At 36.6% G+C, this 72,089-nt stretch overlaps 1 protein-coding gene across 3 annotated transcripts; it reads right to left on the bottom strand.

Moving 5' to 3' along the window:
* Positions 1–7,687: 7,687 nt before the first annotated feature.
* LOC131073902 (calcium-dependent mitochondrial ATP-magnesium/phosphate carrier protein 2) lies at positions 7,688–47,877 on the bottom strand. Of its 3 annotated transcripts, none has more exons than XM_058010406.2 (5): positions 47,552–47,876; positions 46,437–47,343; positions 43,519–44,298; positions 8,365–8,455; positions 7,688–8,241 (listed from the first exon to the last, which is right to left on the bottom strand). In XM_058010406.2, the coding sequence occupies exons 2-5, from the start codon at positions 46,900–46,902 to the stop codon at positions 8,049–8,051; spliced, it is 1,530 nt and encodes a 509-aa protein (XP_057866389.2). In that variant the 5' UTR covers positions 46,903–47,343; positions 47,552–47,876; the 3' UTR covers positions 7,688–8,048. The 3 variants fall into 3 exon arrangements, with proteins under 3 accessions (XP_057866389.2, XP_057866391.1, XP_057866390.2); XM_058010408.2 differs by lacking the exon at positions 47,552–47,876 and adding an exon at positions 45,094–45,194 and having other exon boundaries at positions 46,437–46,575; XM_058010407.2 differs by having other exon boundaries at positions 8,103–8,241; positions 8,328–8,455; positions 46,437–47,877.
* Positions 47,878–72,089: the final 24,212 nt, after the last annotated feature.

Below are 72,089 nucleotides of genomic sequence, written 5' to 3' on the forward strand. Positions count from 1 at the left end.
AGCCCACTAGTCTGGATACTCCGTCAGCTCAAACAGTCGTGTCACCCCCTAGAGGGCGCCCCTTTTTTTGCCTTTTGCTAGAAATTAACTCAAAGTGAATTGCTTCACAATTGAGTAGTTATCTTGGGAGATATATGGTGAGCGATCTTGGGGGCGGATTCTTCCCCACCCTTGCACTATGATATTACAAATGTCTGGTTGCTGACTCGGTTCAAAGTTTCTATGCTAAGGTTCGTAATCAAGCTTCATGTTCAACCGTCAGTGATAAACTCCCTCAGGAGGCTTCCCAACCTTTAGAACAAAGGCTTTATGTATCTCAAGGATACTGGGGGAAGGCTAATCGCTGCGCACAACTGTTGAAAAGGACTTTCGTCACTTTCCACATTTGATTATAGTGGGTTGGAACACTTGGCTTCAAAGTTGTTTCCCACTTAGGTCGTTCCCTTCACACCGACCAAAAATGGCTTTAAGAGTTTTTCAACCCCTCGGGAAGGCAGGTCTACTAAAGGATTTAATGCAATAAACACTAAAAGCGTAAGAGTGGTATGGATTTTTGATCACCCAGTTAAGGGGAGAGCATATTCCTTCCACTTTCGTAGCAAAGCAAACAAGTGTTCTTTTTAACTCTTCATTGCAATGATTTGTTAAAAGCTATATGGAGATGTTGCTCCACGAAGACATGGTATTTATTTTATCCCTTCAAAGCAATGATTTTCTAATCTAGGAAAAGAACCTGGTCAACAAAGCAAAACTTTGATCTTGGTGGTCAACAAAAGATATCGATCAAAAGGGGAAGATCTTCCCTCTTTAACTTGAAAACAAAATTTGACAAATGAGGTTTCTTTTACTTTGCAAAAATTTGAAGTTGATCCTTTCAAACACCAAAGGATGGTGAGGTTGTTTTTAAAGCCTTTTGCAAAATGAAAGATTGTCTTGTTCTTTTTAATAACCCAAAGGAAAGTTTTTCTCCTATGAAAGCAAGAAAGATTTTTTATTGTGGTTCTTTTTAGATACCCAAATGAAATGTGAGTTCAGTTTTAAGTAGAATTAAAAGAAGTTAAAATTTTAACTAACTTAACTAAGTTAGTAAAAACTCTAAACTATCTTAATGATCCTAAAATTGAGCTCCTATCTGCAAGAAAATTGTTAGAATCCTGCAAAATAACAAGTAAAATTGTTAAACAATCTGTGGATTTCAACAAGTCTAATTTCGCACTCAATTACAGCTGTTATTTTTTTGCCTCTGTCCGTGATGCGCTATAGAACAAACTGTACACGCTACAAGGTAATCCAGATGCGCTATCAGACAGGCCCGATGCGCTAAACTGTTTTTCAGATGCGCTACTCCATTTTCCTCTCGCCCCGAGACCTACAAGAAAAGATTAGCGAGGACGATGCGCTAAGGTAAGGACTTCACGCACTAGAGTATAGACCCCACGCGCTAAATAGTGTGTTGGATGCGCCGAAGAATCCACCGAATGCGCTAAGGGATGTTCCCGACGCGCTAATTCATATTTCCCGCATACCTGCAGAAGTGCTTATTTTTTAAAACCGATTTGATTAATGGGGTAGTGCCCCACGGTGGGCGCCAGAAATGTATGCGGGAAAAGCGGGTCAATGAAACTCAAAATGCGAAAAGTGAAGCTCAAAGAGACTTGTCCACACACCCATAGGACTTCTTGATGCAAGTTATGGATTCATGAAGAATGACTCAACTTCCCAAGGTTGTTTCCATGGTTCTCTATCTCACAAGGTCCCTCAAACCAATTCCTTTGCTCTCAGATCACTGAGCAAAGTGGTTTAGGGATGACAAATGCAAGAACAAGGGATGCTTTTGATTGATTTTAACATGAAAATGCATCCTATCTATGCATGATTCTACAAAATGCGATAAACTAGATTATAAGATGACAAGATTAGTAGTAATACTATCCTAACATGATATATTAGTTATATGATTTAAGCTAATGATAAAGGAAATAGTCTAAAAATGTTTATTAGATTAATTCCTATTGCAAAGAGAGACTAGATGTGCTAAAAATGAGCATAAATGAGATACTAAAAGCTTGCATGGATGGATATATAGATAGCTTGGATAGATTGTATGGATTGATTTCTTAGATAGTAGATAATAGATGATCAAAATGGAGGAAGGAGAGCTCTATTTATAGTGAAAATAGGGCAATGGATGGCCAGGATTGAAAGAGTTAATCAAGGGTCAAGTTTGAAAGTTGTCGATCCATGTTTACAATTTTCACCAATGAAATGGTGACAATTGTCAACATAAGGCTGGTTGAGAGGAGAGGTAGGAAGCATTAAATGCTTGAGAAGACCTCATGGTTACCTTAGGAGGTAAGGGTTAAGGTTAGGTTAAGATTATCCAATGGATAAAGCTTTTACCCGAAGGATAAACTCTTGTGCAAGGGTTAAAGGAATAACCATGGTCAAACCAATAAATGCTTGATGAGACCCTTGGGCTATATGGAGGTTGAGTTGAGGGCTAACCATAAATGGTTATGTAAGAGCCATTAATGGTCATGTAAGAGCCATTAGTGGTTTGGAAGACTTTTAGAGGTTTCTTAGGAATGTGACAATATTTAGGAGATGGGTTAGGCTAATTGATTAGAATTAGATAGGTTCTAGAAGAATTTAGAAAGGGGATTTAGGATGCAAGTGGGAGATGTAGGATTTTGCAAGTGGATGAGGGAAAATAGAATTTATGAAAATAAATTACTTTATTTCAATTTGGTTGCAAATTGGGAAATTGAATAAATTATATTTATTCAATTTGGGGTGAACTATTTAATTAAATGTAAATTTAATTAAAAGTAGAGAGAAGAGATTTAATTAAATAAAATGGTTTATTCAATTAAATGATGAAAGGGGTTTTAGTGAATTTAACTAAATAATTTGAATAATTTATTTAATTAAATATAGGAATGTGGGAGATTTAGTTAAATTAGATTTAACTAAATAGAGGAATGAACATAAAATATTCATTTAGGAATATTGTCATTTTTATACGTCTACAAATAGTTACATCTTTTGATCCTTAAAGACTAAGAAAAATCTAAGAAAGGAGAACCTTTTGGTTACCTATTCCCTCCCATCAATGATAGAAGAAATGTGCCTATCCAACCCTAGTGTCTTGAAATAGATACACCTTTTGATCCTACATATCAAATTAGAGCATGGTTCAACACTTTCACCACAATAAATAGTATATATATGTTGAGTAGGGTTCAAGGTGATACACTTGTAAGTTAGTATTTATGGAGAATTACAACAAATTGATGACATGATAAGGATTCAACCACAAAATTTGCCTTATGATACAATAGTGCTAATAGAATTTCTCACCTGACTACTCTTTTAATTGATGAATTTTATCTTGAGACAATAAAAAAGTAATATTAAAGCTATATAATATAAAGAATTTGAACAATAGTCCAAATATTTGAGGGATTCAGGCTATTTGACTTAAATTGCTAAAAAAATATTTATAAAGATTAAATATTTAGAAGGCCTTTTGTTTGGAATTTATGATGAAGTCATTGACTATACGACTATGAGGAGTTTAGACATGAATGATCAATCACTTCCTGATATTATTCAATTTGTTCGATCCAAACTTTTAGCCTTTTTTAATGAGCATATATATCTATAAATATTCATAAAACAAACTTCTTATCTTGCACCCATCTTCCCTAAAACCTAAGGTTTGGATGTAATCAATTTACAAGAGAAGGTCAAAAACATCATAAACAATATTGTAAACAAAAGCAGTATAAGTTTTCTTGAAGTTGTTGATCTTGTAATAAATACCACAAGTATGTCCAAAAACATACTTATATGCACAAGTGCATGACTCCAATGCTCCAAATAAAAATAAAAAAATCCTCTACATTTGCAATAGTCACAAAACTCTAGATTGTTCTTGCAAAAATAAAGAAGTTAAATTTGTTGATACAATTAACTCAATAGCATGGTGGGGCATCGTAGATGAAGATGAAGATATTTATATGTAGATGACATTTTTGAATCAATACTTGAAGAACTTAAAGATTCTAATGAAGACTTAGAAGATACATAATTGTGAGCTACAATGATGAACAGTGCTTGGCAAGATAAAGAAAGGCAAAGAGGTAGAGGATCACCATTCACGTGCAATGCATTTTGAGTAAGAGGAAGGTATCAATCTCCTATTACATGTATAATTCTCCATAAAACTCTTGGCCTACTACCATCATTCTACATAAGGAAGTAGAGATCCTAGGAGAAATGATTAGAAATAAGTTATCTAAAGCAAAAAGAGTTGTACTTCAAAAACCTATCTTAAAACCAACAAGGTGGGACAATTTGAATTTGATGAAATAAAATTTTGCAATGCATTTAACATGAAATGTAATAGTCGACTTATGGACAATTTAGAAGAAATTTTTGAAGATATTCCTTTAGATGCTAATGAATGGCTCCACCAAACAGAGCTAGTAACAAAAATTGAAGGGACCAAAATAGTTCAAATAGATGCGGAATTATTTTTATCTAAGCCACAATTATTCTATGCCCAAACCCTACAAATTGAAAATTATTAATGCCTAGTATACCACCTCCAAACCCTCAACCAAAACTAAAATATGTTGCAACTCTACTCCACGAGAGGTGTGCATAATTTATCTCTATAGAAATTAATGAAAAATCTTACAATGATCAAATAAACACTAGTGCATCATTATCATTTTGCAAAATCCCAATATTTGGAATAGTTAAAAGGAACACAATGAATGTAAGAGCATGGATATTAAGGATCAATTCTTCACTTGTGATAACTAAAAAGATTGAGAAGCAGTCATTATAAATTGATTCAAATGTGATTTTTTTAGTTAAACAAAATGCCAATTGATATAATATTAGGAGGCAAATTTATAGACACATACTCTTCATATGGAAATACTATGATTGTGTAGTCTAACAACTCTTTGCAATTTTCTAAATTAAAACAAAAAATAGAAGAAGAATTTTGTTTAGAATATTAAAAAGCTTTGGATCAAAATCATGTCTACAATGGAAATTAACATTCAAGAAAGAAGTAAGATAAAAATTGGTAACAAAAAATTAATTTCAGCTATACATTGTTCAAATATAAAAAAAGGTTATAAAAGAATTAGAAGATGGAAAATGTATAGTGCCTTCATAATTTCCATTTTGTTGTTATGATTTTGTGACAAATAAGCATTCACAATAGTAAAGAGGTAAGAAAGGATTAGTTAGTAATTATAAACCATTAAATATTATTACCGAACCATTCCCTTACCATATTCCTAACAAAACATATTTATTGTAAAAAGTTAGATATTTCTCACAACTTGATTGTAAATCATACTGATAAAAAAGGAAGATCATCAAAAGAAAATAAAAAAAACTTTCAATTATCCTTTTGAACACTAAGAATGGTTTGTCATGCCTTTTGGGCTAATTAATAATCAAACATATTTCTAAAAATACATCGACAAAATTTTCAAATAAACTCTATAATTTTAACATATTCATATTGATGCTATTTTAGTTTTCAATAAACATTTCATGACCATTATTAGCATTCAAAGGCATTTTAAAATTGAGCCAAAGATTCTAGTATTGTTCTATCTATAAATAAAATTTAATGGAGTAATAATAGTTGTTTGAAGTCCAACCTCATATCAAGGATGTTTTTAGGTTTTGAGTGTCATTTTGACAACAACAAAAAACTCCAAACTTTTCTAGGAATGTTAAATTATGTCAAAAACTTATACTAGTTCTGGCTATGATAGAGAACTATTACAATAATTGTCAAAGAAAAATAAATTCACCAAGTGTCGTGTACATACAAATGTAATCAATAATATCAATAGAAAGATAAAGATCCTTATTCTCCATGTCATTAGTACTAAAGATTTTGGGTTATATACTAATTCTTTTGACCATGCTCGGGGTGGTATCTTGTGTTTCAAAAAGGGTGATTAAGGAATTTGTTGCAGAAGACACCAATAAAATATTTGCAAAAGATGTTAAAAAATTGAGTTCTTTTGATAAAGAAATATATTGGGTTAAAAAAACGTATAGAAGAATTCGCACTCAAGCTTATGCATCTAAAACATTTTATTATTAAAACAAATTTTACTAGGTTCCTAACTTTCAAAGACAAGGACTATGGAAGGAAGAATGGACAAGAAAAATATGTTCGATGGCAAGAGTACTTTAATCAATTCAACTACACAATCGAACATATACCAAGCAAAGACAATGTTGTTGTTGGCTAGCTAAGTTGACATCTCTCACTCACAAACATTTAGAGACTAAGCCCTTTCGATGCACCTCCTATTGGTTTTATGTATTTTAGATGATTAATGTAAACTTTCATCATATTAAAAGGCTCGTATAATCATAGATTCTTCGAATGGGATCTTATTGGTGCTTGTCACCATAGCCCTTTTCACATTCCTTGGAAATTGGACCTACAAAGGAATGTGAAAAGGGATATGGTGACAAGCACCTCTAAGATCCTAGAAATAACATTTGAATAAAAAAATAGTGTGGACATGGTGACAAGGGGATGAGAATTGAGAGTAAACAAAGTGATGATGGATGTTAGAGGTCAAATGGTTTCAACAATTGAATATTATAATATAAACAAATTATAGGGCTTAAACTTATAAATTTGAGGCAATTTTTTATTCTGTGTTACACAGTGCACAAGAAGAGCATGCGAAATGGTTTTGATAATTGAATATTATAACATAAACAAATTATAGGGCTTAAACTTACAAATTTGAGCAATTTTTTAATCTTTAGATCACACAACGGACAAGAAGAGCATGCAATTACTTACTCAAGGACCAAATGATTTTACGAAAGCCTTATTTATAGAACCTATATGACCTAATGAGTATCGTGCCAAATGGTCGACAATGTTAGTTCTTTTGTTTTATTATAAAGCTACTTTACCATGACCTAGTATTATTATTGTTTGACTTACGGTCCGCCATGTTTATTTAAATCCATATTAGCATCATTTCTCTTAAGATCAATAGTGAAGAATGACTCCTAAGTTTTAGTCAAATGATGGTAGAAGGAACTAGATGATTAGAGAGTTCTTGATGTTTAGAGAGTTATTGATGTGGATTTAAGATTGAAGGTCTTGCATTCTCAACAAAGCTATACAACTATTCTGTATGGTTACAATTAAGATACATTTTCCATTCAAAATTAATCTTGTTGATTTATAGTACAATGCTTTTTAAAACATGAAGGCCCTATTCAACTCCCATTTAAAGATCCCAGTAAAAATGATTTGATAAAATAAATAAATTTTGCATGAAGCAAATTATACCCTCCTCTTAAATTAATCCAAGCACCATCAAAAGCAACTACTCAGACACCATCGAGGCAATGTTGACCCCATAGCCTCCTCCCCAAAGTCCTCTACCTACCAAAATTATAGAAGCGGAAATGATTTATTGAGAACAATTTTAATATCAATGAGAAAATTTCATGTATTGACTTGCTACAAAAGACTTCCGTTGGGAAAAATAACCCAGATGACCGAAATATGCCTAAAGGGCATATAAAAGAGACAAATGCCTAGTTTAAAGTTTAAGAATGTTTCAACAAAAATGAGCCTGTTACAAAACTTACACTTCCAGCCAAATGTTAAAGGCGCCCGTGGCAGATGCCCTTCATATATATTAAATATTATTTTTTTTAAATTGTACGTTACAAGTAAGTGAGAAGGAAAATGATGAAATTATCTGCTGCTATGGTAAGGAGCTGAGAAGATGTATCCCAAAACTCCTGTAGAAAATTAAATTTTGATTAAGCCCAGAGCTTCAACAGAAGAAGATAAACCTCTGGTTATGTAACCCCATCACTGGTATCCTGAATTAAAATCATGACCTAAAAATTACTCTGGATGGCTTTTTGCCATCTCATTGAAACTAAATTTTATCGCCATTATCCTGCCACTTATCGGAGGACCAAAAATAAATGAGGTTATGATTCAAGTATCTTCCTCAATCCAGAAGAAGCACCTTTTTCATTTTCTCATACACAATATAAGTGATACTAGCTGCTGGAACCACCTTCAATAAATTGGGCACAAGTCCCTTATAGAATGCAATTAGTCCTTCATGCCGCAGGGTTTTCCAAAACACATCAGACATGCCTTCGTACCTTGAAGGTGAATTCAATGGTTGAGCTTGTAACCTACAAACCACTAAAACATCAGCTAACAATCAAAGCACTAACGTTAATGACATTCGATTTTCAATAAAAACAGAATACATTTATACATTGTGCATGCACTTGACAGCTCCGATTAAGATTTACCGTGTCCTTATAAGCTGCAAAGGATAAACACAAGTTGCTCCAAGAGCACCTGAAATTGTTCCACATCCTAGTTGCACAAGAGGACCTGGTTCTGCAAAATACCATGCACAAAGAAAAATAAAAAAATAACAAAGTCTGAGCATATTTGTTATTACAATACAACTAAAGGCCAGAAATCTAGAAGAAAATATGAAAATATGAATAATGTATTTGAATGGCCCAAATTTGATATTGTTTAGCTATATAGAGTATTTGAGTGGTGTAATTTAAAATTGGTAACACAAATCCCTTGAAATGTCAAGCCTAATGTGCTATGTTTAGAATTGCTACGTAAGTCCCTTACAATGTCAAGCCATTTGCTATTTAACAAGGAAAACTCCTCCCATAGCTTAATAATCTCTCAGAATTCATCTGCATCTTCAAACAGATGGTTGGCAGTAAAATTTTGTAAAAACAAAAATGATTAACAAGTACCTTTCAATAAAAGACATCTCGAAAAAAATTGCCCTGAAGCATATGTTCAGTCACAAATAAAACATACAACAGGGAAGTTCTATAAATTCTGGGGTAGAGCTCTTAGTTTTGAACACGCACATAAAATTTGAAGGATTATCTACAAGGTTTCAGAATGTGACAAGACATGAGAATCTATAAAGAATATATAGTCTCTGATTTAACCAAAATCCATGCAGAAACAAAAGTTCATAACCAGATGGTCTCATTTTATTTAGAAAATTCATTTTAGTTTAAAGACACTGGGATGATGACTTTTCAACACCATGGCACTCCTGCCCTCAAAAAAATGCAATACTACGAGAAAAAAACTTCTCTACAAATTATATGTCTGCTTTAAATATATAGCAATGCAAATCAAAATAACATTGCACGTTATCACAGGAAATGTACAATTTCTGAATTCCATGGCAATTATTCTGAATCTATGGACATGATTGGCTGAACCCTCTCTCTAAGTCAAGTAATGCCATGATAAGGGAATCTACTTGCATAAGCAACATTGCTCTCTTACAAGAAAATCTAAGATCTTTTATTTCCTTTTGCATGGAAATGATCTCTTATTAAAAAAGAAAGCAATTATTATAATGTCCTTCAATTACCAAACCATTGATGCCACTCAAAAGCATAGCTAGTGATAATACCTAATCAGATATGATATTATAGAATATTTTGATCTTTATTTACAATATACTTCTGATATCAAAAGAAATGTTTCTAGAAGACAAAAGATGGTTTCAGCCAAAATGTTTGACAATAGAATTTTCTTTTTGGAGGGATTCCATTTGTTATGTTGAGCCCCAAGGTGATAGGATAATGATAGGAACAAACAATGAGTTTGGAGCCCATTAATTCCCACCAGCCATTCTTCTCCCACTTGAAAACAGTCAGGTTTTTTTCCTCCTGGTTTAAAAAGCTTTTCATAACTTTAACTGATCAAGGGCTCATGATTCATGGTGGTGCCTAACCACTCCATATCCTTTACTTGGGCTATCTAGGACTGAACCTGAAATTTCCTAGAGCTGGCCCTGCTTCATGGAGGATTCTGTCAATTGTGCAGGAGATTCCACACCCAAATCAAATTGTGCCCATTTTTCAGCTCTTTCGTTGTCTTACTAGGATTTGTCTTATAGTACATCTAAAAAGAATGTGATATTTATTCTTCCCATAAGAATGTGATCCAACTAATATTGGTTCAAGCAAAAAGTACTAGCTATACACTTGCTCATCAACAAAGAAATGGATTCAGTTCTTGTGATCTCCAAGACTACAACTTTACCAAAGTACAACCAGTGTTTTTCCATTTTTTATTCGAGTACCTTAAAATACAATCAACTCAGATTTAGACTCGTCCCCTACCAAAATGGAGTAATATTAAATTTGATGATGTTTCCAAGCATAATATTGGGATGCTAGCATTGGTGGCATAATTTGCATTACTCAAAAAAGAACTTCTAATCATCTTCCACAAACTTGATAATCCCCAAATAAACATGACACAATTGTATGCAACTCTTTGGAGAGAACACCTAGCTAGGGATAATCATCATAAAAGTGTGGAGATTGGTGGAGATTCTCAACTTCTCAATAAACTTTATACCTTTTTGACTAGCCATTTTACTAAACCAAATCAGAAAACGCATTCCATCCTTACAATTACCCAAAACAAATCAGCCCACTTTGTTTATGTTTGTATGCTTCAACAAACTCAAATCAGCAAATATAGTAGCAATTCCCTAGTAAACAAGACCATATTGGATTTCTAGATGGATCCATCATCATGGTTTCTCCATAATAGGCAAGTCCCACATCTACTCTAAAGTTTCTCAAGTTTGAAACTTCTAAAATTTTCCTAATCTCTATCCTTATGTCACGCTTATTCACCATCTTGCTTTCCATTGCTATCCCATTTAGAAGCACACTACATCTTATTTGTAAATGTTATTCAAATTTATGTTCAAATCTGAAGTTGTAAGAATTTAGATATTCCTTTTTTTTTTTATTATTAACTGTTCCTTCTTATCTTGCAGATTGCTGTAGACGAAATTTATTGATTTCAATGATTGCTGCAGCATTCCTCATGGCATATACATATATGTGATGCCCAACGATCAAGGCATGCCTTGACCGGACATGTCTCTTGACATGCCCGATCAAGACATGTCTTGATCAGTTCACAAGCACCGATTCACTAAAATGTTTACCGATAACTATCAGTTCAAATCAAATGCTATTTAATATTAACCGATAACAAATCGGTATGTTTCGAATGCTATTTTATTATTATAACAACCGATAACAAATCGGTATGATGCAGGTGTAATACGATAACTATTATAGTTATCATATGATAACATCAATCGGTGCTGTCATATGATAACTATGATAGATATCATAAATCCGATCTGTTTAATTATAATCACACCACAGCATATGAAATATGGTCATAGCACAATCGATGACATTTGGTAATGATGTCCAAGTGTCGAAATGTGCAATCCAATGCTTGGTCTGTGAAATGCATATAAAGATGATTATAACAAGTTTATTCACTCAATCATGAAGTCTACCATTAGCTTGTAGTTACATCGATAAGGTAGATGATTGAATGAGAGATAAATGAAGTCTCTCATTCAATCATTTATCTTACCGAAGCTACTTAGTTTCAACACTGCCTCTTAGCTAGGGAAGATAACTAGAGACTTGTGTAAACATTGAAATAAGCATCACATTTCTCATAATAGAATGTATTACATGACCTCGTAATACAAAAGATCATATCACATATGCTCGTGACATGATGTATCACGTAATAAGTGACACAGAATATATCACATCATCTTGTGATATAGATATCACATAAAATGTGCTATCAGTATCGCATAACACGCGATACCTTGGATATAAAATACTTGAGAATGTTGAATTCCCTTATATCCAGGTTATGGTATGTGCACTGACATTATGTCACATAATGTCTACCATAACATATCATGGCACATCCATGACTCAAGATGATATCAAGTCAGCATGATATCAAAATTACAAGATCATCACCTTATAATGTTTAATACAAGTGTTCATTGTCTAAAAGATCATCACCTTTTAGAAATGTACACAGGGGGTGAAGCCCATAAAGTCATAACACAACAAAAGAAGTTTACACATTAAACATCTCATATATTAGTACAGATTACAAAACAAATTACAACTCAATCATACCAAGACCTTTCCTGAAGTGTTCAACTTTCACTTTGGATAGAGGTTTGGTAAGTATGTCTGTTGTCTAGTCTCCTATACTGATATACTGTAACTGAATTACATTCCTGTCTACCATATCTCTCGCATAGTGAATCTCTGTGTTTGGATCTATCATGAAATACAGGATTCACAGAGAGTTTTATACAACTCTGATTATCACAATGAATTATAGTAGGTTTTACTGGCTTACCAAATAATCCCACAAGCAGTTTCCGAAGCCATACTGCTTCTCTTGCAGCCATGGAGGCTGCAATATATTCGGCCTCTGTAGAACTCTGAGCTACTGATGACTGTTTCTTGCTAATCCAAGATATCATGGCTGAACCCAAACTGAAGCAACACCCTGAGGTGCTTTTCCTATCAGTCACACTTCCAACCCAATCCCAATCAGTGAACCCATGAAGATCCAAATCAACTTTCTCATACTTGAGTCCATAGTTAAGAGTACCTTGAAGGTATCTCATAATATGTTTCACAGCCATAAGATGTATCTCCTTAGGTTCACACATGAACTCGCTCAAGGCATTTACTGGATAACAAATATCGGGTCTAGTATTGACTAGGTACATCAACGATCCAATCATCTGTCTGTAGAGAGTAGGATCTACCAATGAGGAGTCTGTTGCTGCCTCCTTTAGTTTGTGAAGATTTGTTTCCATAGGAGAAGTCATGGGTCTGTAGTTCATCATACCAAATCTCTTCAATATGTCTAAGGTGTACTTTCCTTGACTAAGTACAATATTGTCAGAGTTTTGCCAAACTTCCAATCCAAGGAAGTAATGTAGAAGGCCTAAATCCTTCATATCAAACTCCTTCTCAAGGTCTTTCTTACATTGGCCAATAAGGTGATCTTCTCCTGTAATTAAAAGATCATCAACATACAAGATCAATATCAACATATCACCTTTGACTTCCTTAAAGTATAGATTTGGATCTGCATCATTCTTTGAGAATCTCAATCCCATGAGATGGCTGTCAATTCTTTCATAACAAGCCCTGGGGGCTTGTTTTAGTCCATATAGGGCTTTCTTTAATCTACACACATGTGATTCTACATTGTGGATCTCAAACCCTTCTGGCTGTTCTAAGTAGACTTCCTCCTCAATTTTCCCATTCAGAAAACTAGTTTTTACATCCATCTGATGGACTTTCCAACCTTTGGCTGCTGCAATGGCCAGTACTGCTCTGACTAAGGTGTATCTAGCGACTGGAGCAAATGTCTCATCATAGTCTATTCCCTCTTTCTGTGAGAACCCCCTGGCTATAAATCTGGCTTTATGTTTCTCTATGCTACAATCTACAGCATGTTTGATTTTGAATAGCCACTTGGATGAAACAATAGATTTTCCTTTTGGCCTGGGAACAATTTCCCAAACATCATTGTTTAAAATGGATTTATATTCCTCAGACATGGCATCTTTCCAAACTTGATGTTCAAGAGCTTTTGATACATTAGCGGGTTCTGATTTGGAGAGATCATTCATTAGGGCTACATAGCTAGTAAATCTTCGGGGCCTCTTACTTTCTCTAAAAGTCCCTGAAGGAGATGCAAAGCCCCTTGCATCTTCCATTGTTTTGTGAGCCCATAGAGGTTTTTTCTTAGGGATTTCTTGGGGAGGAATCTGTACTTCATTTTCTTCTTAACACTCCCTCTGAATCTCAGGAGTGGGATACTCTTCTAGGTCTGAAGATGGAGCATAGATTTCTGACTCAATAGAGTATTTAGCCCTTTTGAAGGCCATGTCTTCTTCAAATATTACATCTCTACTAAGTTCAATATTGCTATGTCCAGGCACAAATATTTTGTAGGCTTTAGAGGTTTCACTATATCCAACAAAGATTCCTTTTCTTCCAGAGGGTTCTAGTTTTGTTCTTTTCTCTTTAGGTATATGAAATTAAACAAGGCATCCAAATATCCTAAAGTGAGTGATATCGGGCTTTATCCCTGTGAAGACTTCTTCAGGAGTTTTATCTTCAATGTGGGAGTGAGGACATCTATTTTGTATGTATACAACAGTGTTGGAGGCTTCTGCCCAAAGATGAGTTTCTAAGTTTTGATCAAGAAGCATGGCTTTGGCTGCTTCTACAATGGTTCTATTTTTCTTCTCAGCAACCCCATTTTGTTGGGGAGTGTAAGGAACAGTGAACTCCCTCTTAATCCCAGCGTCTTTACAAAATTCCCTAAAAATGTCTGAGGTATATTCCCTCCCATTATTAGTCCTTAGGATTTTTATTTTCTTTCCGGAAGAGTTTTTCAAAGAGAGATTTGAATTCCTTAAATCTCTTGAGGATCTCTTTAGATTCTTTACATTTAAGAAAGTAGATCTAGGTCTTCCTGGAGAAGTCATCAATGAATATTACATAATAAAGAAACCCTCCTAATGATGGTATAGACATTGGCCCACATAGGTCAGAGGTGAACTAGTTCTAAAACATTGCTTGTTTTCCTAGAACTATTCTAAAAGGAACTCTTAGTATTTTTGCCTAGGGCACACCCCTTACATGTACCAAAATGGTATTGTTTTAACTTAGGCAAACCAATTACTAATTTTTCCATTGAACATAAAGCACGAAAGTTTAAATGACCTAATCTTCTATGCCAAATTTCATTGGAATCTGCAATCTCATGAAGTAGGGCTAGGTTAGATTCAGTACATACCTCATACAAATAGCCTTTTCTATGCCCCAAGGTTATAGCCTTCTTGATGGGAGAGTTTTGTGGCCATACTAGAACTTTACCATTCATGAAGGTTATTTTGTACCCATCATCTTAAAGTGCAAATACGGAGATTAAGTTCCTCTTGATGCCAGGAACGAATAGGACTCTGGTGAGTTGGAGGGACATGCATGTCTTCAGCTTAATGGTGCAGGTACCAACACCTTTCACTGGATGTGCAGAGTCATCACCAATGGTTACTTCTTCATCAATTTCTTCTAACATGGAATCCAATAATTCTCTATAACCAGTGATGTGTCTTGAAGACCCACTATCAATGATCCAGGTGTTAGATTTATTGGATACTTAGCTAGAGAGGGCAAAGTAAAATACATGCTTCTCGAAGTCATGTTCTTCCCTTTTCATTTTTGCAAATGTAGCTTGTTGTTTGATTCTATCCGGACATGTTGCTGCATAGTGTCCATATGGATCACACCTAAAGCACTAAATGTGGGAGTTGTCTTTCTTAGATGACCCTTTCTCATGTCAGTTCTTTCTCTTCTTGAAATGTTTCTTCTTACTTTTCTTGTTGGATTTGGTATTTAGAACATGGAGATCTTCATCTAGGTTCTTTCGCTTGATCCCCTTCTTATTTAACCTTGACTCCTCTTGAAGACAATCTGCTCTTAGCCTTTCAAATTTCGGATATTTAGCCCTTGCACTAATGCCTTGGACAAATGTTTCCCATGTACTAGGCAACCCATCTAGAGCAATGAGCGTTAGCTCTTTGCTTTGGATCTCATATCCAAGCATTGCCAGTTCATCCCTTAGGGCTGATATCCGCATAAAGTATGCATTGATGGACTCTCCTTTGTTCATACTTATATGATTTATTTCCCTTTTTAGAGCCAAGGTTCTACTTGCATTGTTTATCTCGAATGCACTTTCGAGTGCTTTGAAAATATGGTAGGCAGTCTCATGCTTTGTTATTATTGGCATAATGTGATTTCTCACTCCATCAACTATGATCTTCATGGCCTTTTCATTTCCCTCAATCCATGTCGATTTGTCAGGTTCATTCTCTGGTTCTTTAGATTCAACTCTTACAAATGATTCAACTTTATTCTCTTTTAGAATCATCTTAATTTTGAATTTCCATGTTGAGAAATTATCGCCTCCTTCAAGTCTATCCTCAAATCTGATAGCATTAGCCATGGGAAATGTGATGTTTATATCCTCGATTTGAACTTCTCAACTTTGAATGCCTTAGGTTCGATCAACTTGGCTCTGATACCATGTAAATGTTATTCAAATTTATGTTCAAATCTGAAGTTGTAAGAATTTAGATATTCCTTTTTTTCTTTTTTTATTAACTGTTCCTTCTTATATTGCAGATTGTTGTAGACGACATTTATTGATTTCTATGATCGCTGCAGCATTCCTCACGGCATATACATATATGTGATGCCCAACGATCAAGGCATGCCTTGACCGGACATGTCTCTTGACATGCCCGATCAAGACATGTCTTGATCGGTTCACAAGCACCGATTCACTAAAATATTTACCAATAACTATCGGTTCAAATCAAATGCTATTTAATATTAACCGATAACAAATCAGTATGTTTTGAATGCTATTTTATTATTATAACAACCGATAACAAATCGGTATGATGCAAGTGTAATACGATAACTATTATAGTTATCATATGATAACATCAATCGGTGCTCTCATATGATAACTATGATAGATATCATAAATCCGATCTGTTTAATTATAATCACACTACAGCATATGAAATATGGTCATAGCATAATCGATGACATTTGGTAATGATGTTCAAGTGTCAAAATGTGCAATCCGATGCTTGGACTGTGAAATGCATATAAAGATGATTATAACAAGTTTATTCACTCAATCATGAGGTCTACCATTAGCTTATAGTTACATCGATAAGGTAGATGATTGAATGAGAGATGAATGAAGTCTCTCATTCAATCATTTATCTTACCAAAGCTACTTAGTTTCAACATTATTTACCCCTATGGCTTTACCCAAAATACTTTTATTGATTTCGTTGACTCCTTTTACACCCTTTGAAACCTTCCCTTGCTACTTATCTTTTATTTTGGATTGCCAGTTCTATTTTTTAATCAATTCATCATCCCTAAGCAATCCCTTGACAACCTACCCACCGGTACTCTCTCCCATACACTATAGAACAGAAGCCCAGCCAACCCCCTACCTGAAAAAATAGTCTTTTGTTGTATCAGGGGTATGATCAACCTCCACCACATCAAGCCCATAACCAGCTTAGTCGTGAAAAAACACAACTATGTCTTCTTCTCCAACACCAACACGGCATACACTTCTTGCTCTATTACAAAAGTATCTCCACTCTTGCTATCAAACATTGTTGGGACCCTTTTGACTACTCCACCCTTTACATTGTCACTGCCAATTGCCAAACACCAACCCATGTCTAAAACTAGGTATTATCCCTTCTTATTGCTAAGGTTGCACCCCATAATACATTTCTTCGTTAATGAACAAGACATATGCTAGGGGGGCCGAGCGGTGGCAGTGGAAGAGGGAGGGGTCTTTCAATCCAAGACTTTCATCAAACATCCTACTTCTTTCCCTACACCTCTATTTCCAACTGTTGTCTCATGCTATCCACCTTTTAATCCACAAATGTCTACCCAAGGTAAAAGAGGTGTTTAAAAAACAAATCTTTTAAGTCTAAAGCCTATCTTCAACAATTCACTGAATGCCAAGTGTATGGATGGATGCAGAGAATTTACCATATAGTGCAGGGTATTAATGACTCTATTGCAATCTTTTCATCAATGACAACAGCTGTTTAACTGTAAAAATTTTATGGTCAGTTATCAAGGCAACTGGGTGCCAATTCACACGACCAACGATGACTTTTCAGTTTTCATCAATAATGTCCAAACATGTCCTGAATCACAATGTAAGGCAATACCTCTCCAGATCACTCTATAAGGAGTGTGCAAGCCACAAATACTCAAAAGAATTGGATTTTTAAGTGCATATCTTCTGGAAGCTTTATCAGGTCATTTCAAATTGACTTTCTTACTCTTCCTGCTTGAATTGCAATGAGAAGCCTGAGCAAGAGAAGTAGCAGACTTTTAGCAAAGTTTATAAAAGAGGACTTGTGCTACTGTAAATGTAAATGCCCTTATTTCAGTAGCCTTCCCCTGAAAACTTATAAAACAGACGGAAAAAAAACCTCCAGTAATCTAACCATGCTTAATGCTGATTCTCCACCTCTACTCCAAAACAGCACCACTGAAAGTGAACTTCAAATCAGGAACCCTCCTCCAATGGCAAGTGACAGTTCAATGCCTCAATTTCGGTAAAGGACATCCTTCACTCTCATGTCTTGTCTCTTGCAATAACTGCAGTGAGACATTATCTCAAATCAGTATTCACAGTTCCTAATTCAAGAGTCATACAGCCCTTTATCTTGGCAACATGTGTTATGTGTGCTGCTGACCTATTTAAGGGGGTTCACAAAACCCATCCATCCCATTTTCGCCCCTCAAGCACTAGACTTATTCCCTCACTTTTGCATTTCCACTCACCAAAAAAACTGATACAATTATTGTAAGACCTAATTGTCCCATTGGTCCATAATGTTGATGGGAACCTAGCTACAAGTCCCCATCAACCTCAACACTGCTGACCTCATTTTAAGCAAGTACACAACCTTCAAAAAACAAAGATTCCTTGCATATTCCATTGGAAAACATTAGCAGCTCTCTTCAATAACTCTTGGATAACATAAAGACCAAAGAAAAAGAAACTGCTTCCCTTCAAAATCTCACCTCTCTGTTGCCTATATCAAACTGTTGACATGTAGCTAGGTCGGATACCTAGCGAGGGCCGACCTAGTCTTGGAATTGCTAATTGGCCTTTTGGCCTTACCAGTTCTCCATAAAATGCACAGCTTATATGTTTAATATAAAGGTATTGGTCTGGTCCTAAATAAGTAACTTGTAATTAAATAGGTCTGACCCTATTCTTGGCGTCAAATCAGTAAGGCCGACTTGAGGTCTTTTAGGTAGCCTTACCTCATATATATTCAATTGTCTTGTAGTCTTTCAAACACAATGAAGATATGCAATTCCCAGTAAGCGAACTTGTGCTTGGGGGTGACGATAAGACCTTATTGTCTATAGTTGGGAAGGCAACAATCTGATGTTTGCCTGCAGTGAACAAGCACAGCCCGGAAAAACAACACAAACAACATAAATCCAATCAATTTTTGCTGGAAGAATTTCCCACAAAGCAGAATGCATCTCTATATTTTCTGTGACACAATATCATCAACCTTCAAAGCAAGCTAAACTGGTAGAGGAGATTCTAACCACCAAATGCCAGCATGGGCATCATTCTCATGGATATCATCTGATCCATTTAACACATATGGTCTACCAATATTGGCATGTTATACAACTACATCCACAAGATAATTTCAGCTTAATCAACGATTAATTGAAGAAGTTATGAAGCCAACATGATCACCTCCATTAACTCCACATCATATTTGAAAGGTGCAGTGAATTTTGAATTAGCCTCAACCCTATAAAAATGCATCCTTGCAGTGCTTTCATTGCTACCCTAGGCCAAAGAATAGGTTGAGGCCTTTCATTGGACCTTGGTCTTCATTTTAGATAAAATAGTGGTAAAGTCTGGAAAAGCGTGTTAGGATTTAGGTGCCATCAACCTTGTAAATCCTTTAATTTATTATTTTCCTAATGTCATTTGTAATTTACTCATAAGAGGTTAAACCATTTAACGAACAATGGTGAAAGAGACCATGTAAAGGCAAAGTTACTTCAACTGTTTGTCCTCTACAAAAAGGACAAAATAGCTTGGTGATCCCTCTTGGAATATTCCATTTTGAGGTGCTTGGACACTTGCCAAGTGTTATAATAGAACGTATGACGGTTATGACAGTCATTATTGCTATGACAGCATCTATGACAATATTTGTGACAAAGTCCTAACACAAGTGCACATGCATGAGAGATGCCTTATGACAGCTGTAAGAGCATCTGTAAGAGGCTATTGTGGGAGGTGGGTGTGAATTTTTTCAGGTGGTTTTCCTGCCTATCGTTTGGTGATACAGTAGTGTTATTCATCCTCACAAACTCCTATAAATTGGTGCCTTGAGCTAGTGTTCTTCATTCAATCTTCTTTAGTTTCCAGGGTAATGGAGTGTTGAAGGATTTTACAGAGGTCTACAGAGAAGTATATTGTCATTATATTCTTCATTGGATTAGTAATATACTTGCCTCTCTTTCTATGGTAGATTTTTTTCCCGAAAGGGTTTCTTCACATAAATATGGTGTTTCATGTGTACTGGTTTTCTTGTTCTTGTTTTGATTCTATAATCACTTTGATAAGGGTTAAATCTTAGTTTCAGATTTGCAATAACTTCAAATTGCAATCTTTCTTCACCTTGTTTTACAACAAAGTGTGCTATATGAAGACCTTTCCAGCATTTAAAGAACTTTCTAGCCCTTTTAGGATTATTGTATGTCAGTTTGGATGCCAACTAGCTTAACCCCTTTGACCTTAGCCTACGAGGTGGAGACTGTTGTCAATTAGATAGAAATTTTGTCAAGGAGAAGTCTTCAACCCTCCAAAGCTGAAACTTGAAGAGTTAGTAGAAAAAAGAGCCCTTGCTGCTAGAATTTAGCCAGTTAACAAGCTCTCCAAGGGATAGAACACCAGAAAAACAATGTTTGAAAAATATTCACCGCAGCAACATGATCTTAAAATTTAATTACCTTTATCATGAATAAGATAAATTCACCCCATAACAGGTAGGTGCCCACAGGGTACAAGAATCCTGAAGACCAAGTGTGTATATGTCAGCAGCATTAAGAGGGTAAGTATTATAGAATACTGTTAACAGTATACGTTTACCGAAACTTTGTACAAGAGAAACACTTCACCTAGCAAGAAATAAAGAAAATTGCTCAAGCATAGAAATACTATGATAAAAACAAAAATTTGCATATTTGCATTCAAGCAAATAACCAATCTGAAAACAGAAATTTTCACATTTATGGCACTCTGGAATCCGTATTTTGACAGATAAATTTAGGTATCCTGCCCAGGAAAACAAAACAGCAACCACGTCCTAAAGTGCTAAAAAAAGTAAAAACATGTAAAGTTAAAAGCTCCTATCCTCAAAAGCTAAAGTTGTTGATGTCATGACCCAAGGGAGTATGCCCTCTAAGCAATCCCCTCATTAAACAGTGGGACACACCTCTCCACAACTTGTTAAAATGCTATTCGAGATATGTCTCACCAAAGTTTAGAAATAGACATGAAGTGGAGCAAGGATGACACTTTACAAGACATATAGGACCATTTGTATTGTAAAGTCAGAAAATGCCTCTTTTAGTGTGCACTTGACAACATTACCAACAAAAAACTCTATCAAATAAAAATATGGTGGTCGTATCAATAGGTAAAATAGGAAAAGAATTAATCAAAAGCGAAAGGAAGAAACAAGATAAGGAAATTAATGTTACCTTCCTCATGGACCAAAGAGAAACCTAAAAGGTTAAACTGTCTTTCTAACATATTTGTGAAACTTTTTGCCATTCCCTAAATCAAAGTGAAGTGAAGTGAAGCCATTTCCAGCCACTAATGGCATGCCTAACCACATATCCAAGCACATCATGGAGATCTTTCCATCATCGACATAAAAACAAATTACCCTCCCACTTAGATCTAGCACAAAGGTATCGACAAAGTCTCTTAGCCCCATCTTGCTCAATTACATGAGCTTGTCTCCCACTTCCTTCTAATAATATCATAATAATGAAGACCGTATTCAGAATCAACAGCAAACCTCTTGACTTGCAAGAAGGAATGTCCTGCGACCAAAAGCTGGTTTCTTAGGACAAAAGTTCTCATAAGCTCGTGCTGAAAATCAGTCCTAAGGCATGTCCGTGTACTTGTAGAATAATCTCGAAATATAGATCCCCCAATCAAACATCCTGCAAGCTACATCTGTATTGTAGGTGTCATGTAGTTTTCCACCAAAGCGAAGTTGCTCATCTTTTGAAGCCTATACAAAAAGTATCAAAAAAACCTTCACCAAAGATAAATTCATTCCTGTCATAATAAATGAGAAGCCAATACCCATCTTATATGAATGCAAGGGGAAGCTATCATCCACTAGTGCCTACCAATAGATAGTAAACTAGGTGTTTTTGGAATAAATGCTCCTTGGAAGGGCATTCCTAATGATCAATAGCCCATAACGTAATAGAAGTCCATGTTTGTACGATACAAACAAAATCCAAGATTAGCCAATTTTTGGCAGCATTGCACAATCTTCCCATACTGAAGCAATCAGCAGGCCATGGTATAACTCATCAGCAAGTTTTTCACCCACAAATCCAAAGGTAGCTGTTGCTCTTAAAAATCGTCTCATCTTCCAACAAGAAGTTTTGCACTCAATTCAAATAATCTGCAAGACTAGTGTGTCCTATGAAAATTTAAAAGTATGAAAATTGAACCTTTTAAATTTTCATAGCTGAAAATTCAAAATGGGTTAGATTCAACCCATGCTTGCTGCCTTCCAGACAAAAGCCCCTTGTTTACTATACATTTTGATAGCAAGGATCTCATAGAAATCTAGAGAAAGTACAAAAACATAAACTGCTAGCTTGCACAAAAAAAGCAGAAATTGATGGCATCAACTTACTAGGACCCAAGATCACCTAAAACAAGGTTGAAACCATAGTTGGAAAACTCGGGCTTGGCAAAAAGCATGCCAGACCCAAAAAAATTGACTCGGGCAAAAATTCGGCAACTTAAAAAATTGCTTAAATTTCATTAGAAACACTTTTTTTCTTTTTTTTTTTGCAAAATTCAATTACAAGATGTATCCAATAGGTCCATAAATGAGTACAAAAGTATTTTCTATTAAAATTGATTGATTTGAATGGAAATTGAGTACAAAATCATATCCTCACGCAGAATCCTAATACAATAGTTAGCTGACAACTGTTATGAATTTATTATGATTGCCTTTGAACATCCTCATGATTCATCATAATTCATAAACTGAATTTTACATCTCCCTCTTCCCTAGTCCAGCAAAACTTGGGGAGAAGTTCTAATAATCACATTTGAATATTTGATACTAATAGTATGATACTTCATCATTGATCAATGATATTACGATAGTGCTAAAATTAGTTTTCGAAGTTTTTGATTCTGGTCTCCACTCCCAGACCCCCTCATTGTGATCAAATTTCTTATATGACAATAGATCCCAATAACTAGTGGGGGTTTGAGAGAAGAGAGCCTATTGTGACCATTTCACACATCGCCCCATTAGAATGGGGACCCCCTCTTTTTCGCTTGGTTTTGCCCGCTCTTCTCTCCGCTTTTTTTAGGATTTTGAATGAGGTCTGTCTGGACTAGGTCTAAACCCGTGGGGTTTCTTTTGAATGTGTTTTTTAAGACAAGTCCAATTGAATTTTGAAAGTTATTACGCATCCTCCTGAAGATGGATTACTGAAGTCAGGGTTGTCTTAGGTTAAGTCAGGATTCTGTTTGGGGTAAATTCAAAGTTTTGTCTAAGTGCTAGTATTTTGAGGGTAAATTGTATATTTTGTCTGGGTAAGTTTTGACCAAATTTTTGGAAGCAATTGACTGACCCTGACCTTGAAGATGACCTAATCCTACATGATAAAGTGATTGAATGATGAAATTTTGAAGGTTTAAGGAGAATTCACTCCTATCCCTCTCCCAGGGACCAGGGCGAAAATATTATTTAATGCATATATGTCTCTAACTTGTTTAAATTGTCTAGTGCACGGTTGCCAGGGGAGTCAATTGGACGTGAACTAAAGATTTTAAGGATTTTTGAGGTTTGAAGATGATGATTTTGAGTGATTAAGACAAAATCGCTCCTGTCCTTCACTGAAGGACCAAGGCGAAATGGCTTATCAGGGTCATTTCCTTCCAAGACCACGCCAAGGCGGGGTTGTACAAAGTGAGAAATGTCTTTAAGAGGATGGTGAATAAAGAATTGCCCCAAGAATCGACAATCTTAGGCTCAAATGTTAAAAATCGCTCTTGTCCTTCACTGGAGGACCAGGGTGAAAATCTTAAGAGAGTCAAGTTTGCCTTGCAAAAAGTGAGTTAAGCATGCGTAGAACGAACAATAATGATCATTGCCTACCTCACAACTTGATTTGGCGATTGGAAAAGACAAGGATCAAGGACAAAGACAAAAGTCGCTCCTGTCCCTCACCAAGGGACCAGGGCGAAAGTGCTTTAAGGAACACTCCTTCCAAAGAAGGAATGAATTAAACTCAAGGTTCCCAATAAAAATGCCATCTTGGACGCCAAGGGTGAGACTTTGAACATGAAAAACAAGAAATACAAGGCCAAATGAAAAGGCACTCCTGTCCCTCTCCTAGGGACCAAAGCGAGGTTCTTAACAAAGTGATATTTTACCATGCCTAGGCGCCAATGTCATCTAAGACACATTAAATGCCAATTTTGCTAACTCCAAGATATTTTAAAAAATTAAATTGACATTTAATAAGTGTGCAAAACATTTAATAATTAATTTAAGCCTTTTAAAAATCGAAATTTTTAATTATGAAAGCATTTCGAAATTAATTATTATTAAAAATGGAGCGCTTTGGGGTATTGTTTTAATATTTTAATCAAGTCGGCCTTATTCTTTTATTAATTTTGTTTATTTTTGGCCTATTTTTCCAAGTCGGCCTATGGGAAATTGCAATGGTGAGCGCCTATATAAGAGAGGTGTGTTGAGCGATTTTAATCCATCATTCATTCATTCACACAAGTGCGATTTGGAGAAGAACAACAAGGTGCAAAATCTGGTCTAAGGAGGAGCGAATTTTGTTGAAGACTAAATTTGATGCTTGCGAAGGCTAGAGGTGGTGAAGTTGCTAGAGGAAGTGCATTTTGAAGACTTCGATCCACATTTTGCCTAGCAAACTTGCTTAATTTTGCATCATTTCTTAGATTTAGTTCTCAAGTGGAGGTATGGCGAGATTCTCCTAGTCTTAATTTTGAATTTTGAATTTTGAATTTTGAATTTCGAATTGCATAGCTATATTTAGGAAATGATAATTCAAAGATTTATCATGAAGTTTCCTAAATTTAAACTTTAATCTAGTCTCTATTTCTATATTGCTCATTATGAAATATTGTGTAGGTATCAAGATGGCGACCCCAAAGGCAGGGGCATCCACCAGTCGTCCAGCCCTCATGAAGGAAGATCAAAAGAATGAAGAATTGGAGACCAAGATCGTGTCAAAGTGGAGCAACATTGGAGATACCAACTTGGGAAACTTCAGTGTGAAGAAGTTTCGAGAGGTCCCTTACATCGGAAAGCCATCACCTGTCGCAAAGAGAATAATTGAAAGTGGCATTATCAAGGCGGCCGGTTTTCCTCCAACAGTCCAGTGTCATGAGTTGATGATCGAGTGTGCTCGCCGTTATGACCCACAGTCAAGATCAATCGTGTCCAAGGAAGGGAACACTTTGGCTTACCTTTCAGAGGAGGCTATAAGTGAGGCTCTCCATCTTCCAGAGCATAAAGATATGATTTATAAAAGCCTAGAAGGAGCCAGGTCCATGTACGAAGATGATCCAGACACCTGCTTGAGCATCATCAATAAGAATTGGTTACTCAAAAGTCGTCTTCGCCTGAGCAAGATTCCCAACACACCACATAGGATCGACTTCCAGGAGGAGTACAGAGATTTAATAACCTTGCTCAACCGAGTCACAGGGGCTCCTCAAGCCTTCTATTTTGAGAAGTGGATGTTCTACTTCATCCAAGTGATAGTTCAAGGAAAAGGAACAATTCATTGGGCTAGAATGATTAGCCATTGCTTGGACGTGCAGTTAAGAAGATTGAAGGCTACCAAGTCATTCCACATGAGCTCGTACATCATGTATGCCTTGATCAGAAGTTTTGAATATGCAGGACTACCTCACAGAGGAGTGATCGGAAGAGGACCCGAGGAAGTCAGAGTTTGTGACTCTTACGTCCATCTACATCATCCACCTGGAAGTAACTACAAGTTAGTCAATGATACTTTCACGATGAACATCACCAGGACATTGCAAGGCGGGATTCACAATCGGCTATCTCAAGACGCACAGGAGCTTGTAAAGAGGTATGGTGCTTGGTTCATCCAATTCCAGAAGTTTACATATATTAGAGTTCATGGGTGTCCTTCGCCTCCCTACATGTCGCCGAGATATCCAACAAACAGAATAGTGTTACTTGAAGTGACTAGGCAGTTAGCAGCTTATGCGAAGGCATTCAGACACCGGCATGGAAATGGAATTCCTGTGCCTATCATACTAGGAAATTCAGTTGAGGTATGTCCTAATGCTCTAGCCATGGATGACGCAGAGGAGGAGTTGGCCTTATATTCATTTTCATTCTTTGCCTTGAGAGAAAGTTTTGATCCATATGGATATATAGAAGAAACAGTTGGTAGAAAGTATAAACATGAATTTCAGGTAGAGGACTTTTGGATGAATCTCTCAGATGATTTTGAAGTTAAAAGAAAGATGCATTCCAGATTGCCTTTAGATTTCATCAGGAGATGCAAGGTCTACAAAGTGGCCGATCAAGCCCAGGACAGTGGCAGACATCTCCAATCATCTTATGACCGAGAAAACAAAGCAGTGAAGATAGATTGGAACGAACCTGAGGTTTTGGATCTAGATACTTTGATGGCTCCAGTTTTGTCTTGTACTCGCAGATGGGTTGATGTGCAACATCAAAAGTTGAGAGAACGGAACATATCTATGACTTTTACTTTGGAGGAAAGGCCAGGGGAAGGAGGAGCAAGTGTAAGTGAAGGCAATCCCAATCCTAGAAGCACAAGCGAAGGTAACCCTTGAAGCGTAAGTGAGGGCAATCCTCATCCTAGAGGTGCAAAGAGGAAAGAAAGACCTGAGAAAAGAGAATCCTCCAAGAAGAAGCAAGAGGCCAATCGAGATCGTTCATCCGGCACATCTTCTCGACATGAAAAAGGGACAAGTCAAGTTGTAAGACGAGAAAAGGACACTTGAAGTTGAGGAATCTATGGAATCAATGGTCCAGAATGATAAACACGAAGAAGGACAGGTACCTCAATGTTCATCAAGTCGATCTCTCCAAGTCAATGAGCTACATGAAGGCAGGGATGGTGATGAAGTGACATCTCCTCTCCGAGAAGAAGAAACATTGCCAAAAGAGATACAAGTTAGAGAGACGAGATCTACCATTCCAGATTGGTTGAAGGAGAGACTGACAAGGGTGATTGTGATTGAGGACGAAGATAATGTGATTGATTTAGAAAGCCTTGATGGAAATTCTCAGGAAGTGACAGAAAAGAAGAAGGCCACTAAGATGTCCAAGATGGTCAGAGATGAGACAGGATCCAGGAAATTGCAGATAGCTACACCAGTAGTGGACAAGTATGAAGGTGAAATCCTTGCAGAAGAGTATGACGTAGAAACATTTGAACTTGGTCCACTCACCGCTGAGCAGGCATTGGATGAGGCAACCGATTCGTTTGAAGCACTTAAGGACAAGCTTAAGGAAGAAATGGAAAAGAATAGAAAGCTTGAAAGAGAGAGAGGTGCTTGGAGAGGCTACTTTAGCCATCTCAATCAACCTCTGGGACGTCAGGATCCAGCAGTATCTCCTGTGCAAGCACTTCCCCTTGAATCAGTTGGTGAGGCAGAGAGAGTCAAGAGCTTGGTCCAGCTTATGAGCTCTTGGATTGACAAATCTCATACAGTTGCCGTTGAGTTTGCAACAAGAATGATGCAGACAATTCACAGAGCTATCCAGGTCCTTGAGATCATCCACAACCTTATGATAACAGTAGGCCCCTTTGCTCATACTAAAGACGTTATCATTCTTGTTCTACAAGTAATCAAGCAAACAGCAAGGAAGATCCTAGCACAAGAAAAGATAATGGATGGAGGATCTCATAATTTACTCCAGTGGTCAACTTTACTCGAGATGAAGGAAGTTCTTTTCGAAGACATCAGTACCAAATGCAATCATGTTGAAGAGGTCATCCATCCGATCCAGGACAAGGTGTTCGAAGTGTTATGTACTATTCTTGGTAGGAGGATCGAAGTTGAGACAGATGTGGATCTTCAGGAATTAGAAGAAAGAGTCAAGGTCATCTTTTGCAAAGATGAGAATGTTATCACAGATGAGCAACGGGATCAAATGTTTGCTACCATGCTCCTGATTGAGAAAATCAAAGAACTTGAACCTGGATGGGATGCAGCTCTTCTCAAGGCTTTCGATCAGGTCATCCACTTGGAAGAACGAATGAGGAATCTTCTTGAGATTCCTATTGCTGAGATTGAAGGAATCGTGTCTAGATTCATTGCATATGCTAAGAATGAGCATTGGAAAGGAAATAAGGTTCTAGAAGAGAGATTGTTATAGATGATGTGGCACCTTAATTATCATTGGTCTATGTTTCCTAGATTTTTGTGCCAATTAAATATTTGGCTATGCATTTAATATTGTTCAATAAAAAGGGGACTATTTGTAATAAACCCTAATTAGGGTTTAGGTGTCATAATCTTAGCCATAGATCTTCTTTTGATCTGGGCCGTTCATTGTAATTGAGGATGCTATATATACCCTCACTCATTTTCATTTTGTCATTAGAAAATAGAGAGATTAGATGATTTGCAATTAGAAGTTAGAGCTTTTTTGAGAGAAGAAGTTATTTTGTAGCAAGATTGAGCATTGAAGAAGGAATTTCAAGCAATTGTTGTTTATGATGGCTTTGAGATCAATAAAATATTGAAGTTATGGTGTTTTATTGCAATTCTTGTGGCTATCTTCATGGTTGTTTACTTTCTTGAATCATTCTCAAGTCGAAGTAGTATTTAAATTTGAAGGACTAAGTGTTGAGCTTGATCTTTGGTGAGATTCACATTCCAAACCACTAGCTTCTTACTGATTGTAAGGATGCCTTGTGTGGTCAACTGGAAATATTTGGATTGCTTAAACCTTCATTCATTATTGAATCATTGATATGTACCTTCATGGTAGTGCCTATGATTCTTGATGATTTGAAAATCATTATTCACCTTAGAAGATCGCATCAGTTTCAATAAAGTTGTAATTCCTTGGCAATGCTGAAGTTGGTTGAATCCTACCAAGTCTAGCTTACATTGAGTCATTCTTAGGATTAGATTAGAATCTATCTCTTGCAAACCTTACCTTTTGATATTTTTGAGAACTTGTTAGTTTTAGGAAATTCTGTTTTTGCAAATTCGGATACGTAAGGCCCCTTGATGAAACAGCATTCACAACGACCACTGGTGCTTATCCACACGTAGAGACCCTACATCAAAGAACCTTGGAGTCATCCTGATTGATCCTTTCTCGCGACATCTTCAGCAATCAGAGGCTTTATTCAAGAGAGGATAAGGTACCTTTAGGTATTTTAGTGTACAAAATACACGTCAACAGAGCCCAATGGGTTTCAGAGTGGAGAGCAATGGCAAACTGCACAAGGTGTTAGATGTGAGAAAAACCCAAAGGTGGGGAATGCTAGAAGTGGAGGTTTGAGGGCTATGCCCCCAAAACAAAAAAAATATAGATAATAAGCCTTTTTTACTGATGCATGCAAACTTTTTGCCAGACACTTGGTGAGTACTTGCCATCTCAGTGGGTATGCCATTAATGGATGAAACCACCACTATCCAGCATAGTTAAATTTAAATTTTCCACACCTATAGTGGTCTAAGGTGAAGAGGGTATCTGACTAGTTACTTGGGACCACCAATAGAGGTTAAGTAAGAAATTCAAAAAAAGATAATCCTCACCTTGCCAATCCAAAGGTTAAGGATCCTCACATCTTACTTGTTTCATAGGATTTAATTTTGAGGGTAGACAAATTATAGGCTTGGTTATGTGCATTTTGAAATTGCCTGATCTTCCTCTAACAAGTTTGCAGCAAATCCTTGAAAAAGTTGAGTGGTTGAACTTAGACCGAGTCTCAAAAATCTGCAAGACCAAGTTGAGGGGTTGGCCACCTTATTTTGTACTGAAATTCTAGAAAAAAAAAAGTACAGGCACTCAGGCATTCTTATGTGTGTTTGTTCTGAAAAAAATTGTTTTTTCTCAAATTTCAGATGGGTTGGATCCCATACATGCTTGCTGGTTTCTAAACGAAAACCGCTTATTTACACAACAATTTGACAGCTAAAATCTTATCTAAATCAAGAGAGAAACACAAAAGCAGAAATTGATAGAATCAACTTACTAGACACCTAAGATATCCTATCATAGGGTTGAAATTAGTTGTACAACCAATAATTGCAAAATACACTGCAATGATAAGATGTTGGACAAATGTGATGTTGTTATCCCTGAATTTCACAAGAGACTTTATTGATTCTTTGTTGATTTGTAGTCAACTTAATGTTAGTGCATATTTATTTTATTCCATTTAGTTATTTATGTTATTGCAAGTTTGCACCTAGGACATGATAAGATTTCATAGGCATGTATCCACTTAAATAGGGTGCATTGGCACAACACACAAGTGAATGCATCTCCTTTATCCCATATTGGTTGTACTTTTACATCTCTTGGTGGTTTATCCTATGTACAGCCACCTCATGTACTCCTGTACATCATGTAATCTGTATATTTGCATCCTTTGATAGAAACGAATTATTCTTTCATTTTAGGTCTTTTTTGTTCTTTCATTTTAGATCTTTTTTGTTCTTTCATTGGAGCTCCTTGATCTTGGGTAGCTACCTCTGTAGCCAAATTTTATATGGAACTAAAGCTCATTGGATTGCTTATTATTAGCCTTTTTGGAGATCTATATTGTAGATCTTGTATTTCATCGAAAAGTTGAGTATGCTCTTCTCTTGCATCAAATGATGACCTAGAGAATTGTTGTGATGTCTTCACACATCGCCCCATTGCAAATGGAGACCCCCACTTTTCGCTTTTTAGAGTAGAAGTTTTGCCTAGTTTCCTAGTGTTTGCCTTTGCCGATGAGAGGGTTTTTGAATTTTGAATAGGATCATGTGTTTAAAATGTCAAAATATTAGAGTGATCCTAAGTTTGCCTAGGTCTGGGGGTTGCCTTAGGGTTTTGATTTATTCTTGCTAAGTGTTGCGTTGACATTTGAGTGTTAGCATGTTTTTGAACGTCCACGTCGGTGATTTTTGAGTGCCAAGGGGTTTCAGGACCTTTAGGAGTTGTTTTCTCGCTCCTAGGAAGTTATTCAAGTTGATTTTGCACTTTATCCCAATAGGTTTCCTTGTTTTCGCTCAAATTTTTGATGAATTTGCCTAAGCCCAATTGAGTTTTATTGAGTTTTGAAGTTTCCTAGTGGTTTTGAGTGGAAAAATCATCATATTCCGGATGAAAATCCATTTTTCTGACTACCCACGTTTTCCCACCAGGGAGTATGGATGGAATTGCAGATGACAGTTGTCTTGATTCCACACCTAGGTTGATTTTCCACCAGGTCTTTCGTGACAAGTTTCAAGGATTTTTGTGCAGACTCTCAGTCTTGACTCAAGTCGATTTTCCACTAAGCGAGATTTCTAATGTTTTGAATCCGGATTTTGATCCAGACTAGGGTCGGTATTCCACCAGAGGGGTATTTTTGAGTGATGACTTAATTTTTGAGTGGAATTTTTTATTCCACGCTGGGATCAAATTTCCCCTAGACCCCATTTTATGCACATTTGATGATTTTCAATGGGATTTTTCTATCCCTACTGGGATCAATTTTCCCCTAAGGGGATATTTTATGATTTCAAGTGATTTTTGTGAGGATTTTTTAATCCTTACTAGGATCGATTTTCCCCAATTGGCCATTTTTGGATTTAAATTGAAATACTTTAATAAAGTGAGCCCCATTAAATTGTTTTTTAATGAAAGGCAATGATTATTTAAAAAATCAAAAACTATTAATAAATGATTTGCAATAAACATTTAATGATTAGATACTTCTAGAAGCAAATCGATTTTCCCCAAGCAAGTGTAAGTATCAAAGTTTTATCCCACATTGCGTGGTGAAGTTTCAAGGTGAAAATGTGTTTTTAAGTATGCCTGCCCAGCATTAAAATATCATTATATTTGCTAAGTGTGATTGCTAAGTTAATGATTTGGGTGATTTTCTCCAGCTGGGCAATTTTGGTGAAGTGTCTACTTGACACATTTGGCGCTGAAAGTTAGTTTTGTTGTTCATTTTCTGCCTATTACCAGCTGGGCGATATTTCTTGGCAGCCATTGGAGCAAGCTTTTAGAGTAATTTTCAGATTTGGGAGGTGGCACCATGGCTGAAGTTGGGCAATTTTATTTGGGAGGCTGATTCCTCCATATCTTGATGAATTTTGGTGATATTTTCAAGTGTTAAGGGGCTCCCATTATTTTCAGACCTTGCTGGGCGCCATTGTTGGGAGTGATTTGACCTCCATTGTTGGTTGGGAACACATTTTCAGAATTATTCTTCATTGCCCAACTCATCCACACTAAGGCGATTTTGGTTAAGGGTTGTTTGGAGGGTTTTTCAGTGCATTTTCAAGGGCTGCCACTGTTGTTACAGTCTGAAACTCCATAGTTGCAGGTTGTCTTCAGACTGATTTTCATTTCCAGCCACTTGCCCACTTGGGAAATTTCACTTGTGCATCATCCTTATGAGTTTTTTGGGCATTTGGTGGAGCTTCCATTGCTGATCTAAGTCTGAAACTCCATTTTCAGATTTGTTTTCGGACTTAGATATTTTTTACCAGCCCTTTGTTTGTGCCCAGATTTGACAAACTTCACTTTGGGAAGGTGAAATCCATCAAATGCAGGTGTTTCCTATGACTGCGACAAGTTTAAATGACTGATTTTGAAGTTGCAGGTTGTCTTCAGACATTGGGCAGCCATTGTTGGACCTTGGAAGGGTGTCTTCAGACTTTAAGAACTAAAATCAGACTTTTCCACACCCTTTTTCAAGCATTTTCAGAATTGTGGTATACTTTCGGGCACCATTTTTGACATTTTTCTGAGTATACTAGGTTGTCTTCAGACTGAAACTTCATTTCCAGCCACATAGTTGTGCCCAGATGTGACCGTTTCTGAGTTTTTAAGGTCAAAATAATTCAAATGCAAGCATGTGACATGGCTGTGACCACTTCCAACCATTGATATTCATCATTTTCAGAGTGTCTTCAGACTTTTTGGAGCCATTTTCAGACTTCCAGAGGGTGTATTCAGACTTAAGAATCAGAAAATCAGACTTCAATACACCATCTTCTGAGTGTTTTCAGGCATTGGAGGGCATATTCAGACTTCGTCCTCAAAAAATCAGACTTTTATTACAACTTTGATATCAAAAATCAGTCACTTTCTGAGTGTTTTCAAACCTCCAAGTGATATTCCAGACCTGGACATTCATTTTTGGGCTCCAAATACTTGATTTTTTGAGTTTACATGGGTGTCTTCAAACTTAGCAATTATGATCAGACTTATCCTAAATCTGAAAATCGGTTTTTCTTAAGAAAAATCTTCCAGATTTCAATCCGGACCTTCATATTTTCCAGAATTGGTGTTACAATTTTCTAAGATTACCTAACACATGTTGGGACAAATGTCAGGAACAAAGTCCCTATGAGGTTCTAATTTCCACTCAACACATGATGTTCATGGACAGTGAGTTTGGATGAGGGTCGGATTTCCACTTGAGTACGGAATTAAAAAGGAAGGAAGTTGTCCAGATAGGCATCAGATTTCCACCAAGTGAAGAATGGACAAGGATAATGCGGATGGTTATGAAGAATGATCAGTCCATATGCAGATGAATTTCCCACCAAGGTTAAGATTAAGTTTATCATACTAGTGTTTGATTCAATGCTTATTTGTTTCGCAAGACTGTTATGAGGAAAGGAAGCATGATGGTCAAGGCTTGAGGTGAAGGAGGATGCACGCAATGCGGATAAGGAAGATCAATACTTCAAAAATTGGATGAGGAATTCAAGATAGAGATTCCAGAAGGTGAAGATGAGGACTAGATCAATCATGAAGAAGACTTCACTTTGATGGTGAACAAATGAAGGAAAGCAAGTTCAAGAAATGAACACAAAGGATTTTACATCAAGAAATCCAGAACTACATCAAGGAATTTCAATATCAAAGTGCGTCAAGGAAATATTTCAGGATTCCAAGATTGGGAAATTTTCCAAACATAAGGAGGGAACAGTTCATGGAATTCCTTAACATAAGGATGGAATGTAAAGTATCATAAGGGATTCCAAACATTGTGAAGATGAAGAGTGTACAAGGCAAGATGAGGTGGCATCCTAGTCACCATTCGTTCAATCAAAGGGTACCAAGTCAACATTCATTCAAGGAGGGAATAGGTGACACATTGCGCTACATCAAATATTATTTATCTTACCTACCCTCGTTTCTTATTGGCCAATGTAATGGTGGTTGTACAAACCCTAATTAGGGTTTTGTCTTGTAATCTTGGCCGTTGATCTTGAATCAATCTGAACCATTCATTTCTTTTGAGGCTCTATATATACCTCATTGCCTCCCACTTGTAAGGGAGAGTTTTTGTAGAATTGTTGGTATATGCTGCAGCTATTTGAATCTAAATCATTGTTCAATTTGTTGGTGATTTTGCTCTTCAAATGTTGTTTTGCATTCATGGTTCTCAATTCCTCCAAGTTAGATTAGAATTTTAGATTAGAAATTGTTTTCATGTTTGTTAGATTGAGTGGAAGATTTGTTAAGTATATTTGTGTGGAATCCTTAATCCATACCACTAGCCTCTTGTCGTTGGTAAGTGCACCTTGTGTGGTCAACGGAAATTTGAGTAAGCTTAACTTCAATTATCGTCCCTTGACAAGCGTCAACTTGGATGGTGTCAACATTTGATGGTAATAGTCTGAAAATCCATAAGTATACCTTAGATGATTGCACTAAGCTTGTGTCAATACCTGTTTGTGAGACCTTGCCTAGTTTGATTCCACTAGATTTGTTCATCATTTCCCACATTCCTAGGCTTAGAATAGATTTCTTGAACCCTATTCCCTTTTGCCATTTTTTAGTAAGTCTTGTTAGAATTAAGTCCGGAGCTTCATTGCTAGATCCTAAGTCATCGGCATACCCATCCTAATCCATGATAAGATTGAGTATTCATGTACAACGTAAGTCCCCTTGTGATTCCAGCATTATCACATCAAATTACTGAACTTATCCACACGTCAAGACCTGACATTTCGTAACCTTGGAGTTGTCTCATTTGATCGCGAAGCATAGCATATGAGAGACTTTGTTCAAGAGAGGATAAGATACCTTGGTATTTTATTCTGTGTTTGCATGTGCATAAAAAACACATCAACAAGAATCATATCAGATTGATAGAAATACCAGATTCAAAGGGGTTCCAATTTGTGGCTTTGTATTGTAGGTGCATTTTGAAGTTTAATGGAGCAAATCTAAGCTTTTGTTGCATCCAAATTATACGTTAGAGGCTAAATCTACAAGGGTTTGAAAGAAGGATTTTTTGTTGGAAATCTGCAAATTACTTCTTATTCGGAAAACTTTGGAGCAAAATCAACTCTGCCATTGTATTTGAAATGCCCAAAAACCTATAAATCAGCTATTAAACTATCAAAATCAGACAACTTTGCCTAGTCCGTCAACTAAAATTTAACCCTCCATTGTTTGTAGGATCTTACCACCATCTTGTAGAATATTCTACATAATCTTTGGAAAATTCCATAACGCAAGCACTAGACAAGCTGGTGTAATTTGTATGAAGGTATTATAAAAATCAGATTCCCTCCAATAAAAATAAAGAGGGCACAGATCATCCCAAATCCATACCAATATGGGGTTTATTCTAAATTGCTTCAAAAAAAAAGCTAAAAAAAAATCAAGTTTTTGCTCCTATTGTAAGCCTCACTACCTGCTAGGCATGCAACCTTTTTCCATAGATCATGGCCTATATAAAAAGGTCCTCTTTAGGGCTGGTAGCATGCCTAATGGCAGCCTAAATACTCACAGCCACACAAGCATGGCCTTAACCCAGCCCCTTCTCTGCTCAGCCCTCGTGGCTTTTTAAACATGAAAATTTAGCATCAACGAATATTCCCCACTCCTTTGTTGTCTGTATGGGCTTACCATCAATTTGTAAAATATTCTACATAATAGGGTCCTCTTTAGAGCTGGCAGTATGCCTAATGTCAGCCTCAATATTCGCAGCCACAAACTCATTCTCTGCTAAGCCCTTGTAGCTTTTTAAACACCAAAATTTGGCTTCTTTTCCTGCCTCTAGCAGCCTCTACATTTAGTTTGCTAAATTTGCCAGAAAATCTAGTTACTTCATTGTATTTAGCTAGTAACTTCACTGTATTTAGCAAGTACCACCAAACTTGGATATCTCTAAATTTATTTGATTGTTCACTACAATTGGCAAAGGTTTTGGCCAATCCAATAAATCTAGCAATATTTTGCTAGATTTAGCAAACCCTAAATTTAGTGACAATTGCAAAAATTGCTTGTGGAGGAAGCTACATGGTTGAATTTTTGCCTTTTGCACCTGATATTCAGAGGGTCATATCTTGAGCATATGAGCTCCTTTTTTCAATGCAAGTTTTTTTATCTAGACTATTTTTTGCATACTTTGTGGTGGTAAGAGTATTTTCTCATTTTAATGCACGATTTTTCTAAAAATTGCAGCCCATTTTGGGACCTTCTAGGGCCTCATTTGAACTCCAAAGGACTCTTTTTTGGATGCAATTTTTTTTTAAATTCCATAATTTTTCAAGCTCTAGGCAGTGATGCTATTGATTCATTCTGATTTTTCTCCCAATCTTATTTTAATTTTTTGAGTCTCTTTTTCATATCTATAAAAGCATCGAGGTCAAGTCCATTTGGTGATATTTGCTAGTGGCAATTGTACTTGCACCAGATATAAAGTGTGTTGATCATATTGTGCTAGGTCCTCTTGTGGTTGTGCTTGCATTTCTGTTCTTTCTTGCTTCATCATGGAGTGTGCTTTAGTTCCATTTCTAACACCTTACAACTATCTTGCATGGAAAGCTAAAAGGAACAAATTGCTAACAATTAAGAAGTTGTACAAGATAGTTCATGGGCTTGATAGCAAACCAATCAATAAGCATGCAAAGACTAGTGGGTAAATGGTTGTGAAGAAGCCACTGACTATTCGTGCTTGTATGTCTCTCCTGAGTTGCTATTTCACATTGAGCACCTTGCTGCACCTACACTTATGGACTACATTGTCACAAATGTTTGGGCAAATAGATGATATCTAAGGGCATTTGCTAGAAAATGGCCTAATAAGTCTCAATCCATGCAATTCTGACTGCAAGACTTCATCGCCAAGTTCAAGTCACTAAGAGCACAGTTAAAGAACTACTTGATACTAAGTGTTCACTAAAAGCACAATTGAAGGATTGTAAAATTAAAAAATTGTATACAAAGTTGATAATAAACTCTCTCTCTCTAAGCTAGGATTTGACAATATTGAATATTGAAGTTTGTGTCTACTTCCTATGCTACAAAGAGTGCTTTTGGGACAAGTTTAAAATGCCTGCCTTCAACGATTTTTTTGTGTCCCTCACTGAGGAGCAAGATAAGGTTACTTGAATGGCCACCTTGAAGTCTTTGAAATCACACGACTTGCTTGCAACGGACAAGAAGGCTACTAGTGGCAAAGAGAAGAAAAAGAACAAGCCTAAGAAGAACATACAACAACAATCCAAATCCACAAAATAACATAAAAATTCCTCTTCCAAAGGGCAATCATTTAATAAGGAGAAGCCCAAATGTGCATACTTCAAGAAAGCATGTTGAACATCACTATATTCAAAACGCACTAATGAGTTGAAGCATTTTCTTCTAAAGAACCAAATCAAATTGCCATCAAGTATGTCAAGAAGTTTATCAAAGAAACATAAGGACAATGCCCTGAGATTCTAAGAGATGGATCCTTGATTTTGGAGCTTCACATCATATGGCTTCATCACAAAATATATTCTCTTTATTTTATTCTTCTCTACATGACATATCTTGATGAGTAACAAAACATATGTGTATTTGTGGGAGAGGGTCTATTGACATGGGCAAGGAATCCTTTAATGATGTTCTTTACATACCATCATTGACAACTAATCTCCTTTCTATCTATGAGATCACACATAGTAGGATAGGAAAGAGTGTTGAGTTCACCCTAGATTCTGTGGTCATTCAAGATTTGCAAAACCAAGATAGTTTTGCAATTGGGGAGGCATAGGATTGCTCCAGATTGTACACTTCTCATTTTCTTTGTGATTTTCCTTCCACTAATGTTCACACTCGAGCATTGACACTATTTGGGAGATAAAATATGGTCACTTGAACCTTGGTATCTTTTCATCAACAAAGGTTCTACAGACATGTGCTAACATTCCATCTCCTATTTCTTCAAAGTTCAGAATCACTTCCGATGGGGCTTCCAATGATTTAAAATAGTGGGATCATACATGACAGATATAATGGGTTTGTTTTGTGAGTCTCATCTTGCAGATTTGGAAGACATTCTTGAGGACATTCATATCTTCTTTGATGGAAATTCCATCACAATTATTGCCTCATTGTACATGGATCTTATTCTACATCCATTTCCACTAGGTTCTAAATTGCTCTTTCTTCAATTAGGCCTAGGACTCTTGACTTGATTGTGGCAGATTTCAGCATTGACATGGCAAAACCTAAGCAGTTGCCAAAGACATCATATACTATTGAGTTTTCTTCCCTCATATTCTTTTTAGGAATGGGAAGATATCTTGCATACACCTTTGTGTCTATTTCTTCCTAGGAGGAGAAATGTTGTTTGGTAATCATGATTCTCTTCAACATTCAAAGTCAAACATCTACCATCAATGTAGAAGACTACACAGTAATGCAAGCATTGGGGGGAGGAAGGGTTGCATGATCTCTCTTCTTTTCCTCACTTTGGGGAGTGTTTTTTACTACGGGCTTCCACTTTCTCATCTTCTAAGGGGGTCATTTGTACTTGGATACCTAGCATGCTACAGATTTGCCCATCCACTTATCTTACCCACCTAAGCTATGCTTATGAAGGGTTGTTGTAGCATATTTATTTTCTTGCAATTAGTTGTTTACTTTCTTGCATATTTGCACCTAGGTCAGGATAACGCTTGATTAGGTGGTTTGCATTTGCACATGTGACTTGTAATTTCCTTGCTGGTGGAGTTCTACTACACTCAAGTAAGTACATCTCCTCTATCCAACATTAGTAGTGTTGCATCCTTTGATAGAACACAATTATTCTCTCCTATTGAGTCTCTTTCGAGGTCTCACTGAAGCTCCTTGATCTTGGGTGGCTATCTCCATAAACAAATCTTCTAGTTAATGATTAATGATCAGTAAATAGTTGGCATTTACCTATATATGCAAGTAGATTGATAGGTTTTTTCTGTGTTACTAGTTCTGATATCACTCATATTGCATTGCAACTAGAGAAGATGCCTATATGGTAAACTTGATCTTGACTCATTTTCTTTGGTTATTTCAATTTTAATTTTTCAACTATGCACAAGTTGTGGGATTATGATCCCACATGTTGAAATCTTCTTTGCATCATTAGGAATAATTTTACATTTATTGGATCAAATCATCAAACAAAAGATGAGTACTTCTGCAAAATGTTTCTCTATATGATCGCCAAGCATTTGCATACCTTCTAAAAAATAGTGACATTGGGGCAAATGTAACACCAAAAGTTGTAAAGGCCTGGCCAAAAAAGAATGTCATGATCATGATGCATATCTAATAGCATAGCCTTTGAGTAATGATGATATAAACGTAAGCTTAGTCATGTCTGATCATGGTGAGCATGCCAAAGAGGCAGTCATTACTTGAAACCTATAAATGCCAATGATGAAATAAGTCCTTCTTAGATGATATGCATAGGTTCATAGTTATTGAGACAAACTTAAATCACTATAAATTTATTCTAGAAGGTCTAGGTACCACTTCCCAAAACTAAAGAAAATATCTAGGATGTCCAATTTCCCTTATACTCATTTCGGCTTGTTCAGTCATTTTGCACTCTCGTGTGACTGTTTAGGGATCCTAGAGTCGCCCTTTGCTCCAAAATAAAACCTAAAATTACTCCAAACATTAGTCCCACTTTGCACAATATCATTCTTTCCGAAAACATATTATCTAGCTAATTTGTAGAGAATACACTCCTAGTTCCAGATTGTATTTTGAGATTTGTGCTTGCAATGTCCCTTTTGGGGATATTCTTATATTTTGCCCTTAAACCACAAATTAATTTAAAATAAGAATTGTAATACAATCAAGAGTATATATTTACCAATTGAAATGTCTTTAACAAGATAAATCCTAGTTTAGGTCCTCCAATCACGTTCGTCAACATTTGAAATGTAATCCATGAGGCCAACTATTTTCATAAGGGTTAGGAATCCAAATGCATATATAATCAATTTCATTAATAATCATCCAAGGCATATTCCTATAGTAACCATATTAGGAATTAGATCAAAACTTTGCAAACCACAATCTCAAGGATTGCGAGAGCATGGTTAGAAAATGATCCACTCCATCCCTCAGTCCACCTTGGAGGCGATCCATCCTGCTCGATCAAGCCTAGGAGCACTAATCAGCCTCCCAACCCATGAGCACTCCATCTTGAGGTGGCATACTTGATAAGAGTATAAAGACTACCTCCCTCTACCAAGCCCCAGAGCACACATACGCCTCCCAGCCCATGAGCGCTCCATCTCAAGGTGGCATACTTGATAAAAGATAGGTAGGATCTTCACCTCTCATGAACTCAAAAGGTTGATCAGCTTTCCTGTTTTGCAGCCATTTCTAACCAATTCAAAATAGATTAACTATTTGAATATATTATAAAAATTTTATCAAATAGAAACATAATTAATTTTACTTAAATTGGGAAACAATACTCTAATTGAAAAATAATGCTATTACTTACTAAATATAACTATATAGTTTTTCAGCAAAGAATAGTTAATTCATTCCTAAATTCATATCGTATACAACTTACTAATTTAAGCCTGATTACCATAAATCAGATTTCTGCTTTTTATATTCTATTTCCAGATTTCAATTGAATGTCTATTTCATTCCATTCCATTCCATCCTTTTAAGGGATGACCTCCTTGGATGAATTGTTCTTTCTTTTACATCTCCCATTTGGAGGGAGTCATACCTCTTCACGAAACCCCGTGCCTTTTTCAAGAGTCACACCTTTCCACAAGAAGTCTCAGTCGGCCTCCTTATAGAAATCACCATCATTTAAATATTGCTTATAATTTTCCTTATTCTAGTTGGACCTCTTTTAAATAAACATGGCCAAATTTTATTTACTCATATTTTGGTTAGGCTCTCTTATATTTCCTCAGCCGTCTAGGGTTTGATATTTAAAACTGAGAACTGTTCCTTATTAAAGCCACAATCTCAGGCTGGGGCATGACAGTGCATAAAAACGCCTCTAGAAAGTAGGAATTTGACTAAAGATGATCATTTTTCAGGGTAAAGAAGAAATTAAATATACCTTTGGCTAGTGTAACCAATTCTCTTCATTTTCTTAACCATTGGCCCTGGACTCTATCCAATTAACTCAAAGGGGCTGACATAAACTATAGCAAAGATGATAAGGAGTTGTATGCTTCAGTCTCCATGGTGAAAAAGTGGAAGCAGCATCTTATGGGCAAGGAAATAGTAGTGGACATGGATCATCAACAATTAAAACACTTGCAAGCATAACTGAAACTCCAACAATCTTGTAATTACAAATGGATGGAATTCTTGTAATAGTTTCATTTGGTGGTTGATATGCTTTCAAACCACCTCTTCTCTCAGCAGTAAATACTCTTTTCTTTGTTGGGGCCATTGGCAAATGAGGTTTATGTTGAAGCTTCTGTTCATGATGAAGATTTCAGCAAGATAAAATAAAAAGCTAAGAAGGGTAAAGTGGCTGATTTTGAGCGAAACCTAGATTACTTCCTGAAGGATGGGCTCCTCTATAAAGCAGAAAAGTTGTGTGTGCCTAAGGAGAGAAGGTTTTTTCATGTGTGAGGCTCATACCTCAAGTGTTAAAGGACATTTTGGAGTAACTAAGACAGTTGTATGTCAATCAACCTTACATGCAGATGGATGCGGCTAAATTCATCAGGGACTGCAAGTTATGTAGCATAAGCGAGCCAAGTTTTCAGAAACTTGGGTTGTACCAACCGCTATAAGTGCTTACAAGACCATGGGAGAGCATCTCCATGATTTTATGGGTAGTCTCCAATGTCAAGCATGGACATGACTACTATTTTGTGGTGGTAGATCAATTTAGCAAGATGTGTGTTGATTGTTTGCAAGAAAACCTCAACAGGGGTTACACAGCAAGGTTATTCTCGAAGGATTGACATAAGAAGTTTATATGTTGGTGAGAACTAGGGAAATGTCTCCAGAATTTTACCAATCATCCAAGACATCCAGGATGTCACTCAAATCCCAGGGACACATCCCCGTGGAACTCTTTATAATATTTATTAGTGATAATTTGTTAAATGATTTCTGAACTAGCTTTTGTTACAAATAAAAGAAGGGTCACTCATGTCAAACACTATATAATACTCATGGTAACAAGCATAATTTATCATCCAGAAAATTCCAAAATCATGTGGTTTTTGCAATCACTTGCTTGATATTCCAAAATCCTAGTCTTTGGAATTTCAAATAGTTATCTTCTATGGAACATAGGTGATGTTCTACTACAAATCATGTTTGAACTACAAATTTAGTTTGAAATATAATTCTTGTGTTATATGCGGGCCCATTCAGAACCCAGTTCTTTCAATATTTTGAATTCGTCTATTATTTCAGAACTGTTTTGTCATTTCCTTTACCATTTTATGCTCTTATTGTGTGGATTGCTACTGTTTTATCACCTGATCTCTGTTATTTCACTGGAAAAATACAGAAATATCATTACATTTACCACCCTAGAAGATAGCACCTTTATTGCTTCCAGTTGTAAAATATACCACATTTCCGTCTGTGCAGAATTTCATTCATTTTCTGCCTATATCATACTTTTCTTTTTTATTCCAATAAGAGTCTGGTTGTAATAAAAGCATCGAAGACATACTGAAATGAATGTCAACAACAAATTGAGAAGATCAAACGAGCTCAAATTCTAAGCATTTGTAGACTTAAAGAACAAGTCATGACTTAAAATGGTAGTTTTAGTGGATGGCATAGTTATTAAGAAACTGCATTATAGGAACACAGACTACAGCCCAGACCCCATACCCAAAATTTTCTGGGAGCTAAATTTATACATAATGTAATCATATCCTAATGCACTTAATCACATATCCTAACTTAAATAGCATCCCCATCCCTGTATCAATGCCCGTACCCCTACATCTCCCGATAACTATGACTTACACTAGTGTAAAGAAAGTTATCAATTTAAGAAGCAAAAAAGAAGAAAGAAAATGATTTTTCCTGCATTGATTTGCAAAACATGCATTGCATTCAGTCCTTAGTAGAATCATTGAAGCAGTAATAGAATAGTTAAGGCACTGACCTCTATCTTTGAGTATATATTTTTCTGACATATCTTTAAGTGTCTCATAAGCTGCAAGATCAATGCCTGCATATGGTATTATCCCAAGAATAGATGGAAGAAGTCCTCTATAGAATGCTCGAGGACCTTCATGAACCCATATGTCCTTTGATAGCTTTGACAGCCTTGGAATTTTACTACCATCACTGGCATATGTTTGCAAGCGTGTTTTCAGTAAATCCATTGGATAAATTACAGTCTGAGCAATAGCACCAGCTGTACCACCAGCAAAAAGGCGGCCTAGCGGACCAATATGTTCTTCCCCGCTAACACTTACTACAAGATTTTTCATCATTTCATAAGCATAAAATTTGATTGCAGATTCTGGTGCTACTTTAAGAACATTGATCCCATTCCCTCGAAAAAACCCCAACACACCACCCTCTCTAAATATATCCTTGATAGCTGGAGCAACATGAGCACCTGATGTCTGCACTTGCAGCTTTACCTTTAGGCGATCAAGAGGAGCAGTTGCGGTTCGCGATAAAGCTCCAGCCACTCCTCCAGCAATGAGATATTTGGTTGCATGCATGTGCTTGCTAATACCTTCAGGAATAGCTGCTTGTTCCCCAATATCAATGTGGCAAACTCTTTCCCAATACTGATATATGTTTTGTATGGTAGCTTCATGAGGATACAGAAGCAGAAAATCCCTCCATTCTTCAAATGTTATAATTCCATTGTTATCCTTGTCGATGTGCTCCACAAAACGAACAAGCTCCTTGTCACTCATTACAATGCCTGAAAAGGGGAACAGAAATGGTTACAAATAAAAACAGAACAAAATGCATCAAAATTCATTTTCTCCATTTCTTTTGAAACTGGAAACTCCAAAACAAACAAGGATTGAATTGCAAAGTAAATACCCAGCAGGTAAATAAACGGCAAGATGCTGTATAGAATGTCAAATTCTGTAGTAGTGGGATATAGAGTAGACCAGCTTATGTTATGGGAAATGACAAAGTTACATACTTCATATGAGACTGTAACGCCAACTGTTCAGGTAACTTAAAAAAAATTCATTCCTATAAAATCTTTAAATCAACAATATCCACCTTATGAAAAACCCTTTACCATAAGGAATTGAATCCAAAAGCATCCCCCACATGTAAACTAGCTCATATACAGTATTAATAGTTATATTTTTCAGAAAGTCAAGAGGGTTGTAAGAATCGGGATGTATAATTAAAAGGAATATCCTTGAATTACACATTCTGCAATGAATTAAGCCTACAAACAGAACTACCATTTTGGTTAAATTCATAGAATAAAGCCCAATACAATGGTATGATAATTTAATAGTTATCATAATAATAATGCCTACATCACTGTCCCTTTATAGTGGTCCAGCCAGTAGATGACAGATCAATGATCATATATCTCACTCACCTTTATCAGAACAAATATGACTACAGCATCTCTCTCTGTAGAGGTCAAGCCAGTGTATGATAAATAAGATATCTTATTCACGTTTATCAGCAACTAAAACAAAGGTGAAAGTTCAAACACTCAATATGCTTGACCTTAATTGCTTACCTAGCTTCCCAAGGACCACTTTTCTATAAATACAATATGTGTTAAATACTCAGCCTCTCAACGAACCCACTTTCTAAGGACCTTAGCAATGCACCTGCTTCCTGTAGCAAAAGTTAAAGATAGACAAAAGTACCACTTATCAAAGATAGACAAGCATAAGTTAAAATTAAACAAAAGATTTGAGCCACACCTGCCATATCATATAATTTACTACCAACTTTACATGAAATGATAGTTTCCACACGTCATTGCTTGCCTCTTAATTATGCCAAAAGTCATGAATGCCAAGAAACTGTAACTCATCTTCAATTTAAGACATAATCAAGGACAAAACCATAGTTGAAAATCAATACCCTGGAATGTGTTGATCAAATCTTGGTAAATCAAAACAGTAATTTTCATAAAAGGCTCTTTTTTCTCTCAATTGTTGCCTGCAAAATATATGAACCTAAAAACCAGATTGAAATACAATACTTATGACCTTAATGCACACAAAAAGGAAGGAAAATTACTGTGAAACATTCTACAAGTTTACAAATTTTGGAATTATGCTATTTGAAATTCAACTTTCCAACAGAATAAACAACTAGAATGCATATTAATTTTTCAAGATGAAGTTCCTCTCCCAGGAACCTTTTCACAGGTTTTTTGCTAAGAAACAGTTTATATTTTTCACCAGACTTCTGTAGTGATGATAATACATTAAGAAATCAACGCTCTGAGCATAAAAGCATAAGGGTGCCATAATTTACTGTTATGACACCTTTGTCCATGCCTAGCACTACTCTCTATTACAGAAATTATAGAAATCAAGTGTACCAGTAGTGAATTTACACGTCATAACAGTACATTTACCAAAATTGACCTTTACTAGTAGTAAATTTGCCAGAATTTACCAGAATTAACAAGTGTTATTAACCAATTTACTAGAAATTACTAGTATATATTAGTGGGGTAAACATTTTTACTAGTATAGATTGGTTGGGGAATTGTTCCTACTCAAAAATTCAGAAATACATGTACATTTGACTAACTCTGAGGAAAAATCATAAAATTTACTAGTGGCTCATTAATTTGATTAAACCTAATGACTTCATGTGCACTTTGAATGAAAAGTTCTTAATATGTTTTGAATATTTTTCTAGTTTGCGAAACTTATATTAGAAAATTTTGTCAAACTTAAGCAAATAGTGAAAAATAGCCCATAAAAAATACGCCAACAAAGGGATTGAGATAAAATTTGAAGTTTAGCGGATCCAAATTTTAAACTTTTTATCAAAATTAGCCAATTGATGAAATAAAGTGCATACAAAGTCCCGGAATAAGAAATAGGTCACAATTACCTGCTGAAACAAGGGCATCCCATAGCTCTTCAGGCAAAATGCAGCCATTGTGCTCCACATCAATTGCCTCGAAGATGCGGTAAAGCTCAATTTCCTTGTCATCCATGTAGTGCCGAAATTCCTGGTAATCAACCCGGCCATCCTGATTGGAATCACAAACCTCGAGCAAATCCCTAGCGTACTTGTACTCAGAAGGTATCCTTAATGCCTGCAAACCCTTTTCAATTTGTGAATTGTCAAGGTAACCCACGTTTGTTGCATCAAAGAAATTAAAAAGGCTTCTGATTCTCACTTCCCTTTCTTCCTCTGTCTCCCTCAGGGCTAACAGAACATGTTCAAGGGATGGCTGGCCGGACTTTCTCACGGGATTGCAGTACCCAGCCTGGGGATCAGCACCCCGCTTTGATGTAGTCGGCATTGGTAAAGGAACACGGTGATGCTCTACGGCCTGCCCAGCACCGGACATGCCTTTCCAGCAAAAATTGTTTCAGGTGCAAATATTTAAGTCCTCTTTCCAAATATTGATGAAAACCTAACTCAAAGCTTTATACATTTTTACTGACATGATATGTAGCACGGGTTTCCATATCCAATCTTTGTCCCAGAACAGCAACTAGACCAAAAGTGAAATCGAATTGACAAATCAGGCCCTCCAAGGAGAGGAAAAGAAATCAAAATTCTTCTTCGCTAGAGGAAACGGATGTTCCACGACCTACCCGAAATGGAACATGCGTTTCCCGGCAATTGGAGAAAACAAGAAAAAAACTGCAGTGAACAAAGTTGACCGAACCTTCTTCTCAAGATCGATCAAACCCTAACTCAATTCTTCTCAGAATCAAAGTAAACAGAGTTTTCTTCACCAAACAGAATGGTGATACTCGCCGGACATGATTTTCCCGGCAACAGACTGAAAAAGTGATAGTCCAGGAAATTGAGTCAATTCAAGCCATTTTACCAAAAGATCGAGCAAACGCTAACTCAATTGTTCACGTAATTAAATGACATCGTGATACTTCCCTTTAACGGAAAAATCGCTGTCAAATAACAGATGGATGGGTAGACAGGAGCTTTTCAGTTATGAGCTGAAAGTCAAACCCAGATTTGTTTGAAATTACCTGATTTCACTGAGAAGAAGAAAAACTTTTGAATTGGCTGAATCCAGCGATCAAATCCCGGGACGTCCACAAGTGTCTGATATCTTTTCTCCTCTGTTGTCACACCAAAGTTGCCAACAACAAGAAGTTACAGGTCGAATTATCATGCGTCTCAGAAGGTATTTCACATTGCAATGCTGGAAACCGAGTTCCTTTCTCACAGCTACAGGAACAATGAGGATGAGGTGTAAGCAATGAAATATATTCTGCGTGTTGGCTCTAGATTCTCGTCGTCCACCTCCTCGTCCTCGTCCTCTTGTTCTGGCTTCCTCTCAATAATGATTTTATGCTTTCATTACCATCCACACGTACTCTAATTCATTTGCAAACTGTTTAAAATTATTTTAAAACTTTAAATAAAAATTTAAGTAGTAAATATCATGTTCATCCCTTGTTTTAACCGAAATTTAATCTTGAGGAAGAGATTAAGGCATCCCACCATGGAAGTCAAAAAGTGCAATTATGGTACATGCTGGAATGATTTATTTAATTAGCAAGAGATATGCCAAAGAATCTTAAGAATAAAATTTAAATATATTTAAATATTGTATGATTAGTTGTATAATTAAGGTGTAATTGTTAATATTGTAAATATATGATAATTACATATAATTTATTGCGTCATTCATATATAGATATAAAAAAATCTATCAATAAAAAACTAGAAGCATTTTATTTGGCATGGTTTGTGACACTTGAGTACATGAAAAGAAAAAAATATACTTTATTAAATATTTTTTTTTTTTTAAAGTAATAAATATTATGTTCTTCACTTGTGTTAAACGAAATTTAATCTTGTAGAAGAGATAAAGGTATCCCACCCTAGGAGTCAAAAGTGCAATTATGGTACATGCTAGAATGATTTATTTAATTAGCAAGGGATATGCCAAAAGAATCTTAAAGATAGAATTTAAATATATTCAAATATTATATAATTAAGGTGCAATTGTTAATATTGTAAATATATGGTAATTATATATATATTATTATATAATTTATTATGTGGAAGGTTTATTATATTCATATATGGATGTAAAAGAGTCTATTAATAAAAAAACAGAAGCATTTTATTTGGCATGGTTTGTGACACTTAAATGCATGAAAAGAAGAAAAAAAAATTATTAAATATTTTTATTATTTAATATTAATTATATCTTCACTTCTACCTCTCAAGTACCACTCAATCAATTGTGTCTATCTCCATCAATCACTTGTGTTATGTTGTGCTATGATGCATGCTCCCTATGAGTTGTTTTAGTCTTATGATCAACTGCTTGGTGTCCTTTTCTATTATTTTTCTCCTTATTGTTTTATTCAATTAAAAGAAACTTTGTAATTATCTCAATCTAGCACTATTAATTACAAGGGATTGAAAGTGTTTTACATAAAATCCACGTTTTTCTAATATAAACTAAAAATATAATGATATGATAATAAAAATATAAAAATAATTTGATAAGAAAAGTGTTTTTTACTTTTGTAAAGATTTTAATGAAAATATAGAAATATAATAATAAGATTATATAAATCCATAATAATATAATCATATCTTAATAATAATTTAATATTAATTACAATATCATAATATAATAATAATGTGATATTAATTACAATATAATAATATAATAATTTCTAAGTGAAATAAGGAACAAATATGATATCTCTATATATTCATATAAAGATAGTATACTTTATCTATATTCCTCTAAAGATAAGAAAGATCACCCATATATGTATATAGTGACCATCATCCTCCAAATCTTCTGCAATAAAGACACCTCTTACGTCGGCCAATACCTCGTGTGATATTGTAAATATATTATATTATGCATTGTATTAACATTATAATGTTAATATTGTAAATATATGATATAATTATATATGTAAGATTATTATATCTATCAATAAAATATTATATAATATATAATAATAAAAATATAATATAATTTATTAGTATTATAATATACATATAATTATTATATATTAGTATTATTATATTATCATGATAAGATTGTTCTATTTTAATTAATATTACAATATTATTATATCATCTTATATTATTATTATAATATTATAGTATTATTATTTTTTATTTTTTAATATCGTGATTATGATATCAATATATTATAATTAATAATATCTTGTTTGTATATTATCATATGATGATATTATGTTTTAATTATTATTACATTATTATTATTATTATTATTATTATTATATATATATATATATATATATATATATATATATATATATATATATATATATATATATATATATATATATATATATATATACTATTTAAACAAACAAAGTATATAATATAAACACACGTCTCTATATTCTATGAAGTTTTCTACAAGAAAATTAGTAGTTTGTGTTGTATATGTGGACACCTAAAATTGTCCTTTGATTACATAAATATTTTTTTCTATCAATAATAATAGTATTTTAATAATGTTAAAGGAAAGTTTCCATTTAACTACCAAAAACATCCAAACCCACGGAAGGACATGTAGAAAACCACCCATCCAACCCACCCTACAGAAAGCAAAACCACCAAGCCACCCATGCAACCACCACCCCCAAACCGTGTACATTTTCAACAAGCATACAAAAAACGCTCGATACATCATCCCCACAAGACAGAACTGTTGGCATTGATTGTCATTGATGTCAACCGGTATAGGATGGCAACCGGTATGGGAGATTGATGAGTAATGTTGTCATTGATGCATACTGGGAATGGTGTTTTTTATGACAACTAGCATTGCAGGTCACCGATAAGGAAGTGAATGTCATCCTGCATTATGTTCAGTGGAGTCACTGGTACACAAGCTAGTATTGGCTTATGTTGAAGACATAAGGACTAGAGGTCGGTATGGTATAACCACCGGCAAAGTGACATGTTGATGGTTGAAGAAGGCATAATGATGCAAACAAGTAATGTATGAATCTAGTATGAAAACATGGAATCAAACTTGATGAAGAGGCAAAATGATGACATCTGTAAGAGAGCAAGATGTTGGGATGTTGATTGTGATGAAGAGACGGAATGTTATAAAAATCACATCAACACTGGAGGGGAAGTATGTGCAAGCCATCGGTATGCTGTCGGATGTCAATCTACAGGACTCCCACCGGATTAAGAGAAGGTTGACACTGAATGTGCCCAACTGGATCACATGTGCCTGTTTGAAGATATGCATGCTCAAACAGGGAAGCCACATTGGTGCTATGCAGGATGTAGATGACAAGGATCCACTCTCACCGGTAAGTGGAGCTTATCTCCTATTATGCATGGAATGCATTATAGTCATCCGAGATAAGACAAAAGAGTAGAAGGTAGGTGATTGAAGGCTCACACCGGATGAACTATTGAAACACTAAATTGCCTTGGGTGCATGAGATTAGGGATAAGCATTGAATCAGCTAGGTAGACATGATGAGTTGTCGATACAAAAAAGGAAGGATATGTTTGTCAAGGTGACAAACATGTTGATAGGAGAATCAGTCAAATGATGAAGAAGGCAAAGTTGAGCAGTTGTAGATAGAGAGTGCAATTGGTATGAAGATGAAGCTTGGTGCCACCGATGTGCTTGGTATATTACTAGTCTACATGCAGAAGATACCGGTATGGATGTCAACCGGTAAGTTGACAATGTGCAGATGCAGAAGGCTCCCATCTATTGAAGATGTGCATGAGGAAGGTTAGCAAGTGTGTTGACCGGTTCAGGTGCTCCACTAGAAGAGAAGCAGAGTGCAAGGTTGAAGCAAGACTGGTTAGGGTATAACTGGTAGATGAACTCGGTTGTGTGGTTGGTCAGTAATCTTGTCTAGATCAACATAGAAGACCTAGCAAAGGTGGATGCCAACAAAGGGGCCACGTGGAGTTGAAGTGACATGCATGCACAGGTCGGTGTGATGTGTCGGTGAAGTTGTTGGTGGCTGGTCCAACATTTATGGCAACTGCGAAGCTCGAGGAAGCATGGCAAAGGATTGCAACTCAAGATCAAGGAAACAACAAAGATCTAGTACAAACTGATCTTGCAAATCAAAGAGGGTGAAGGAAACTGCATCATGCACGTGGTTGATCAAACAAAAGGCCAAAAATCATGCTACAGATGGTTAAAGATAGAAGACGTGTGTTGAAAGGAAAAGAGTATGGCGATGCTGATTGGCAAGTTGTAATTCATCAATCAAGGACATGAGAACTGATCAAATATGATGTTCCTCAATGATCAAAGATCATATCAGATGCAGATTTAATGAATGGCGAAAACCCTAGGTGTCAATGTTCAAACCAACGTTTAGGTGGGAAAATTTGTTATAAGAGTGCGAGCCAAAGATGCAGTTGGTATTGTTGTATGAGAGAGGTTAGTGAAGAAATCCAATTAGTCAAGTGCTCAACGTCAATCTGAGAAGAGACTGAGTGTTGAAGGTGCAACCTGTGAGAGGTTTTGGCAAAGGTAAAACTGACGAGGACAGAGAAACCAATAAACTGCAAAGTGAGTTACAGTGGTGTAAACCGGTAGTGTTAGAACCTGGAATAAAACAGAGAAGGAGTTGTTGTGCAAAGTAGGAAGTCGAGGAGATTTGGAAACCCAGAGAACAGTGCAGAGTTAAGCTTGCAACTGAAGTAACCAATAAGCTGAGAACCGATAGCATGCAGAGAGCAAAACCGGCAAGGAAGGAAAAGAGGTCGAACGAGTAAGGGTGCAATAGAGAGTGAGTTGCACCAGGAGATAAGGTTGCAACAGTTAGAGCGTGAGTAGAGAACTAGCAGGGAATTGAAAAGAGGAGAACCAGTGGAGAGACATACATGAGAGTTACAAGTTCTTTTGTAACAAGAAGATAACTTTTGTATTCAAAATATGATCTTGTAATCACTGAGTTGGAGCTCAATGCAAGGGTTGGTGCCCTAAAATCAGGGGTTGGTGCTCCTTAGGTTGGTGCCCTAAAGCAAGAGTGGTACTCCTTGGGTTGGTGCCCTAAATGTTGTAACCAAATGTTTCATTGTGAGGCTAGTTTGGAGCAGTAGTCTCCAACAGCATTTCTCACCGAGGTTTTTCCCATCTTGGTTTTTCCTCGTACATTTGGTATTATGTGATGTCCCTTTTTATGTGTGGTGGCATTTGTGTTATCCTCCCATCTAATCGGTATGTATGCTTTATGTTAGATCTATTAATTGGTATACACACATAGGATAGAAAAGGGAAAAGTTTGGAAACCATTGATTCACCCCCCCCCCCTCAGTGGCATCTTATGTTCAACAAGAACATATAGGAGATAACATGTTTTGTAGTAAAAACCAAAGAAAAACACAGGGACTAACCCCACAGACCAATAATTAAAAAAACATTAACAAGCAAAAGGCAAACCACTAGAAACTACCTGGAGGGAGATCTAGGGTTCATTCGCCCATTTCCTTTTCCTCGACCGATGACCCCGATCTTCCAACTCATGCGCCTCCTCTACAGCTTGTTGCAGAATAACTTCAATCTCCATCAAGTCCACAAACACCTTCAGGGCATCCCAACCAATGCGCACCCCTTCTCTAAACCTAGCCTTAACGACATCATTATGCCATCTCACAAAGGGAATAAAATCTTCCTCAACCACCTGATGAAAGTTCTCAACACATTCACAAATATCAAAACCAATGCCTAGCACCACCCATTCAAGAATTGAATCCATGCCCAAGAGGTACTCATCTGGGACAATGGCGTTCATCACCTTTGTAATCGGTGCCACAGAACTCTCAACTCTAAACCCCATGCCTGAATAAGAGAATACACATCCATATTGGTTCTATATCGATAAGCCACCACTCCAATGGATTCTCCTAGAATCCTCTGAACATATTTCACCGACCTTTCATCCTTGAATAGAAACATCCCATACAATCTCTTCTTCGAGACAAGTTCGAGGAACAGACAAAGTTATTTCTTAGTTTTCTGAGTGAAATTCGCCTCCATTTCACTCAATTGCAACACTAAAGTCCCTTTCAGCAACTCCAACTATAATTAACTTCGCACTAACCCTCTGGAAATTCAAAACTTCAAATAGCCACAAAAAAATACCAAGTTAAACCCCACTTAAACACCATAAATGTCAAGTATCGTCATTATTCCCCACTGCCCTTACCAACCAAGAAAGCAGAGTTTGCATGCATTCCAAGGGTGGTAAAGTGTAGATGCATTTAAGTCTCGTACCAACCACAAAGAATATAAACATTCCAATCTAGCGGAAATCAACATAAAATCTTAGAATTAATACGCCCATTCCCCAAGCAATTAATTTGAATTCAAAGTCTCCTTCAACATCTCATGGCACTAGGGATAGTGACATCAGAAACCAACTAGATTGGCCAAAGTACTTCTTTATCAACATTATCCCACCATCGGGTTAGAAACTAGTTCAAATCGCATGCCACATTGGACAAAAAGTCTGCCACCCCATTCCCTACCCTTCTAATATGCAAGATGCAAAAAATATTGAAAAGAAAGTAACTTAGAACAAATGATTAGGATGTACATTTATTAAGACGCCAACATCGAGAAGATCCCCTCGAGATTGCATCGACTACAATTTTTGAGTCACCTTCTAAATGCACCTTTGAAATTTTCAGATTACTAGCCAACTCAACTACCAACAATGTAGCTTGCACTTCTGCCTCATTATTGGTCCCATCTTGCAACCTTTGGGCTCCTTTAATTAACACCTTGCCTTCCTCGTCACAAGCCACACATCATGCACCTGAGATTCCTATATTGCCTCTCGAAGCCCTATCAAAATTCACCTTGACCCACCCTTGCTCCGGCTTGACCCACAAAACATCTGACGCCCCTCCAGCCTTAGAAAGCCCATGAACAAGCCATTACATAAATATTTATTTTTTATTTTATTATTTTATCTTTATGTCTTCTATTAATTAAATAAATATTTTAGTTAATTAATTAATTCACTAAACCTCTTCTTTCTAATTTAAATAAATATTTATTATTTATTTAATCCCATCCCCTTTCCATAAATTAATTTTTTTTTTTTAATTTAATTTATTTAGTCTTTCTTCTATTAATTAAATAAATACTTTTATTTATTTAATTAATTAATTTAGCTTTTTCTTCTTATCCACATGACAACACATCTCCTTAAATTACCTACTCCTCAATCCTAGCCCTTCATTTCAAATTAACCTCTTAATCATATTCACCATTATCTTTTACCTTTCCACCTCTTAATCTCCTCCCTTCTTCTTTACTTACCCTCAAATCCTATTGATTCCCTTTCATCTATGTGATCACGATCATTCATTAAGTTTAACCTCTTAATTTAAACCCTTGATTCTCTCGGAGATTTCTATAAAAGAGGTCTTGTCCTTTCATTTTGAGGAATCAAGTTGTAGACACCTAAATTCGTTCATACCTTACCAAAATACTTGACCTTATCCCATTCTATCCAATTCAACAAATATTTATTATTTATTTAATTAATCATTTATCTTTACCCCTCACCCTTAATTAAATAAATTTACATTTATTTAATTAATTTTAACCTTAACCTTTCTCCTTCACCATTAATGAAATAAATTTACATTTATTTAATTATGTTTAACCTTATCCTACAAATTCTCTTACTAAATCAATTAATTAATACCTATTTAATTACTTGATTTAAGCTAATTAACCCTTATTACTGTTTGTCCTAATATTTAATTCCTCATCACCCTCAATCTTTGTCCACTCAATCCTAGTCCTTGAATCCATCTATATGGATCAAGATCTAAACCTATCATAATCTGACAAGTGTCCCTACCCCCTATTGCTCACACATGTGTGAGTGTAAAAAGTCACATTATAGTCACCCTACCTCTTACATATACCATAGACATGTCACTTTCACAAGCCTTCTACCTCTTACACATGTCACTTTCACAAGTAAACTAATCTCTTACACATGTCACTTTCACAAGTAAACTTAGCCCCCTTTTCTCCTTTGCACACCTTAAAATAACAATTTGACTAAATTGGGTGAAACTTTTCGTTGGGATCTCAAATTTTTTATTTTCAAAATGTGTTGAAAATCTGACTCAAAGCTCCACGCTATGGTGTAAACCATTTTTCCAAATCTATCATTAAAAATTAGGTGCACATGTCTGAAGTCGACCTATCTTTTGAAACCTTGAAAGTTCATAATTTTGTCATATGGTATCATTTTTTTACAATTTTTCTTTTAAATTCATTAGAAAGATGTGAGGAATCCACTTTTGTATTTATTTTTTGCTTTAGACAATATATTTGGTGTTTTTTTTATCATATTTGAATTGGGATTAAAAAATTTAACCCAAGAATCATGTATGCTCTCCTCTAGCGCCTTAGGGTGAACTTGAGTGCACCAGAAGTCTTGATTTCTTTTGTTAGGAGGCCTACTTGAGGATTTGATCACCTCAAGGGATGACCTTGAGTTTCATATTTTGACAAAGTATAAAGAGTGGGGGGTGGATCAAAAGATACCCGTCTTGGATGTTAAATCTTGTCAATCTTGGCTAGGCCTCAAGGAGCTTTATACCTTTGGTAAGTGAAAGTGGAGATTAGGTTATTGTCTCCTCTAATTATTTAGAATTATTCTCTTTCATTTATGGAATTTTGCCTCCCATACCTTGCATATTTATAGGTTACCCCCTAGTTGGACTTGTGAAGCCTAGTTGAGATTCTTTAGCCACATTTTATTGTGGTGCCTTGTGCACACAAGGACTGATAATCCCTTGTGTAGGCTTGTTGGTGTGTCTTTTGTGTTTGAATATTTAGATCACCCTCCCCACTTGAAACCAAAAGGGGACACACTCATCCAAATTGAGCCATAGGATTTTCTTACTTTGCATCATTTCATTGTGTGTTTTCATCTTAAATCATAAAACTCAAAAGTCCAAAAAAATCTAAAAAAAAAAAGATCAAAACATTTCAAAAATAATAATAATAAATTGTTTAAGTCTAGATGTCCTCCAATTCAATATTTTCATGTCATCTCCAAACTTAATCTTCATCAATCAACCGCGTCCCAATCATACCTCTCATCATCATCACCAATCTTAATTCTCTCATCCTAATCACCTCCTTAATCATCCTAATCACACATCCAATCCTAATAATCCCAACCATCCTCTCCTAATCATCCTAATCATTCCTCCTATCATAACCATCTTTAAACAATCCATAATCAATTAATTAGGAACCCAAGCTTCGTCAATTTTTTTAATCCAATCAAGTTTTAGATTTTTATTCTAATAATCATCCATAATCCATTTCTCCTAATTCAATCTCATCATTCATCATTTTTCTTATCATCCTTCATCCTCATCCTTCGTCGTCATCTTAACCCAATCCCCTTACCAACCTAATACCATTTCAACTAAATCCTAATTCAATCTACCTACCCTTTCATCCAAAATCAATCAACCATTAGCCATTCACTTATCTCAAGCAAGCCTCCAATCCCTAATCCTTAATAAAAAATCATTTGAAAATCATATCCAAACATCTTGCATCCTTCATCTTCCAAATCTCATCCATTTTCAATTCCAATACCTCATCTAATCCAAATCCAAAATGGACATCCAAAGATCATGGATTGGTTTGAAAAAATGGTTATGGAAGTTCAAGGATCTATGTTAAACACCATTCCTCAAACCAACCTATCAATCATACCAATTTGACTTATCCATGCCTCGAAGTTATCTAACCTCCACCTATTAATATCTCCCACCCCAACCCACTTACCAATTTGATCTCATACACATTCATATACCATTTCTCCATCCAAATAAACACTTCCATAAATAATATCCAATCCAAATCCATCTCATGTTCCTTATCCTTCCTCTACCTTTGTCAATTAAAATCCAACTTATTCCTCATCCATGACTCCATATCATACCTCACATCCAACATGTATACCTCCATCTTCTCCCCTATCCATGTCCCAATGCCCATATTTGTATAACCCCTCCATCACCTTTGTCCATAAGCCAAGTCGCTTATACTATAATCCTTCAAACCATAAACCTAATCCTTCATTTAATCCTAGTCTCCCTCATAATCCTAATACTCCACTTAATCATGCAAGCCTTAATCCTAATCCCCCACCATATAATCCTAATCTCCTATCTAATCCTAAATCTCCACATAATCCCAATCCTTCAAAACCCACATCATCCCCATCCTTCAAGTCCATTTTTCATAAAAGTGTTGTGAGTGTAAAGGATTTACCTCTAGGATACAATAAACCAAAATCCATTGTACCCTTAAGATATTTGAAGATCCTCTTTACAGTTTGAACATGAGTATCCTTTGGTGTAACCTGAAACCTAGCAACATAACCAGCAATTTACATAATGTTAGGTCTAGTGGATGTAACTTATAACAAACTACCTACCATAGATCTGTAATAAGTTTGATTCACATTAGGAGACTCATCATCTTTACTAAGCTTCCATCTCATTACCATATGTGTACTTACATGATTGCAATCTTCCATTCTAAATCTCTTGAACATTTCTCTAATGTACTTGGTTTGAGAGATAAAGATACCTTTTTTAGATCGAAGAATTTGTAGCCCAAGAAAGAAGGATAGCTCACCCAACATTGACATTTTGAGTTCCTTCTTCATGTTAGCAACAAAATCTTTGCATATATCTACACAATCACTCCCAAAAAGGAAATCATCTGCATAAACCACTGCAACCAAAATATGTTTACCTTATTCTTTCACATAAAGGTTCTTGTTTGTCATTCCTCTATTAAATCTTTGTTATTGTAGATACTTATCTAACTTGTCATACCAAGCATGTGGGCCTTGTTTAAGACCATACAGTGTCTTTTTGAGCTTACAAAAACAATCATGATTCTGTGATAAAACAAATCCATCAGATTGTTTGATATATACTTCTTCATTCAAAGTTCCATTCAGAAAGCAAATTTGATATCCATTTGAAAAATCTTAAAACCTTTGAAAGAAGAAAAAGCTAAGAACATTCTAATTGCTTCAAGATGTGGAAAGGTTTTATCAAAATCTATACCTTCCACCTAAGCATAAGCTTTGCTTTGTTCCTTACAACTTGACCCTCTTCATTCAATTTGTTTGTAAAGACCCATTTTATATCTATCATATTCTTATCCTTAGGTCTAGGTATGAGATCCCATGTTTCACTTTTTTATATCTAGTCAACCTCTTCTTTCATGGTAGCTATCTAATGCATATCTTCAACTGCTTCTTCAAAACACTTAGGTTTTGTTAGACAATTCAAATGAATAGAAGACAATTGAGAGGGGGAGGGGGGGTGAATCAGTTGTCTCAGATTACCAGAACATTAATCAATTAAAACTTTAATACTTGAACCCAAAACATTAATACCAAAATGCTTAAACCAAATACCGAAATAGCAGTTAAACCAATTAAGCATAAACAATAATAAGAGAATAAATAACATCCACATGACACTAAGATTTATACGTGGAAAACCCAGTAAAGGGAAAAACCACGGTGGGAAGCCTACCCACAATCAGATAATACTTTTGTAGTAAGTATGTGAATTACAATTGAGGGGCCTACACTTGCAGGAAGGCCAACAACCTAGAGCGCACTGCTCATCACAAAAGGAGTCTCCCTGACTACATAGAAATCTAGACTACAATCCAAAAGAGTGAATGAACTGCAAAGATAGCATCTCCTATGCCTGATTACAGTTCCGGTTAAGCTCAATACTGGAGGTCTAAAACCTCTTAAATAAACCCAACTCAATCTCCAATGATTGACCAAATCCTCTGCCTGAATGATATTACATTATTCGCTCCTTACATATCCATATCCCATGCCATGATGATCTAAAATGAGATCTTACATCATATATATACAAACCCGCGACCATAAACAATCACGTCGACCACCAGACAATAAAACAATTACATAATTACAAAACATATCTGCCTTAGGCCAAATAAATAATTTCCAACTCATAAGACATCCTAGAAACACATTGAAAGGTCCAATCCACACGTTACATTAAGCAGGTCCATAACCTAGATACACCGGGACCCAATATAGGTCCACACATGCTAAAGCAATGATCCCAATCAACTAAGTCTCGAATGTGATCACCATTAGTATCCCGAAACCATACCAGAAGCCACACCAACACCACTTATGCATATCATCAAAGATCTTCATCAAATCTCTATCAATGAAATCCTCGCCGAAACCACAAACCAACCTTTCTAGCAAACAAGATAGCATCCGATCACCAGAGGAAAACTAACTGACTGAACATGAATCAGAGTAGCATGAATAAGCCAATTCCATAAACCAAACATACCATAGCATACCAGATCCAATCCAACCAGAAACCAAACAACCTACAAGACCAAAAGGATGTCAGTAAAGCATCCAAAATAGCTACTGCTGACATCAATGACAAAACATCAATGCAACACATAATTAGTCCTCCAAATGGCCAACAGGTTCAAACATGGACAACAAAGAAATATCTTCATCTTCAAAATAATTTATATTTCTTCTAGTTTCTCTAGTTCTATTCTCAGGCAAAATTTGATCAACGGGATGATTCTTTTGAACAAACTTAGGAGTCTTAGATGTGGTCTTACCATGATCACTTTCAGATTCATTTTCCAAAAGAGTACCTTTTATCCCAAGTTGAAAACTAGAATAAGATGTGTTTGTTTCCCATGATTGAACATTTTCGATGACTTTATTTGCATCATTGCTTGTTGTCTAAGCTTGTACATGAGAAGAAGAAGGTTAAGCAACACCTTCTATATCATCCTTTTCAACACTATTTTTGCCATTTTCATTCTTGTCACAAGTGTTATTAGTTTCATGAATTTTTACATTAACACTTTCCACAATCTTGCACAACCTTTTATTAAAGCATTTATAAGCTTTACTTTTAAAGGAATAATCCAAAAAGGTGCCTTCATCAAGCCTAGGATCAAATTTACCTAGGTTATCTTCTTCTCTCTTAATATAACAGGGGCTACCAAAAACTCTAAAATACTTAATTGTAGCAGTGTTAGCTTTCTGAATCTCATAAGGTGTTTTGTTGTGCTTTGCTCTCATCATTCCCTTGTTTTGAATGTAAACAACAGTATGAATTGCTTCTCTCCAAAAAGTATCACTTACTTTTGACTCATTCATCATACTCTGAGCCATTTCTTGGGCTGGTCTATTTTTTCTCTCAACAACACCATTTTGTTGAGGTGTTCTTGCTATTGAATACTATCTTTTAATACCATTTTTCTCACAAAATTTGATAAACTCATTAGAAGTGAATTCACCTCCATTGTAAAAATGTAAACATTTAATTTCCAGTCCTATTTCATGTTCAACTAGAGCCATGAAAACTTTAAACTTCTCTAATGCTTCTCATTTCTCTTTTCAAAAAGTCACCCAAGCCATGCGAAAATAGTCATTTATGAAGAGCATGAACTATTTCTCACCTTGTAAACTTCATGTCCTTGGAGGACCACATGAATCTATGTACAAGATCTATTGGTCTAGTACTGGATAATTCCTTGGACTTGAAACTTGCTTTAGTTTGTTTACCTATCTAACAATCTTTGCAAACAATATTTGAAGGCTATGCAAGTTGTGGCATGTCTCTAACGACTTCCTTTTTGTTGATTTGAATAAGATTATCAAATTTCATGTGCCCAAATCTTCTATGCCACAACCAAGCTTCATGAAGCTGACTTAAACAACACTTTTCACCATTAGTATCATCAAGAATATATAGATTGTTTGCAGCTCTACTTGCATCAACAACATGCTTTCCATTTTTACTAGTAAGACAATAGTTTGAATTGAAAACCAAGTTATATCCTTGATCACACAACTAGTTAATATAGGAGTTGAGAAATACAACCCCACAGTAGCTTGAAGATCTTCTGCAAGCCGAATAACCTGTTACAAGGAGAAGCAATGAAGCAAAATCTGAAGAACATACAAAACACAGAAAACTATTCTCAAAAGATGAGAGCTCCAATTCACCAAAAAAAGGTATTGTGAAAAGATAATACAATGAAAAGAAAAATAACCTCTAATAGGTCAAGAAACCCTAAAAAGGGAAAACCCTAGGCTTGCACATAATAATTAATTAAAATAATTAATTGTATGCACCTAATGTTAGCTTAAGTGTAAAAAGATAATTGGGAACTTAAAGAATTAAACAAATATTGTTTAATTAATCAAGTAAAGACCAAATTACTCTAACACCCCACTTTAAGCTAGACTTAGGGAGAAGCTAAAACCTAGAACAACTACTGAAAGCATGAAAGATGGGTCCTGACAACAAGGCCTGATCAGGTACCCAAATACAATGAAATCTCTATGAAACGGAGACAAAGGAGAAAACCCAGTGGGAAAAAACTCCTCTCCAAAAAGAGATAAAAGAACATGCTGAAAGAAGAAGAAGGAAGGAACGCCTCATAAAGACCCCCAAGGACAACTTCCTTCACCCCAAGCATAGAGCGCAACTAAAGATAGCACGGACATGCAAAAGGTTTCATGAAGATGTCTGCAACCTGCTCAGAAGTGGGAATGTACTCCAGAATGAGAACACCATCCTGAATCAACTGACAGATGAAATGCATGTGAAGCTCAATGTGCTTCATCCATCGATGCTCTACCGAGTTGTGGGAAATATGAATAACACTCTGATTGTCACGCCAAAGAATAGTGGGACTATCAGGAGGAAAACCAAACTCAGTCATCAACTGTTGAAGCCATAAGATCTCTTGACTAGTGAGCACAGCAGCTCGGTACTCAGCCTCTGTAGATGATAATGCATGAGCAGTCTGCTTCTTGCAAGACCATGTGATAGGACTAGAGCCAAGATAGAAAATGAAGCCAAAAGTAGACTTCTGATCAGTGACATCACCAGCCCAATCTGAGTCAGTGTAGCCAACAATGTGAGGGTCCCCTGATGTGTAGTGAATGCCATGAGAACTAGTGCCCTGAATATACCTCAAAATACGTTTGGTAGATTGTCAATGACTCTCATGAGGATCATGGGAGAATCAAGAGATAAGACCAACTGCAAAGGAAATATTAGGATGGGTGTGAGTCAGGTAAAACAAACTACCAACTGACTGCTTGTAAAGTGTAGAATCGACTGAAGGAGTGGGACAAGCAGTATTCAAAATAACCCCTGACTGAAATGGAGTGGGAGCAGGCTTGCAATCAAGCATGCCAAAGCGCTGAAGCATGTCAAGAGAATACTTCTGCTGATAAGTGTAGATCCCAACAAAGGACTATATCACTTGAAGACCAAGGAAATAGTGCAAAAGACCGAGATCTATCATCTCAAACTGATCCATCAAGGCATGTTGAATATGTTGAATCATAAAGGATGAGCTACCCGTAATGAGAAGATCATCAACATATAGCACAAGAATCAAGATGTCACCCTCAAGAAGCTGAATGTAGATGGTGTGATCAGAACGACTGCAGGAGAACCCAATGGAGAGCAAGAAAGAGTCAATCTTCTCATACTAAGCCCGAGGGGTTTGTTTGAGACCATACAATGAACGCCGAAGTCTGCAAACCAAAGAACTATCCTGCACAAATCCCTGAGGTTGTTCCATGTAGATTTCCTCCTATAGATCCCCATGCAAGAAGGCACTCTTCACATCCATTTGAAAAATAGGCCAACGCCGAGAAGCTGCAAGAGATAGTACAAAGCGAATGGAATTCATCTTGGGAACAGGGGCAAATGTCTCGGAGTAATCAATACCGTCAACCTGTGAAAACCCCTTTGCAACAATACGGGCTGTGTACTTATCAATGGAACCGTCAACAACATATTTAGTGCGAAACAACCAGCGACACCTAACCATCTTTCTGCCCTTAGGAAGAGGACTGAGATCCCAAGTATGATTCCTCATCAAAGAAGAATACTCCTCCTCCATAGCACAATCCCACTCAGGGTGACCTGTCGCCTCTAAAAACTTTTGAGGATCATCTGAAATAGCACGACTCAAAAGACTACAACCCACAGTATGAGAATGAGTGCAACGAGTATCTGAAGGATCACCAGCCATAGGACCTGCCGCCTCAACAGTAAGGCGAGCCCACTTGGGCATCTGAGGTGGAGAAAGTGGAGGTGGGAATGGTGGAGGTGGGGATGGTAGATCATCAGCACCATCATCTAAATCATCCTTAAAGAGATCTGGAAGAGATGCAGTGGTCGGAGGAGGTAGAGAAGTAGACACTGGAGTCGGGGTATCCACTGTGGGAAGGCGCTCACCAAACTGAACATCCCGTCGAAACAGGACCTCTCTGGAATCAGGATCAAACAACCTGTACGCCTTAACATCCTCATAGTAGCCAACAAAAATGAGTGGTCGACTCTTCTGCTCCATGGCATGCCTCTGAGCATCAGGAATAAAAGCCCATGCCTCATTGCCAAAAACTCTGAAAAAGGAAACATCGGGCTTGACATGAGACCAAGCCTCCCCAGGAGTCATATGTCGAATAGCCTTGTGAGGCATCTGATTCTGAATATAGTTGGCACAATTGATTGCCTTAGCCCAAAAAGATGAATCCATGGACCTGGACTGAATCATACAATTCGCCATCTCCCATAAAGTTTTGTTCTTGCGTTCAACAACACCATTCTGCTGAGGGGTGTAGGGAACAGTAAACTGATGCTGCAAACCATGCTCAATGAAAAAATCTCTGAAAGCCTAATTCACATACTCCCCCCATTATCTGTACGTATCCGCCGAATAGAACAACCAGATTGCTTCTCTACATATGTCTTGAAGATTCAAAATGAATCAAAGACATTAGACTTGTACTTAAGAAAATACACCCATGTGCGTATGGAGAAGTCATCAATAAACGTGAGTACATACTTGGCCCCTGAAAAAGAAGGAGTGGGAAATGACATGAGGTCACTGTGAATCAACTCCAAGGGTGCCAAAGCACGAGAGGCTCTCCCCTTCGGAAAGGGATCTCTGTGATGCTTGCCAAACACACAACCATGACAAACACCATCACTGCAGGAAATCTGTGGGAGCCCAAGAACAAGTGCCTGTGTACTCATCTGCTGAAGATATCTGTAATTGACATGGCCCAATTGCTCATGCCAAAGCTTACTCACTAAATCTGCATGTGCTATGAGAGATGAACCTGTACTCGAAGAGGGCTCAAATTCATCAAATCTATAGAGATGAGATGTAGAATCCACACTACCAGTAGCCACAACCAAATCAGGGTCATGGAGGTCCCGAATAGCCACATCATGTGGTGAGAACTCAACTGTCTTACCAGAGCCAGAGTGGTAAATCTGATAAATGGACAGGAGGTTTGTCAAGATGTCAGGGACAACTAGAACATCCTGTAGAGTACCCCCATCCAAAGAGACAGAACTTGAACCCAAGACGGAAAGCTGAACTGAGTCACCGACTGCAATCTGTGAAATACCACAAGAGGCAAGAGAAGTAACCAACTGCTGAGTGTGTGTCATATGGTGAGAAGCACCAGAATCTAGAATCCATGTGGACCCATAGGTCGAAGCTCTAGTAGTGAGAGCATGACCTTTCCCTGTGGAAGGAGAAGACGCCTGAGGTGAGGAAATGTGATGTTGTTGCATGGCTTCCTCTAAAGCCTCTAATCATTTCCAACACCTGGAAACGGGATGTCCTTCCTTGCCACAAAAACTGCAAGTGTCTGATGATTTCTTCTTAGTCTTGGAGGAAGACTCACCAGACTGTGAAGATTTCCCTTGTTTGGGAGGAAATGGTTTTGAATCAGACTTAGGAGCAGGCTTGGAGGAATTCTCAGTACCTACAGAAGGCTTCTTTGGCTTTGGTTTCTACTTCTGTTTCTCCTTCTCCTTAGAGGACTGAGCAAATAAGGCTTTGTTCTTGGAGCCTGAGAGCGTATCCAACTGAGAAAGATGAGACTGCTCATGAGACAATCACTCACAAAAGACATCAAAGGTAGGCATGTTGAAACAAGCACCCAAGCCATCCATGATGGAGTAGAAAGCAGAGGCAAAAAAATGAAAGTGACCCCGAAGCTTCGAAAGAATCAAATGAATGCACTCGGTATTAGTCTTGTTCTTTCCACATCCCTCAAGAACAGATCTAGTAGTCTTGAATTTGTTCAAAAAATAATCAATAGTGGGAAAGGAATCAGGTAACAAAGAAGTCAACTATGCCTCAATCTGTAATGCCCGAATCTCATTGACCCTCCCAAAGAGAGAATCAAACTTCAACCACATATCCTGAGGAGTAAGCAACTCATCAAGGTGAAATAGAAGACTGTCGGAGACATGCAAAGAGATCAAACCCATGGCCTCATCCAGCTTGTTCCTGTGCATAAGAATCTCATACGGATGCTACAGTACTGGCTGAAACTCATCCAAAGAAGCCCACAACCCTTGTACCCTGAGAAGCCTTGTGATGCGGGGCTTCCAGGTGTGATAGTTGTGTGAAGTCAACAACTCAACTGAAGGATTTGCCATGAGAACAAAGAAAACTCTGCACCTGCACCTACTTGTTGTTTGTTTTTATTTTGTGATCTTTCAAAATAGACAGAAGATGCAGAAGGGTTTGTTTGTTTTTGAGAGTATAGGTGTTCTTGATTTCTAATATAAATGATAGAAAGCGAGAAAAAAACACCCCCCCACAATAGAGAAATCCAAACCCTAGTACATAGTAACGAGAAGGAAGTAGTGCATAAGCAAAAAAACTTCAAACTGATATCTCATGTACCTGGTGAAAATTATGAGAAAAAAGATCACAAATATGAATAGAGCATGCTGAGAGCTTTCCAATGCCTATTCATTTTCGAAAAACGGAGTCCGTTTGCCCATTCTATGGCCCCGGAAGTGCAAAAAAGAAGCCCAACTTTGACTGGTAAAAAATATAGTCAAACAAAAAATCCAGGAAAAAAATACACCACCATGAGGTCCGGCTCAGAATCACCTTTCCGATGCCTATTCGTTCACCAAAAAATGACTCCGGATGCACAATTTAGGCCCAAAAAACCAACTCCCTCTCAAAAAGACTAGAAAAGGAGAGTTGGTGGTGATCTGAGCGGAGGTGTGGTTCAGGCCGGGCGGAGGTGGTGCGGCTCAGGCTGAGTGGAGGTGGTGCCACTGGGCTGAGCGGAGGTGGCGGCAGCGCGGGCTAGGAGAGGCGGCGGGGTGCCGGAGGGAACTGTCGTCGCTAGTGGGGGCTGCCGGAGTCTTCAGCCGGAGGGACCCAGTGTGTCCGGAGGGCCGGCGGGACCTGTGGGAAAAAAATCCTCTCCAAAAAGAGATAAAAGAACATGCTGAAAGAAGAAGAAGAAGGAAGGAAAGCCTCATAAAGAGAGTCAAGTCCGGTGCCCGACAAACTTCAAAAAATCTATTTTTTTTCGCCTTTTCCAATTGGTATTTGTTTTTTTTGTGAATTTTTTAAAATTAAAAAAATCCAGCCTGCATGCCGTAAAAAGGCAAAAAAAAAAAAATTCTTGAAATTTTTTTCTCGATTTGTGTGCCAGGGTCGTATGACCTAGTGGGGGAAAAAAAATCACCCAGATGCTCAGGAGTCAAAAAGGGACAAATTTTATATGACGATAGGGGTTTTTGGGCCTTCTAAGCATGATGGTGAGGTTCGTTTAGGCCCAAAGTGCTTAGAAAAAAAACCTTAACCCTAAGCACACAAAAATTGCCTGAAACCCCATTGTAGCGTCCTAAAATTGTGACACTTGCAATTTCGATTGCATTTCGGTCTTCACGATGGCGACGCAACACGGAACCTGAATGGAGACCCCGAAACTTGTCCACGACACCAAAAACTGCATTTTTCAAGCACCCTGGCCTGATCCTCCTTGCACCCTGCTATCTCGGGAGGTGGGACCAGAGCGCCCAGCGCCCTGGTCCCTGGCCCTATTTTGGGCCCGGTCTCCCTTGGGACTTCGGGTCTTTTTGTTTGCAATTTGGAAATTAACATTTCCTGGTCGGCCTAAGGTCGGGAAAATCAGTCTATCAACCCTAAATGGCAAGTATATAAACTACTTTTCCTCTCCCATTTTGGTAAGACGAAAAAAAGAAGATGAACATATGTGGAAACGATACTCAAGCATTCAAGCATTCAAACATTCCTTCAAGCAATTGATCATTCCAAGTCTCCATTCAAGGCTAAGTGTTGCATTCGAGACAAGGATTCAACCATTAAAGAGGAGATCACTTACAACATACAACATACAACATACAACAACATCTATACCTTCGCACATAAGGATACAAACATCCTTACAACAAGGTATTAGTACTTGTTTTACATTACAAACATTTACATTTACAACATTTCTCATTTCTTGGTTAATTCCAAAACCGGGGTTTGACCTAAGGGCAAACCCCTAATCCCTAACCCCCCAATCGTCTTCGCTTTTCTGTGTGTAGGTTGCAGGTACACAGCTGAAATTGAAGATTTGGAATCCTTGTGCAGAGACGAACAGATCCCCCTTCGTTTCGCGGATTTTTCGGAGGACCGTGTGCACGTCGGGCGCCATCGTCCCGTCAACTTTCGCTCAAATTTGCAGGACAGCGTCGTCTCGACATTTTACTACTAATTCCAGGTCCGCAGCTTCATCCTATATCCCTATCTCAATTTATAAGCGAATCTTTCTCACTTTCTATGCATTCCTAGCTTGATCATTCTATGCACATTCTTTACAAAAGAGGGTAGCCTTGCTGTCTTAACCCTTAAAACTCATTTAGAATCCAATCTTGCATTGTGTGGGATTGGATCTTGTGGGTTTCAACCCCTTTTTTAAATGTAAAGTCTCCCCTAAGTGAAAACCATCAACCCTAGCGACCTCCCTTCTCTCTCCTCGGAGTTGGAAGAGGGGAGAGCAACTAGGGTTCGATCAATTTTCCGCTTTACATTTTGGTGAACCCAACGTGAACATCCTTTCTGATTTTTCATGGCTAGATCTGAAAATTGGATTCCTTGATTACATTTCCATGTTTGATCTTTTGCAAAATTTTAGAGGTTAATTGCATAAAAACCCTAAAATTTCCTTTTAGTAATTGAACTTGTGAAATATTTAATTGTTAATACTTGTTTCAGATCTGCCCTTCTATTACAAATTATCAATTCATATTTGTGCTTTAATTTTGAAAATTAAGTGGTTAAGTGTTAAAACCCTAATTTTTGAAACCCTCTTGATTCAACTTTTATCCGACAATTTCACTGATCAAAACATCTCCAAATCAGCTGTAACTTTGGATTCCGCAATAAAATCACAATATCTTTCATCCCTGAAAATTTGGAAAAAAGTTGCGAGGACCGTGTGCACTCTGAGCGCCATCGTCCCCAACATTTTTTTCGAAATTTCGGGAGCTAGATCTTACTGTATTTTCCTGCTAAAATCCAGAATTTTGGCTGATTTTATCAATTATAACACTTTCAAAATTACAGTCAAAGTTGGTCTTGTGATTGCTTGGTTTAGGGCTTCTAATCATTCAAAAATTGTTGAAATTGAAATTTTGTGTCAAAATTGTGTTCCTACTGTCCTAAATCTGAAAAGTGTGTTTGCATTCATTTGAAATTTCAGTGTTCTACTCAAATTCTTGCAATTTGTGACTTTTGAAATTAAGTGCTTAATTACAACAACTTTGATTTCCGCTTTCAAAAATGAATTTTGCGTGAAATTGAGTCAACTTTTGAATTTCAAAACTTGCATTGCTTTTGATATTCCCTCTAAAATCATAAATTTCAAAATTTCAGTTTCCCTCTCTTTTTCAAAATTCAAATTTTGCATTTTTCGACAATCTTGGTAGGGTTCAGTTTTGAGATTGCAACTTTAATTTAGCCTATCTACAGATTGTAAAATCACTCAATTTTTTCAGATTAGCTTTAAAATCATCATAACTATCATCCCTGCAAATTTCGAAAAAAGTTGCAAGGACCGTGTGCACTCCGAGTGCCACGGTCCCGAACATTTTTTTCGAAATTTCGGGAGACTGTCGTGATTGCATTTAACAGCTTAAATCTAGAAGATTGGCTGATTTTACTGAAAATTGCTACCTCTAAAATTCAAAATCTTCTCTCTCTTTCTAGTGCATGAGTTTTACAACAATAAGCCCTACTTACACTATTCCTGTTAGACGAAGCCGTAGAATTAAGTCTTTCCGAGGTTTAATTATCGAGGAGATGGAACCTAATTTGAATAGCCTTTTTAACGAGGACATGGGTAATTCCTCTAATCCTCCTAATGATGAAGAAGCTCTCCATGAGGTTTCTGTAGAACAACTTTCGAAATTGGATAACCAATTTGATGATTTTCGACAATGGATGTCTCAAGAATGCCCCGATAGTCAAGTTCTTCCTTTAATTGAGGGTCTAAAACATATGCTTCAAAGTGATAAGAATGGAATTGATATTTTGCGTGGTATTGCACACATTGTGGATTCGAATGTGATGCCTATAAAGAGTTGTGCTGAAACTTTAGGTTATACACAACCTCCCACTCAAGTCAATCATTCTATTCCTTTGACAACTTCTATTGTTAGCATACCTACCTTTACATCAAACATAATGGCTACTTCTATACAAGACATTCCGCCTATGATCACCAGTCATGGGGGCAATCCTTCTTCTTCAATTAACCCTCTGCCTTCATTTAATTCGACTTCTTCATTCATTCCTTCAATGAGTGTTCCTATTACATATCCGCAAATGAACATGACGCAAGGGGGCAATTCATTCAACCATTCCATTCCTCCTTGTAGTGTTCCTCCTTTCCAATCCTCTCCTATGACTAACTATCATAGTGTCCCGCCACCTTACTCTCTACCTTCTTTCAATAACATAACACCTCCATCTCAATCTAACACATCTAATATGAATTCTTCAACTGAAGCGACCATTAACAATCTTGCACAAATTGTCTCTTCTTTACAGCAACAAATTGCCTCTATGAATCAATCTAAGTTTAGTGTGCCCACATTTGATGTTGCAAGCCCACTTTCTCTTGACATCGTTCGAGCTATCCCTCCTAAACATGTTGAAATCCCGCATTTGGAGCTTTATAATGGTAAAGGTGATCCTCTAACACATGTTAAGACTTTTCAAACATGTACCGATTTTGCTTATGACCAAAGGTTGCTTGCAAAACTGTTTACTAGAACATTAAGAGACAAAGCCCTACAATGGTATTGCTCGTTGCCTTCTTATTCTATTATTTCTTTCAAACAACTTGCAAATGCTTTCATTCAACAATTTCAAAACAATATAAGTCCTAAAGTTACTTTGATTGATTTAATGCATTGTAAACAAGGTGTTAAAGAAAAAGTGACTGATTTCATTGGTAGATATAAGCATTTGTATGCTCAAATTTCTTTTCCAGTGCCTGACAATGATATTCAAAGAATCTTTATTTCTAATTTACAAAAAGATATTCGAGACAAACTTCTTTTTTCTGAGTTTACTTCTTTCCAACAGTTGTGTGCAACTCTTCACAATTATCAACTGACTGTGAGTCAAATGGAACAATCACATCCTATGGCTTCGAGTGATAAGGGTGATAGCAGTCAACAACCATTTGGAAAGTTTAAACCGAACAGAGATTCTATCAAATTCAATGAAAACATCATCAACAACAATGTGAATGCAGCATCAGGTGTGCCTCCTATTTCTAAATTTTTCAAGAAAGAAAGAAAGTATACTCCTTTGAATGAATCATTGCATAGTATTATGAATAAGTTATTGGAACAAAATGTGCTTACTCTTCCTCCTATAAGGCAAATAGATCCTGCAAAGATTAATTCACCCTATTTTGATAACAAATCTTTTTGTCAATTTCATCATCAACCTGGGCATGATACTGAAAAATGTTTTGCTTTAAAGGGTAAAATTCAAGATTTGATTGATAATAATACTATCTCTGTTTCTGGAGTGAATGATAAAGGCAACACATCTGTAGCTCCTCCTAACCAAAATCTTCAGATTTTTACTGATCCATTACCTTCTCATACCTCTAATGCGATTGAGGCTAATGATTCCTCTTTCTCATCTGATGGTCTTGTGTCTATGACTCCGAATGTGATTAACTTTGTAGAGCAGCAGAAAATCCCTAAAGAACCTTCCATCACATTTGATTCTAGTGAAACTATTAGGGCACCTGATGGTCCTTTATACATAGTTGCAAAAGTCTAGAATACACCTTGCCGTGGAGTGCTTATTGATCCTTCGTGCATGGTTAATGTTATTATCGAAGAATTTCTTTTTACTTTGCAATTGAATCAAGTGATCTATGACAAAACAGATGTGGCTGTGAAATTATTTGATGCATTCTTTTCTCCTGCAATTGGTTCTTTTACATTACCTATTGAAGTCCATAACAAATCCCTTGATGTGAACTTTGCTATTATTCCTTCATCCGAACAATTTCGTGTGAAGCTTGGCTATCCTTGGCTATCTTCCAT

This window comes from Cryptomeria japonica, chromosome 9 (genome assembly GCF_030272615.1).
Source record: "Cryptomeria japonica chromosome 9, Sugi_1.0, whole genome shotgun sequence".
NCBI classification, from domain to species: Eukaryota; Viridiplantae; Streptophyta; class Pinopsida; order Cupressales; family Cupressaceae; genus Cryptomeria; species Cryptomeria japonica.

Bases quoted from the DNA above. Each gene is read 5' to 3' on its own strand.
- LOC131073902 (XM_058010406.2), bottom strand. From the start codon at position 46,902: ATGTCCGGTGCTGGGCAGGCCGTAGAGCATCACCGTGTTCCTTTACCA. The intron at 8,456-43,518 runs GTCAGTGCCTTA...GGTATTTTGCAG, and splicing joins ATATATACTCAAAGATAGAG to AACCAGGTCCTCTTGTGCAA. The intron at 8,242-8,364 runs GTAAATCTTAAT...AGTGGTTTGTAG, and splicing joins TTGCAGCTTATAAGGACACG to GTTACAAGCTCAACCATTGA.